Source organism: Enoplosus armatus, chromosome 18 (assembly GCF_043641665.1).
Source record: "Enoplosus armatus isolate fEnoArm2 chromosome 18, fEnoArm2.hap1, whole genome shotgun sequence".
In the NCBI taxonomy this organism is placed as follows: Eukaryota; Metazoa; Chordata; class Actinopteri; order Centrarchiformes; family Enoplosidae; genus Enoplosus; species Enoplosus armatus.
Window position 1 is genome coordinate 17,886,777 of NC_092197.1, and position 60,948 is coordinate 17,947,724.

Sequence of the window (60,948 nt, forward strand, 5' to 3'; positions counted from 1 at the left end):
CAAATAAAATTAAAGGCTGAATTCTATTTAGCTGCTTCAGGGTCCTGGAATTGCACATGCTGGTTGACACTTTGTTAGTAACACCTGTGCTTTTCCTACTTCGTCAAGTCAAAATGTCTGCTTTGACAAAGGCCTTTAGTGTTACAACATTACACATAATGCCCTATTACAGAGAGCTTTACCACTGGATACTGAATTTGAAACCAATAACAATTGGAGCTTGAATTAAAAAAAATAAATAAAAAAAATTAAGTACAAGACCTACATGTGTACCGAGTGGAACATTTTTGCAGCTGAAAGAAACTGCTCTGGTGGACATACTATGCCCACTGCATCTCTGCTAGATATATTGCGCAGCCAGCAGCCCAGAGGGAGCCAAACATAAGGCAGACCCATAATGTTTTAAGAGTCTCTGCTCATGAGGACACATGGGGCAGAGAACTGAAGCGCCAAGGCAGGCTACTTTAAACCTAGTCTTAGAGCAGCCCCTAGTGGTGAGAAGAAATATGACAAAGCAGCAAGTGTCTGGTCGAAACCATTTAATAGATGCTTTAAGAACAAGACAATGTAAAATCATTTTAAAAAAGTATTGCTGTACATTTTACACATTACTGCCACACAGAAAACGATCCCATTTAAAAATAAAAGAGGGCCACACCTGTCCACAAGACCCTTTCAAAGCATGCCACGAATAGAACTCGACAGGGACACAAGTTTGGCGACTTGGTCAAGTCACGTGTCAACATTTGAGTGCAGAATAGGTGCTCAGTCAAGATTTAGTCGGCTAATGCAAGTAGTGAGTTAACAATCCATGTGGTAAGCAGAGTGAAAATCGTGAATTAGGTTAGCATTATAGTAGTCAGTGGTGGCCGACTGAATCTCACGCAGAGTAAATACTTCTGATAGGTGACAGGATTCACGTCACTGAAGGGCAAGTCAGTTATTCCCCCAAGGCTGAACTGACGTTTTGTGGGCTATGGGGGTCTGAATAGGAAATTAAAAGTTAAATTAAAACCCTGGGGCATGCTTTGGAGAAGAGTCAGTAAAGGTATGCGGTTTCAGTTGGTTAAACATGCAAACCACCGACATGGTCCTCGGCGTGCTGATCCTTCAGCCACGTTAAAAAGTTTAAGTTACATCTGTACAAGTCAGCACATTGTGCCAAAAACGTCTAGTCATCTCACTGGGTGAGCTGCTTTGCAAAATCCTTCACCACTGAAGACTTGAGCTGTGAGATTGTGGCGATCCTCATCTGCTTTGAAGTAGAGTACTTTCCTTTAACGGCCTGCAAGGGGGGGGGAGAAAAAAAAAATAAAATAAAGTTATTGGACAAATGTGCCTTGTGGTTGAGAGTCTATAGATCACATCTCAACCAATCACGCACCAGGTGATGTTTCAGTCTCATTGAAGAGTTTAATCACTTACCATGTGCTTCGTCTGCCCGTCATTCACTTTCACGACATTCTTGGCAATGTGTGCCATCACAGGAATCAAACTCTCTGCTGTGTAGTCCATGTAGTGCTGCAGCGTCACATCCTGAAGAGACATTTCAGAACATTTGTCCTTGAAGTTCAAAAACCACAGCTCAGCATTTCTCCTACTTGGCACACAGACTTCCCATAGCGAGAGTAGATATCCCATCTTTGCAACTAGAAGCAACTTTAGGCCTAGAGACCAACCAGTCGGGCTCATATTAGCATATTAATACATTATGCTTAAGAGTGACAAAGAATGTAATTTTGAGCACCAGCCACACTAATACTCCACTTCTGTAACAAATCTAAAAAAGGTACATTGACATCTAGTGTTTGGAGATGCATATCTCCAGTTATTTGAATTTCTATGGTGCCTTAAATCCTGTATCACTTAATGAAGCCACCGGTGACCAGAAGTTAACTCACCCATTCACCAGCATCCAAGATCTTGAGCGTAAGAGCCAAAGCAGCACTTGCCACCATGGAAGGTGGGAAGTGAACCATCTCATAGTCAACCATGGTGAGCTCCAGGAGGTATTTCGCCAGGGTGTGTTGCTCAGCAGTTACCTGAGGGGAAGGCCAGTTGAAAGAGAGGTTAGTGGCTGGTAAAACAAAAGATGCCAAAGCTAGTTTCTGCTGGATCAAGATGCTGCCACAAACCTCATAAATCTTTGAGGCCCTTCGGAGGAACTGCAGGGGAAGAGGGCGGCCTAGTTTGAACTTGAGCACCCGGAGGATAGTCATCTCCATGTCTCTGATCTGGCCGGTGGTGTAGGCCTTGTCGGTGACGTAGGCAAAGTCTGAGATCTCTGGGGGATACATCTCCTCGTATTTGGAAGCAAGGAACATGGCAGACACACCGACGAGCTGCAGCTGCTTCTTGGGGACTGGGTGGTCCTGTTTTGAAGTCACATGCAGATTTTAGAAACTGGGGTGGCATGTAGCATGTCAGTAGAAGACCAGGACTTTAGCAACTGATCAATACAAAAGTTCAATGCAGTCGCTCACCTGAAGAAAGCGGTCAATGACTCCCACGGTCATGTACATAGTCTCCTGCAGAAGGCGGAACTTTAGGTTCACTTGCACCAGCCAGTCTATGAGAATGGCCCGCATGTTACCAGTCACCTCCTGACCCTGCAGATAGCTGGTTCTGACGTTCTGGTCAACCTGAGAAGACAAGGAATTAGGTTAAAACCAAAATGTGGGGGGGGTAGACAGATTTAAGGGAAAGCGAATTTTACTCACCTCAAGCTGTCGGAGGTACTTGTAGATTTCCTTCACATATTCACTGCAGAGCATGGGGTTGTCATAGTCATCTGCATCCACGTCCCTGACGGCAGTGTGAAGTATGACGTCGGAAAACGCTTGACAGAGGTCAGCAGGCTCACAGCCAGAAGTCTCCATTGGAGTGGGGGATGCCGGTTCAGGCAGAACCTGGAACGGAGGAAATCCCAATGAGAGTTTAAAAAACAAACAGAAGCGCCACACCCGGCAGTCATTTGTGTCAAAATGGCCAGATAGCCATTGGGCACACAACTCACCTGCACCTCGGGCTCAGGTTTAACAGGAACAACATTTTTTGGCTTTGGTTGTTCAACAACTGCTTTTTCAACTCTGGTGGAGACTTTGGTCTTCTTTGTGGCCTCCGCCTTGACATTCTGAAATGAGAGATGGATTAGTCAAGCCAGAGTTGAAGTGTTAAATATAAATGGCTACCCAGTTTAAGTTTTAAAGATCTGACTCTACTTTAAAAATATTTGCTCACTCTAATCATCTAAAAGATGTTCTAGGTTTCTGAATATTAGACGTTACCTGGGCTCCAAGCATTTTGGCACTTCCTATCCTTTGAGGCCAGCAACCCTACTTACTAAAATTTAAGTGCGTGTAATTGGGCATTTTGTTTTTTTTTTTGCATATGGTTTAACTTATGACCCATGAAAACACAGTGAGACCTTTTTCAAGTCAGCATCAGCCCACAAAGCCTAGAACGGATTTTTAATGCACGTCTATAACGTTAGAGACTTTGTATTGAACCTCAAGGAATGAGGTGAATGATTTACTTCATCTTCCACCGGAAGATAAATGCGGTGACCTCCCGAGGTATTACAATGCCACACTTTTACCTTCTTCTGTGCTTCTTTGTTAACTGCGATGTTTCCGATCTCGCCCAGCGCCGCTCGAGGCTTCAGTGTGGGCCCGGTCACCGAGCAGGCCTTTCCACCGAGGTCAGTCCTGGTAGAAGCCAAGCGGTTCTGCGGAGAATGAAGTGCATTTAGCGTTAGGTTATATTGCATGGCATTAAGCTATAATGGGTTGCCGAGTCTTCAGTCGAATTCCTATTATGGAACGGTTGCGCGAGAGCAGACCCCACAAGCGACGCACGAGGACATTTAACATGGTAAGTATTCGAAAAAAAATTAAAATTAAAAAGATATTTCTTATAAACAACTTTCCAGTAATCAGTAACAAACGAATATATGACAACAACAAAAAAAAAGGCTTTCAGTTCTTACTCTGGTTACTCGAAGAGCCATTTCGAAACGTGCGTTGCTTCCACAAAAAGACGGTGAATCGTAATGGAGAATGATGCGGTGTAGTTTTTAGGTTTAGTGTCTTGGTTTAAATCCTCGCTCCCTACACGCTGATTCGCTGTGTCCTGATCTCTCCGAGCATCTGATTGGTCGAGCGCATCTGTTTCAAATGCGTTCCCCGGACAACCACTGGTCACGTGATTTAGGTTTTTCTTTCCCTTCCTTTTCCTGTTACGTCCTGCTGATTGTTTATCACACTTTCTAAAGCTTACTTACTTTTTAATTTGTTCCTCGCGTAAACGAACAAATGAATGGACACATTTACGTGCTCATTGGAGTGGGTTAATTAAAATAATTACTTAAATTTATAATAAAAGTTTACATGTGACCAATAAATCCCAGATTACATGCGTTTTGGCTTGACAAGTAGTCGGCAGTTATCAGTCGGAGCAAGGCTTTATTATGATTATTTGGCATACACACAGACATGTCCAATTCTGTCTTATTTTAAATATATTTGTGGAATATAGGGAAAGCCTATCTCTGAGACCAAGTTTATTCTTACCTTTTGTGTGCCTCGTGAATGATGGTGAGCTGTGTCAACAAAATTGTTATCAAAACTATTGATAAATATGTTTTGTGGTGTTTATTTATTTGGTGAGTCCTATGCATTTGTTTAAAAGCTCATCTTGGGATGGGCACTGCAAACCAGTCTTTGCTATACATTCTGTGGTATGTGGCATTGTTGATCCATGCTAGGCTACTCAATATCAAATGATAAGGACAACAAAAACAATGACAAGGACACCCTACCTCTACCTGAGCTCTGTGACTTTGTGACAAGAATAACAGTCACTTCAAACAGAGGCTCTTGGGCCCTTGGACCCGTTCCCTGTGCCTAGGCCTGTTTAGTAATCCATCCATTCACTGTCACTGTCCATAGGAAGATACGACTAGCCTAACAGGACAAAAGAACAAGGTTAGGTAGAGTGAATCAAAGCTGAATAGTGAACGCATAGAAATCCCCAGGGAAAGTGGAGCTTGCGAGGAACATTTGAAGGCAACATATGTTCTCAAAACGTGTTCTCTTGGATCTGCAGACAGCACGTCTACACTGATCCTTCCTGATTACATGAACAATAATGGGGTCGACTCCATTGTCTGTCTACTTCGCGGAAGAAGCAGGTTTAATGTTCTGTAATAGCCTGAAATCTTTTGTGGCTATACTCCAACACCCCTGCCTTCCAATCAGAGCATCACAATTTCCGTGACGTCCACCGGAAAAGAGGGGACGCAAACGCATCACGTAAAGCAAAACAGATGCCACCACAAATCAGCTACAGAGGACGTCAACGGAATTAGCAAGAGGTACTCCCAGGCAGAGTGGAGTCTGCGTTGGAAGACTGAAAAGAAAGGCACAAACAACGACTTATCTAGACGGCCCTAGTTAGTTAGCGTCAATATAAACCTAGTTATCCCGTCAATTCAAAAACTTTCAGGAAAAACCAACGTTTTTCAAACATAGAAGGTAAGTCAACCAACTAGTTAAACCATAGCCAGCTAGCATAAGTGGTTGTTTGGGAAGTTCCTGAAGTGAACAGTGAAACACTAACATAAAACAATCTTAAAGTCAATTTTTAGCGAAAGCAATTAGCATCGACGTTAATATAAAATTTGCTTACTTAGCTAGCGAGGATTAAAGAACTGTTCTGTTTGGTTTACACGTGTCGCTGAAAACTTTCCTTCTCCAACTGCGAGGTTGCTGTAAATTATGCTAACCTAAATACAATTTTCGCATGTAATAACAGCTAGCTACTAAACCTAACATGAACTTCAATGTGTTTGTTCCAACACCAACCTGTCCACTTTCTAAAAATGAAGACTATTTAACTTTTCTAACATTAATCTGGTAGCAGCACCACCAGCGTCTGTGTACAAGTTAACGGTTTTACGATTATTTGATGTGTCTGTTAACGTTAACCGCTTTGATTCATGCCCTTATTTCACATGGTAAAGGCACTTTGCTAATGTCAAGATATTCAGTTGGTCTGTGGTGGGAACAAAAACAAAGAACAGGCAAAGCAAAGGTAACAACAGTGCTAACTGTTTTAGCTAACATCTAACACGCTAACAGTAGCGAGATCACGAGAATCTGCTCACACGGTTGTTGTTGCTAACTATCATTAGCATACGAGCGACTGGACTAAACAATATATCGCTGGACTGCGCTTTGGTTGTGTTTTTTTTTAATTAGAAGCTTTTATAATACTAGTCAGATGTGATAGTGTTCGTGCTGCCCGGTCCCATGTAGCATGAATTGCGAAAGAAATGCGGTAGCAGCAGCCATTAGCTTGCTAGCATGACTCAGTGGATTTGTGGAAGTGACACTGCGGTGGCCCGGTGTTTGTCAGGAAGCAACCGAGGACTGCAGCCGAGATAAATGATATTGGCTAATTAAACCAGCCCCATTGAGCACATCTACCTAGAGATGGGGTTATTGAGCCTCGAGATGATATTAACCATGTTGCTAATTTGACGTTGGCACGAGTCAGGTACCACTACATCTTGGGGTCAGTGAGTGATTTTGGCTTTTGTCTCGGTGATGAACGTGCTCGACTCTTTCTGCGATCTACAGGTGTTGTGCTGAATTTTGTACCAATGTCAGAGTTTGGCAGCCTCTGTCTTCATAATGTGTTTCAACCCTTGGGCTTGTTTTTTTTTTTTTTAAATGTTCCCCATTACCTGACGCCAATGGCACCAGCTAGTTAGAAAGCTGATGGTATCTGTGAAGGGGAAACCTACTCTGACGAGGATACAAGTGTTGGCATGATACCGGCTCTGTTTGCAGGACTCTCGAGGTTGTCTATAAATAGATCTGTTCGCAGCCTTACTGTGTTGAGGTAACTCGTGAGTGGGTGTGCCTTTTGAGATCACAGTGTCACATTGCGCCCCTGTGACAGAGAAAAGCCACCGTACACATGTCCATGTGAGCCTGGCGCTGCATGGAGCACTGCAGTCTGCAGGCACACACACGTGAAGGTGCAGCTTGCAGTGGTGTTGTGACAGTTTTGGGGGAAAGGAGGAAGCCTCTGATGCAACTCACTGGAATCTGAACTTGGTGATGTGAATACTTCCCTTTTTAGTTCCCCCGTGTTTTACCAATGATTATAAACAGTCCTCTCCTCTTTTGATATCCTCACAACTACCTCCAATGTCATTATGAGGCTGATGCAAGTTCATGTTCACATAGTAACTTTGGCTAGAGAAGAGGGGACTCATAGACTTTGTGTTCTAACTTGGAGTAAGCAGTAATTATGTTAATATTAGCTAAACATTTCATACACTTTTTCCCCTACTTGCCTATTTGTGACAAATAGGTATACAGGATCTCTATAATCAAGGTTTCAACTGGAGAAGTCAAGGTCCACTTACTACTGTTTCCAGTGCTTTGAAGCACACAACACAAAAGACCATCTTTGAACTAAAATAGGTTGCTGTGAAAAGTCCAAACGGCAAATCTGATCAGGAACTCAACGCCAACTTTTTGTACAATGTTCGATGATCTGTATATTTAGATATATATACATATACATATCATGGCTTAAATCACATGATTATCTCATTCAGGTAGTGTGGTGAACCTTTAGTGATGCAGGCTAGATGGAAGAGACTACAACTAGTTTTTCCTTCTACTACTGAAAGAATTACTGTTTTGGTGGAGACAGTGGCTTCTGTCAGTGAGTGCCTGTTTTTTCCCCCCAATCTTGTTTTAAGACCCTGTGCAAACTAAAATATAATGTTGTGTTAAGTGCATTAAGTAGCTCAGCAGCTAAACAAGCACAAAGTCAGATGTGAGTATGTGTTAATAACGAGTAGTAATAATGAACTGTCACTAAACCTATTAATAATTGCTACCTGGTGATGCATAGTGTGGTATGAGCGTGTTAAGTGGAGTTGAACCAGAGGTTGAGTGTGATTTAGTAGGCCGACAGACTGCAGCCAGGGGTGAAATTACACCGTTGACCTGTGAATTACAGATGTTTGTTTGTTGGCTTGAATCTGCAGACAAATTTGAGAAACTGGATTTATGAATATTTTTCATTTTAGCTTGATAATTTACTATTTATTGGTTATAATTGTTGCCAAAGCGATTAATTAACTAATCTCTCCAACAGTAATGATATCTCTCTATAGGTCAGTGTCTCAGTGTAACAGGTTATTGATTATCTTCACACTGAGCCGTCTGAATAGTTTCTGAACAACTGAAACTCCCCTCACCTACGCTAATTAATTCTGGACCTCTATTTATCATTTATCTATTAATCATTTTTCAGGTTAGACTTTTTTTCACCCGTATGTTGTGTGTACCCACACAAACACTCATCTCTCCAGTGTGTGTCCTTTTTGTTTGTGTCTCCAGGTCAGCTCACCAGGTGGCAGACACAGCCATGGCCCAGGAAACCAATCAGAGTCCAGTTCCTATGCTCTGCCCCACTGGTTGTGGTTTCTATGGCAACCCTAGGACTAACGGCATGTGCTCTGTGTGCCACAAGGAGCACCTGTCAAGACAGAACAATGGAGGAGTCAGTTCTTTGAGTACTGTGGGTAAGGCCCGCTGTGTCTGTCACAGGTTTTCTTTTGTTCCCATGTGCACATAAGAGAGAACTCCCAACCTGTCTGCAGCTGCACTGCCTTTGTCCTCAGGGTCTGACTGTAACATGTTGTGAAATTGTCTCCCTCAGGCAGCAGCAGTGGGCCCACAGCCGAGGCTTCTGCCATCCAGAGGTTAGAGGCCACCTTGAATAATGCTGCAGCTGCTGCAGTTGCCGCTGCAGAGGTGGCAGCTGAGGCCGCCGCCTCTGCTGAGGCTGCTGCCACCGAGGCTCTCAGGTGAGGGGGCCCATCAGTGTTTATTATTCTGCCTTCAAACAAAGGTCACAATTTTGAAATAGGACGTTACACAATAAGTACTAAGTAGTTTGAGTACACTGTTAGTCCATAGCAACTTGCATCGACATTTTTAAAAACATTAACAAATGTCATAATTTGCAAACTCCGTGCTTCCACGTACAAAGTCATGAATACCACATCAGTGCGTCTTCTGGTAAACACAACTTCACTTAAAGGTGCCATTAAACCTGCAACAATATATAGCCTTAATACCGTCCCGTCATGAGTGTCTCTCATCAGATTCATACAGTTGTGAAATTTTAAGCTTTTTTGATTAATTTTGTCCTATTTATCCTTGGCAGTGGGGGTTCAACAACCATTTCTGTAACACAACAGATGACTGAGATGAGTCTCTCCTGTGAGGAGAAAGGCGCATCAAGGAGCAAAATAGAGCTCACAGAGCCAGGTGGGTACCAAATATGGACCTGTTGTTTTTCATAGAGGATGTATACTGAGGACCAACATAGTGACAAGCATGGCAGTGTAATGCAGGCCAATACAACGGTCCTGCTAGAAATAAGATTGTGAAGCTTACAGTACAATGTTCAGCTTTTGAAACATTGTCATTACAGTTGGGCGATCTGATTGTTTATACTGTGAGATGATCAACATTTGGTTTCTAATGAGGAATCTTTTAGTCTGGGAAATGCTTCTTTTTTTTCTTTTTCTTTTTTAAATAATGGCGTGTACTCCTTAGGTTAGTAAGAGAGATACTTTACTGAGTTAACATATGAACTGTATGTCTCCAGTGTTGAGTCAGCCCACCTTCTCAGCCTCCCATCCCTCCACTGCTGGCAGTGAGGACTACAAAGCCCCAGAGCCCCCCAAGCCCAAGAAGAATCGATGCTTTATGTGCCGCAAAAAGGTTGGCCTTACAGGTAAGAAATAACACAGATAACCAATTAAAGAAAACAAAAAACAAACCTGCACCTCCTTTTAGTTTAAATGAGATCATTTGTGTTATTATTTGTTCAAACTGTGGCTGGACAATGGGATTGCTCTGGGTGGCAGCTGTGTTTTTGGCTGAGGATGCCAATAGAATGTGTTCAAACTAGAGCCATCGCACAGCAACCTATGCTTTTCTGCCATTTTGCCAGCAGAATGCAAGTAGCGGATAAACGTACATTTTTGCAATGCCTGCAACAACAAAAAAAAAAAATCACAATCTTCTGCAGCAAATGTAAAAATGCAGCGCTTTGCTTGAGGCAGCAAAGAGCCAAAAAGGAGAATAACAGAAAGATGATTGGTTCAGAAGTCATTGATTTCCGACAGTAAACATTGTACAGCATAAAGACCCTGCAAAAGGCCTCTGTTAAGTCTAATGTCAGAGTGTACAGTGCACTAGCCCTTGTTACTGATTTGACTCGGCCTCTTCTCTCCTGTGGCATTTCAGGTTTTGACTGCCGCTGTGGGAATCTGTTCTGCGGACTTCACCGCTACTCTGACAAGCACAACTGTCCGTACGACTACAAAGCTGAAGCTGCTGACAAGATTCGCAAAGAGAACCCCGTGGTTGTAGCCGACAAGATCCAGAGAATATGAAGAGGACTCTCAGTTTGACTTTGAATACTGGGAGCGATCGGCTTTAAAAAAGAATAATGACTGAGCCCAACCTTCTTCCTGAAGAACCTGCCCCCCCCCCCTCCTTCTTGTTTGTTACACATTCAGGACTTTTTTTCCCCCCAGTGCATGAAAGTTCACATATGTTTTCAGCTTTCATTCTTGTTTGTGTGTCAGTTTAACACTTTTGGATGGTTGTATTGAACAAACAAAGCGCGTGTGTGAGGATGGGCTAGTCCATATCACGGGAAGTGACTGAGAGAGATTGCTGAAGATAAAGTCATTACCCTTTTTAGATAAATGCTGTTGATGGCTGTCCAGCCCGTTTTTGTGATCCTCCTTGAGAACTCTGCCTGGGAAGAGCTCAGACACCTGGGCCTGCTTGGACTCTCAGACTGTTACTTACTGCTGTTTGGCTGACGGCGTCCATCTCAGCCGTGCTTGCTCTCTGCTGGCTTGAGTAGCAAAATGGATATTGTCTTGTTTTTGTTCTTTTTCTTTTTGAGTTTAACCCCCCCTTACTTGTCAGACTTTGCATCCTGGTAAGTTTTTATCCACCTGAAATGCTTCTCTGTGCCGCTGGAATCCCGTCCACTCTGCCCCCCCCCCCCCCCCCCCCCCCCCCCCCGCCCCCGCCCCCTCTGACACACAGCTCAGATCTATTGCTAAAGAGACTTTGAAAAAAGAGACTTTGTCGCAAGCCCTTTCTCGCTGGCTCATACTCCTTCCCTCCTGCTGTGTGTGCGGCACCAGAAACACAGCGTCGTCGTTTCTCTCCTGTTGATCTCGGGCTGAATGCTTTGACCCGCTCTGTGCCCGGGACCTGGATGGCAGGCACGTCGGCTCCCTGCTCTTTAGGTCTTTAAAACCATCCACTGAAGTCACATGACGACACACGTCACCTGACTGTTGAATTTGTTTTGTTTTGTTTTTCAGAAACGTGGTGTGTATGCGGTGTGTTGTTGTTGTTTGACAAGTAGCCTAAACTTGTATTAATTCTTGCCTTTGGAAGGGTTTAGCTCCACTAATATTTTCATCTTTTACTTCACTGTTGAATGTTTTCCTCTGTTTTTTGTTTTTTTAATGTGAGCTGACAAATTCACAACATTGGGAGTGTTGGGACTGTCGCACACTGTGTATCAAACACAGGTGTGGTGTGTGTGTGTGTGTGTGTTTATGGGAGTAGATGTGGGCTGCTGGTGTGTGAGTATTGTGTGAGGCGGTGTGGTTGTGTGCCGGCAGTGACCGTTCGTGACACCTGTGATCGTAGGTTATTAATAATTCTCAGTTTATGTTGATTTTCGATCTGGCTGCTTAATCCATTTGTTTTTGTTTTTTTACCCTTTAGTTATGCAAGTTTGTACAAACATCTTTATTTATATACTGCAGTGCGCGTAATCCTCCAATAATACAGAATAAATTGTATGATGTAAATAAATTATGTTCACAAATATAACATCAAGAACTCATGGCTGTTCATTTTAATGTACCGCTGTCGTCCAGTCCGGTCTAAATGTAACTTAATTTCGGACCTTTTTAACCTCCGTCTATATGAATCTACTTCATAAGTGTCTCTTCAGAGTGGAAACTTTGGGACAACCAACCTTCGGGAAATGTCACCAGTTCAGCTATAACTACTACAGTTTTGAAGTTGTGGAATTGTTGAACGTATTTAAAGAAGAGAAAACCTGCACACTAAAACCGCACATTTATAGATTTGTATCGACGAGATGCCATCAATAATCCATCCCAAACCTGTGGGGTTGTAGGAACTTTACACATAGTCTTGAGTATAATGCACAGCAGACATAGAGGACGACAAGTGATTAGTTCTAACCAACATTTGTCTTTAAAAAAAAGATGCGTTTAAACATATTTAATTATTTGACTTGGTTTCCTTCTTTCCGAATCTTTTTCTTGATTTGTTTCTCTCAGAAGATTCAACAGAGGAAGAAAACAGCAACGACACACATATTCAGTTTCTCAGATAACAGGAGAGTGTCCACACTAACATGCTATACAGCAAATACACATCATACACCAACACAACATATCCAGTGACATTACGATTTGAATAACGCCAAGAGTGTTGGAATACATTTTGTAAACATGTGATTGCAGCTACAGCTTTTAATGATACACAGAGCACATTTTCCTGGAACCGGTTGAGATGTCCAGTGACGTCCGGCGGACAGTTGCAGGCTGCCGTCTGTCAGTGTGTCTGCCACAGCTCCGTGTCTCCACGGGACTCGTGTCACCGCAGGGGTAACGGGATCTGCTGCAGTGAGTGTGGCCTCGGGGCACGTTATGACACCCGCTTCCCCCGCCTCACCATGAGGACTGTATGTTTTGACACACACACACACACACACACGTGCAGAGTGTACTTAGTCATCAGCACGAGCAGCACATGGTGTCGTGAACACTTCAGCCACGAGGATGAGGGCAGAAATGGTTCCCCAAATAATCTTGTGTCTGTGCAGAAGTAAACACTGAGCACCCAGAGCGTTTTATCTTTTCGGTTGGTACACACACAAACACTTGTTCTGGTTCTGCTTTAGGTTTTAAATCTTTTATTGTATCATGACCTCATGGGCTCACGTTACCGTTACAGAAGTATTCTCTCGGTGTTGCTGCTCTTGTGTTGATAGGTTGTTGTGCGCCTACAATCATTTTATGATCCGCAGTCATAAAGCCCACACTGTCGACGCAGTAGGTCACTACATATTTTAAATGGAACATCAAGCCAGATGTACATCTATTAGGATTTTAAAAAAAAATAACAAAGACAACAAATCAAAAAAAAGTGTTGAAAGTACTCCCTCTAGAGAATAGGTAAGTGACAAATAACTATTTTAATATTTTACAACCTTATGTGTTGCATATGAACCCTGAAACTAATGAATTTAGAAGTGTAGTGAAAAGTTAGTCTCCCCAAATGAAAATTCTTCTTCTTTCTGAACGTCATTTCACAAACTCAAAATGTTATTGACCCTTATTTGACACCATTTTTAATTTTCAGATCCTTCAGTTTCGGAGGCTTTTCACATCTTCTGTACTCATCTGGTGCATTTGTTTCTGTGATTGTGAGAAACCGCAAAGAAATATAAAAGATGTATTAAATATATTCTCACAAAAAATGAATATGACCTCTCAATATTTTTAGTAATACACAGTTGTGCAACAGCAGTTGTGGGTTAGTGAACGTTCGATTTACATGTTTTTTTTGTGTGGATAGCCACTAGGTGGCGTAACAGACATATATAATCCCATTTAACATACAGTGTGTGGCACTAGAACAAAAACCCAAACATGAATATATTCAACAGTTCAACAATAAAAATAGCAGTTGCACCATGACATTGTACATTTAAAAGGGGTAACTTGAAATAGATTAAACTTTGAACATCATACGGTCAGCACTGTTTGAACAATGTGATTAATACAGTCATACATGGACAACAGATTAAACAGACATTCAGAGTAACAGGCCACAGAAAAACAAATTACACTTATAATACGTTTAAATGGATTATTTATTTATTTCCGTCCTATTTGCCCTGTCACAGATGTGCAGTAATATTACAGCATTAGACTTGCACTCAGGGCATTTGGGATTTTATAGACTAAATAGTAGATTAATAAAAAAAAAAACAGAAACAAATGCACAGATCAACAGTGAACATACAGTAATTGTGGGAGCTCTTCTCTCAATTATCAATCCATGATCATTCGTCCAAAAGCACTTTGATTTTTAATTTCCTGGGTCATAAGTTTCCGGTTTCTGCATTTCTGTTCTTATACATTTGAAGTGTGATCTACAGTTTGATGTATGATTCATGACTCTGCCGTAAATGGTACTTTTTATGATCAGCTTTTCCCCTGGTATACGTGTAGAAAGCAGAGCAGACAACACAGCTGGAGCAAAAAGAAAACAACCCAACAACAATCAACAGTCAACACATTCACAGTCATGAAACAAAACACAGACATACACGTAAAGATGCTATAATGAATAGTTGCTTGTAGTCATGAACCCACAAATGATTATCACCAACTCTGCAGATCCCCTCAGCTCTATGGAACGTTTCAACTTATCTTAACGCCCACAATGTTATTGTTTTGGTTCACTCTCACAGCTCTCACCAGTGTCGTTTGAGCTAGCCGTTTTCAGTGAAAAAGCTCTAAAAACTAAAAGGATATCAACTTAAAAGGTGATGATATATATCAGTTTTATATTTACAGTGTGTTCTATTTAATAAGTGCTTCGCCCTCTCACGGGCTTCGCTATTGGTTTACCCCACTGAGGCTCCGCCTACGGACATATTCATAGAGCTGGAGTTACGCCTAGATAACTTCTATTTTTGCAGCCCAATGTGGCCAAAGAAATCAGTTAGTGCATGTTTAAAGGAAAAAGGAAAAGCAGAAAAGAAGGAACTCCATACCCTCCACCCACCAACCACCTCTTGTGAACCGCTGGACCATATTACAAAGACCAGATTTGTGACATCCATGAACTGGCATGCACACACAAGCTCGATTCATGTCTTGTTCTCACCTCCGCACAGCTGGCTGCTGTGAATGCCGGTTTGATTGTCGGTTTCAGAAAGTTACAGAAATGGTCGGACACTAATTATATGTTAAACTAATTGTACCACCAAGACATAATCAGCTCTCCAGTACCATCTAAGAGAGTAATATTATGATGCTAGCCAGCTGTGTGGAGGTGAACAGCTGTGTGTGTGTGTGTGTGTGTGTGTGTGTGTGTGTGTGTGTGTGTGTGGCCAGGATTGCAGCAGATGTGTCACCTCCAGCACACTCACCTGTGCACCCGCGCAAGTCTAGCGCGGTGCGGCCCGCGCCTCACCTGTGGGAACTGACAACCGTGTAATGGAATCATTTTGGATGTGAAAAATGAGCTCCACTCTATTATTTAATGAGGCTATGAGGTGTTTCTCCGCACACTTTCCAGCTCTGCACACACAGGTGGCCGGGGTCAGTCCGCGCTGCAGGTCGGCTGACTCTATACCTGCTGCAGTTCTACTTAAAACCCCCCCAAAAAACCCTGCAGCTTCAAGGTCACCTCAGGGTATTTACTGTTTGCCTCGCACAGAGAAACCTAAACCTTCATTAAATCTTTAGGGCGTCTGGTCTTCTGTGTGTGTGTGTGTGTGTGTGTGTGTGTGTGGTCTCCAATAACAAGACAAGTGAGAGTGTCTCTAGGCACTTTAGATGGTGTGGTCCTTTGGCCATTTAGGAGAAACAAAGCAGGACACAATAGTCAAGCTAAATAGAGCCACACTGAGTGCTGCTTCTCTTCTGAGACTCTATGGGCCTGATGTGATCCACAGCTGTATATCACCACCTCTATGTAGTGGGAATGAAATATATGAATGTCCCGGCTGCCAGGGAATAACGCAACCTTTCTTCTTGATAAGCCACGGTGGATCACCTCTGGGTCTCCAGAATTTACTGAACCTGTCCGAGGACACCTGTTGAGAGCGGGTCACATGCAGCCGTCGTCATAGTGACGGCACTGTCCGATACCTGAGTTGGCTGGCTGGGAGCCGAGGCAGAGGAGAGCCAACCTGCCGGGGGGCTAGACTGGGTGAACGCTGCAGAGGACACAGAGGACGGACGCTCTTTATTTCTCATCATGCCGAGAAAAAGTGATGCGGCTAAAGTAGATGATGGTGAGTTGACGGTTAGAGGACTGGAGGATTCATTTGCTTTCTAGGTTATAATGATGGGTGATGCAGCTTGGCTCATTTCAGAAAGCAAATTTGTAAGAATAATTTGTGTTGTAAAGTGTACTTTACTGCGTATATGAACATCAATTACTTGTCTATTTATGATCACTTACTATTTCCAGACTTTATTCAACATTATTATGCTTTAATGCCTGAGGTGTGGTGTCAAGTCATGTGACTTTTGGCCCTTTTCCACAAGCAGGAACTTAACACAGCATAACATAGTGTGTAGCCATCATTACCGGTTCTGCTTTTGTTTCCACTGATCTCCACCCGCTGTTGGGCCGAGGTCCTGGAACTAAATTTGGACGCCGCTGAAGAGATGATGGTGTCTGTATCAACCAGGACAGCCAATACTTCAACACGGCTGACTGTTAAGCCATGTTAGCGGCTCTGTGAGGCTCTGCTTCCGACACAGTGGTGCTTTAAAGGTGCCCTGTGGGGGTTTTTTTTCTTGTAAACAAAGTAATATTTGCAGTCAATGTTACTCACCAAAACAAATTTTGTGTGTCCTGGAGGTCTAACAAATGCGTTGAATGCATTTTCCTCCCCGTAAAACATTTGTAAAGCCAATTTCAAAGCATTATAAATCCAGCGTTGTTTGCATACATGTTTACATACCGGCAGTCTTCTTCCCCGCCTTTGCTGCATATCTTTGCATATTACTGCCACCTGTAGATTAGTGGGATAGTGTGAAACCATGCAGGCGCATGTGTACTCATGCTAAACAAAATGGGGAACCACTAGAACCAATAGAAAAACAGCTCCATAGTGCTACTAGATGTCAAAAGCTCCACATGGAACCTTTAAGCTAAATACTAAAGTCAGCGTGCTAACATGCTCACAGTGACACGGCTAACATGCCGATGTTCAGCATGTTTACCATCTTAATTTAGCATGTTAACATTTGTTCATTAGCACTAGCACCAGCTGAGGCTGATGGGAACGTTATTCGTTTTTTCAGGTATTTGGTCACAAGCTTGGACTTGGATGATAACGTGAGATAAAATATTAGGAGACCAGCAAAGTTTCTTCATTTCATAGTTTATCCTGTCGGTAACATGAATCTCTGAATAATATTTTTTGGACTCAATAATAACTTTTTAAGGTGGAAATGTCTTGTCTGTTGAGCTGGTATAGTATTTTATTGTGTTGTGTTTGTGTGTGTTCTTCCTCAGTTGGGATGGAGATAGACGCAGATTTGAGTGACAGTGATGGTGAGTGGATAAAACAGAATTTTAAAAGAGTTTAAAAGAATGAAAGTCTAGAGTGGAATCTAATAACCAGAATACCAAATGCTGTATTTTGTGCCTTTTATTTGGTCTTAATGTAGACGGCGCCACCCAGAAGAGAAGGAACAGGAAGCAGGCAGCCGGAAGAGGAGGTGCAAAGGGAAGAGGCCGGGGGAAAAAACCAGCTAGTGAGGACGAAGATGAGGATGAGGAGGAGGAGGAGGATGAAGCTCCCAGGAGAAGCAGGGGAGCAAACAAGAAGAAGCCCACCAGGAAACGTGGCGGTGGCAATGATGATGAGGATGAGAGCGAGGACGAGGCTCCCAAGAGGAAGCGAGGAGGAGCAGCCAACAAGAAGAAGGGAGGCAAGGTCCAGGGCAGTGATGAGGAGGACAGCGACGTGCCGAAAGGAAAGAAGGGAAAGAAAGGAGGGAAGGAAGAGGAGGACAGTAAGGGTAAGAAGGGGGATGCCAAAGGGAAGGACAAAGGGAAGGACAAAGGGAAGGACAAAGGGAAAGACAAGGACAATGACAAGGACAAGAAGAAGAAGAAGAAGAAGGACGACAGGTAGGCCAGAGGAAGTACAACTACCTATAAGGAGTTGTTTTACTACTGCAGCTGGACAGTGTCGTGCTTATTACACCCTGCAACATGACAATGAACAACTGAAATTTTAAAGCCTTACTATTAGCAAAAGTGAGTTTGTTCATCCTCTGGACAGCATGAATGTGCTCAGCAGATTTCATGGCAATCTGCGCCTCAGACCATGAGATATCTTGTTCTGATATTTTGTGGAGGTTTTGTCTTAATTAAAAGGTCTGGGAGGTCATTAGGAGAGGAAGTTCATGGAAATCTGGCCAGTAGTTTTAGTAGAAAGCTCATGGATAGGCCAAAATGAAAAAAAGGCTATCATTTGGGAAGCATTCATATGCACAGCAAACGTCTTGGAAACTGGGTCTGTAGTTACAAGAAATGTTACTCCAAAGGACCAAAGTGTTTTACAGACGAACAGATAAACCAACATCACCACCCCCACTGCTCCATAAAATTCCTCCTCCTAAACTTGTGTTTGCTCCCACACACTCAGTTCATCTGATTCCAACTCGGACTCTGATGAGGAGGAGGAGTCCATGTCGGAGGGAGAGATGGCCCGGCTGATGGAGGAGGTGGAGGAGAAGAAGAAACTGATCGCCAACATAAGGAACAAGCCGTGGAGGATGAAGCGGAGGCTCACGCACCTGAAGTAACCACTTACGCCTTGTCCTGGTTTCCAGCTTTACATAAAAGTTCTTCACCTCAACCCAGAATCAGAACCATATTTTACGCCTCGGCATTAAAAAAAAAAAAAAATCAATCATTTTGTTTCATATGTGAAAACATAATCTCACTTGGTAAATAGGAAATTTTACATGCTCACATTATAAAAGTCAGCATGTGTTCACTGATGACATCTGCTTTGAATTTTACGTGTGACACAACTTTTCGTTTTCACACTAACCCTAGCCCCAACCCAACTTGCAGTTGCTAAATATTTGAGTTTGAAATCATTACCCTTCTGAAAACTAAACAAACATGGAGGTAATATTTGTCTTTGTCAGCTGTCTGTTTTGTTGTCTCCTTATTGTGGCTCCAGAAGTAAATCCATGTGGAAAAAACAGAAATGTAGCTCATTTTAATGGCCATTTGTCTCACATGTGACCACGTTTTCTTCACAGGGAGGCTCAAGAATTTGTGGACAAGTTTGAAGGAGCTCTGGGCAAAGGAAAAGGCAGGAAGTGGTACGCCTACAAAGTGATGATGACAAAGGTTAGGCACGAAATTCAAGCTCCCTATCTTCTCTGCTTTGTGAATGTGCGTTTTCCTCCCGTAATTTTGTTTTAATTTCGTCCCAGAAATGGATCAAGTTCCAGAGGGATTTTGAGAATTTCCGGACAGCCTGTATCCCCTGGGAGAGGAAGATCAAAGAGGTGGAAAGTAGGTTTTGCTTGCAGCACTGTTGTAGCGTTTCCAAGCAGAACAGCGACTCCTAGTGGACAGATGCTGAGCATAAAAATCTTCTCAATGTCCTCAGGTCACTTTGGGTCATCTGTGGCGTCTTACTTTATCTTCCTGCGCTGGATGTACGGCATGAACCTGGTCCTCTTTGGTTTCACTTTTGGACTGGTGGTCATCCCTGAGGTGAAGCGATGTAGTCCTGTTTCTGAATTAAAAAGCTGTTACAAAATCTGTTCATGTGGCACTTTCCTAAAGCAAAGAAACAAAAGAATCAAGCAGTAGTACTCAGCCAGCTTGATTTTATTCCCCCAGGTTCTGATGGGCCTTCCCTACGGGTCTATTGCCAGGAAGACTGTACCCAGAGCAGAGCAGGCCACCGCTCAGGACTACTCTGTCCTCATGGACTTCAATGTGAGTTGTGAAATATGATGAAGATTTTGATTCAGTTCAAGTCTGTCTTATTGTATGTGGCACATAAATATGCCCAACCCCCAGTGGGTTCGGTGCATATGTTTTCAAATGATACCATAAAGAGTTCAAAGATAAAGTAATCATTTCACCATTTCAACTTACAGAACGGACAAGTGAGGAAAGGACGTAAAATAACGATAGTACCTCTTCTTTTCTTAGGGCTACTGCAAATATTCAGTCCTGTTCTACGGGTATTACAACAACCAGAGGACCATCGGCTTGCTGAAGTTCCGGCTGCCTCTGTCCTACCTCATGGTCGGGATCGGCACCTTCGGCTACAGCCTGATGGTCGTGATCCGCACGTGAGTCTGCCGCAGCATCTGGCTCAGATGGGGTCTCCATATGTTGTGACGATGTGTCAAACAAGTTACCCTAAATGTAATTTGTAAAGAAGGCTGCTTTGTTTTTTTTTTTCAGAATGGCCAAGAACGCTGATGTTGGTGGTGGAGACGGAGAGGAGGGAGAGTTCACATTTGCCTGGAAGATGTTCACCAGCTGGGATTACCTCATAGGCAACTCAGAGACCGCTGACAACAAGTACGCCTCCATTACCACCAGCTTTAAGGTAACCACAGCAACCGTTTTCACAAGAAACACACAGACATGTGTTCCCTTTCTTCCATTTCCATGTGAGTTCACTGCTACACCGCTAATGCGGTTACGGTTCTCTACTGTCTGTAAATGACAAGAACAGGAGTCCATCGTGGATGAGCAGGAGAACCAGAAGGATGAGAACATCCACCTGCGGAGGTTCCTAAGAGTCCTGGCCAACGTCCTGATCACCTGCAGCCTGGGCGGCAGTGGGTACCTCATCTACTTCGTGGTGAAGAGGTCTCAGGAGTTCGCCAACAGGGACGACCTCAGCTGGTACGAGAAGAACGAGGTAATGAATGAATGAATTAAACAAGACTAATGCGGTGCTGTAATATATATTGGACAACACAAACACAGTAAGGGAAAGAGTTTCCATCGCTGTGTTTTTACATTACAGGCCCATCAGCAGAAAAATCTGTAATAACAACAGTGAGAGAACATGTAAAAAAACTGAAGAATATAGACAGATGTAATGGTGTGTGTGATGAAATAGTTACGTGACGTGAAGATGTTGTTGGTGATGTTCTGGACAGTTGGAGATCATCATGTCTCTGCTGGGTCTGGTGTGCCCCCCTCTGTTTGAGACCATCGCTGAGCTGGAGGACTACCATCCTCGAATCGCCCTCAAGTGGCAGCTCGGACGCATCTTCGCCCTCTTCCTGGGAAACCTCTACACCTTTCTGTTCGCCCTGTTTGACGAGGTCAACACCAAGGTATGATAGCAGTGTGTGTGTGTGTGTGTGTGTGTGTCCTCTCTTTCCAAACAGCTGACCAGCTGGATAGTTTTCTACCACATATGTCCACATTTCCCACAGATGCCCTTGATGACGGTAACTTTTTGGCAAAACCCTTCTGACAATTTTGGTAATAGATTTTGATATTCTGCATATGAAAGTGCAGTAAACAGTTCTAATTTCTATGACCCCAAGATCTTTCCTGTTGTGTCAACTTGTCTAGCCTCACTCATGTATTGTGGGTTATAATGAACATTCTAGCCCCTAGCAGTCTCAAGCAAAACTTTACAGACTTTCTTGTTTGTTTGTTTATTAGAATTTTCCAACATCCAATGAAATTCTGCTTTTGAGGGTAATTTTATTGGTATTACCAAGCTTACAGTCTCTCATGTGTCATTTTTTAATTTGAACACTTCTCTGCTTCCAGTACGCTGAATAGAAACTTGTGTCACTGGTGACTGATTGGCTTCTTTGTGCCTCGTAGCTGGAAGAAGAGAAGGCCATTAAGAACGCCTCCATCTGGGCCATGAAGGAGTACTACGCCAACTACACACGTCTGGTCAACGACACCGAGGCCATCCCACCCCCCATGAACCCTGCTGATGTCATCAGAGGACCCTGCTGGGAGACCGCCGTCGGCGTAGTAATGAATGTTTTTATATGACACAGAAGCGACACATTTTGGCCACAAGTATTTCTAAATGATTGACCAAAAAAAAGCTGAAATGGGAACATGAAAGATGTCGCGTAAACGCACAAACCCTCATGTCCCCACTTCCCCACCTTGAATCTGTGCTGTTCCAGGAGTTTGTGAAGCTGACGGTGTCGGACATCCAGGTGTCCTACCTGACCATCCTGATTGGTGACTTTGCCAGAGCCGTCATCGTCCGCTTCCTCAACTACTGCTGGTGCTGGGACCTGGAGGCTGGATTTGTGAGTCTGCCAGCTGAAGCATTTTGTGGTTCAAATTTTATTTAAATGTGTCGAAAGAATAGTTAGTTCAGTAAGTAGTGAACCTTTTATCCCAGCTGAGAGCAGCTCCTTTATTTCAGTTTGTCTGTGTGCATTGCGAGGCAACACAATCAGTGTCCACACTCAGCAACAGGCCTTTTTCATGGCAGACATTTCGACATGTCACAGTAGGAATAGCACAGGTATCACTAGTAACATTAACGGTGGCTCCGATCGATTCAAGTGTCCCACTAACCCATGACAGTGTGGAGTTCAGCCGTCTTTAATTGTGTTATCTACGGCTGTCCTTTTCCTACCGTGACATGTCAAAATGTCTTCAATGATGGTACAATGCTGAAATTAATTTATCATCTCACTAACTTGTCAGTGCTTAATCATTAGCCCATTTAATTCAAAGTAACCCTTTATGGGTTTTATTAGCTGTAGCTTTAAGATGTCTCTATAAATCATGGACCGATCAGCACCTGAAGAAGCAGAGTAGCACAGGTGTAACAAATAACTTTTTAACGATGGTCCAGTCCCATTATGGATCCCAGTTCATTCCAGTGGGCGAGCATCCACGGTACCTTCATTTAGGTTACTCCTGGCACTGGCTCCCCTGTTCCACTTGTGTTTTTCCTGATAACATGTCAATATATCTGCTGTGAAAAGGGTCTCTTTTGTCAAATGACAGACCTTACTTTGTTTACAACTCCAAGTACTGCTACGCCTGTGTGTGTGTTAAACAGTTTGTACAGGTTTTTGTTTTCTTTAAGCCACGCTCGCGGCTGTTTGTGGTTTTGAGTGAAATATCTCAACAACTGGATTGTCATGAAATTTGGTAAACTTTCACATTCATGTCCCCCTTAAGATGAATTGTATTAACTTTGATGATCCGCTGACTTTTCGTCTAGCTCCATCATCAGGTCAAAGGGTTAGGGTTAGCAGAGGGGTGCTGCCACGGGTCACACGGGTTACTACATAAGTAATCATTGTCTTTGTGCGCTTTCAGCCGTCATATGGAGAGTTTGACATCAGTGGCAATGTACTTGGACTGGTCTTCAATCAAGGGATGATCTGGTACGAACTTTATTTCTAGACATACACGGCACACGCTCAGTTGTGCTTCTGTGTGTGTGTGTGTGTGGGGGGGGGGGTTTACATGCATGGGTGCGTGTTGCTGCATGTATCCAGTATCACTGGAGTGGATGGATGATATCAATATCGATGATACTGCCAGTGTTTGGGCTTCAGGTTGCAGTGGAGCCTCTCTGCATGCGTCATCAACAGCACTTTGAATAGAATCACCAGTTATATGTTACATGTTGTAGTACGTTACATCTAATTATGTTGCGTCGCATTATGCTGTATCATGTGCATAACCTTACTGTGTTTCACTGTTTCTATTACATATATTTTTTTCATTTTTTTTTTAAACAATTTTACATTATATTGTATAATATTTATCATCCAATCAAATCAAACTTCATTTCTATAGCGCCTTTCGTGCAAAATGGCAATACAAGGTGCGTAACAATACAATGAAAATACAGCAGTACCATGAAAATAAATATATATGGAAATAATAATATAGGAAACATGGTAGAACAGAGAGACCAGTGTATCACACTAGAAGAGGGTAGAATAAAATAAAATGGATTAAGGGAATGCTTGATTTAAAAGGTATGCCTTAAGATTTATTTCAAAGGTGTTTACGGTTGAGAAATTCTGCATTCATCATTGCGTATTATATTTGATCCTCTTCCTCCTCTGTGTTCCTCTTTTCCCACAATTCTTCCTGTGATAGCTCACAACGTGGTTCATAATTTGACTCCTGTCATGGTTTCGTACCAGTAAATACAGGGCTAAATCGCCTTTTAAAGGGAAATCCTTCATATTCAGCGATTTAATGGTTACACAGCATCTGATGACTGTACATGGCGTCATGTTCTGGTGTGCTTCAGGATGGGCGCCTTTTACGCTCCCGGGCTGGTCGGCATCAACGTGCTCCGCCTCCTCAGCTCCATGTACTACCAGTGTTGGGCTGTAATGGCCACCAACGTCCCCCACGAGAGGGTCTTCAAGGCCTCCAAGTCCAACAACTTCTACATGGGTCTGCTGCTCCTCATCCTCTTCCTCAGCCTCTTACCTGTCGTCTACACCATCATGACCCTGCCGCCATCATTTGACTGCGGGCCCTTCAGGTAACACCACAACTTCAGATATAACAAATCACTGAGCTGTAGGAGCATAGTAAGAAGTGAGCATGTGCAAAACCAAGGCACACGTTGACCACACTGCTGTTTGCAGTGGGAAGGTGAAGATGTTTGACGTGATCATGGAGACCATCGACCTGGACCTGCCGGCCTTCCTGGGGACGCTCTTCAGCTATGCAGCCAACCCAGGCCTCATCATACCTGCTGTACTGCTCATGGTGTGAGTGTAGAGGAGACACAGTGGATCACATTGCACACACACGCACACACACACACACACACAATCTAAATGAACTCTTTGATCGAATCTAAATAAATCCTTTTTAGATTTTTAACCCTACATGTGATTTTACCCATTGGGTCGATTTAGATTTTTTAGCTTCTGGTCAGTTTTAGTCAAGTCAACTAGTCTTGTATTTTTTTAGCGGAGGCACTTTGCACATGCACATGTGCACATGTCTGGACAGCAGAAACACACACACACACACATATGCAAGTATGTGATTACGCGACAAATCCTTCCGTCATTTCTCCGTTACAGACTGGCCATCTACTATCTGAACTCCGTGTCTGAGGCCTACCAAAACTCCAACACGGAGCTGAAGAAGAAGATGCAGATGGTAAGCAGAGAACGGAGATAAAAGTAAAGTATACTGTTCAAAACGTCACATATACAGCTTCCACAGAACTGCGGACTGCTGCATTTAGCCAGAATACTTGTGCTCGTTCTGAATTTCTACACCTTTTTTTTTTTCTGTCCACCACCTCTTTCTCTGCCTGTCCAGGCTCGGGATGAAGAGAAGAACCGAAGGAACAACACAGACAGCACCAACCAGGTCATGAAAGACCTGGAGGACCTGCTGCCGAACCGATCCCTCATCCCTCCGCCTGAGCCTGGTCAGTAAACTTCTCAACAGCTGATCGTCCTATGCAGATGTATGAAGTGAAATGTTACTAAATGTCTTCAGTTTTTAATATTGTAAAGTATTCCTTCTAGATACTGAAGACTAATGTGTTATTCATGGGTTGTTGAATGTTTTGCATGCATTGAGGTATTAAGGGTGTGAATTCAAAACCAACATGTGACTTGAAGTCTTCTCTGTCTCTGTCTAAACAGAAAAGACTGAGCAAGAAGCAAAGCCAACGAAGATGAAGCCCGGGTCCGCCGGTAAAGGCGTTAACCTGCAGAAAGACGTGGCTCTGGCATCGGCCAACCCCAACGCTCGAGGGCCTGTGAGCCGGCCGCCCGGGCCGAGAAGACCTGGACCAATGCCGGGTCCGGGTCCAGGTCCGGGTGCTGCACCGGGCCGAGGCCGCGGGAGAGGGCCCCCTCCGAGATAACAGCGTGAGAAAATCACATTCCTGCAGACTGTGTTCTTCCCTCAGACAATCCCTGTTCGTGTCACAGCTGGAGACATAAATAGGCACAAAAACAAGGTGTTGAGATTGTTTCATTTCAGTTACAAGGCCCTCATGTTTCCTTCCCGACATCAACAAATGTTCAAAGTTTACCGGAGGTCACTTTGGAAAATTACAGCTGTAAAAACTGTAACCTCGAGTACCGTTTTACAACACTGGGCTGAAAAAAACGTCAATTTTGTCTTGAGTAACGTATCATTCGTGAAGGAAGATTGTGTTGTTGATCCATGTTTCTGCCCATGTGGCTCTAAAGTGGGGCGGACACTGTGCGTTATGTTGACTCAAACTACACATTGTGATCGGTCTTAGTTTCTGCCAAGGCCAGAGCCTGCGACTACCGTACCCCCACTGCATAGATCAGTTGACCGGCCACAACGTGGGTGCTCACACTGACCGTGAGCGCGGATTGTCCGGTGACAATTCCAACAAAGTTTATTCAAACCAGACGACAGCGTCCTCAACAATGTTGACAAAAAGAGAGGAAGGCGTTATTTTGTGTGTAAAAAAGTCCGTTTACACTTTTCCAAAAGTTTTCCTCATTGAACTTTGAACTCAGGAAACATGATGACACTTCTGACGTGTCCAGACACACTGTTAAAGTAACCAGAAGAGGGAGGGCATATTGATTTAGCCTTTTATTTAATATCCGTATGCTTGCGATATGTCAACTAATTAATAATGTCGAGCATATTTTCATGCTGTTACAATGTGATGACACTGAAGATATTGGCTTCACCATTTCATCCATCTAACCACTGAGTGTGTTCACGTACTGTAGGTAAATACAGTGTGTGGTCATGTCCGATGTCTCAGCTACTGATTGTGCTTTCTTTTTGTGTTCTCTCTCATTTACGCTGACGTTGTAATTCACTTTATATTCTGACTTTGCAATAAACTCCAATCTTTTAATAACATCTTTGTAGCAGCTCAGTTTATGGCCTGTGTTGTTTATTGCTGTTGTACTTTATCCTACTTTGTTTTAGTCATTTCCATTTTAGCTCAGTTATTTGCTTAAAACCACAGAGAGGAGCCCAGTGAATTCGTCCCCTACAGTTCCTAACATTTCTGCTGTTTGTCGGATTTCTCGTGTGTTTTTTCTGCCACTTTGAAATAGTACTCCACCGATTTAGCATTGCTGTCTTGTAACATTGCCAGGGTCACGATGGACAGTTGACACCTAAGTTGATATCGTCTTTTTTTTTTCTTGAACTACAGCTACCATCATCTTAGTTGTCACTAATTCCTTGCATGTCTGCGTGAATGACAAGTTGTTTGATTAAAGGATGAAGCCCTTACAAATTTAAAATGCAAGTCTGTACAGAAAAGTCGCCCAACCGGTCAGAAGTGCCCGAGCCTCTGACTGTCACCTCGCAGGAATGTTGTCTTTGAGAGGTGGCAGACGATTGGCTGATCCCCTCCAGCTGAAAGGAAACCTGCCTGAAAACCATCAGCACAGAGATGGGTGGAGACGCTGAAACAGTGAGTTAAATACTGCGACAAACACCTGAGAGCTACAAACTGCCGTTGTGTGAGGACCGTCTCCAGCAGCACAGGAAGAAGAAGAAACATTTAAACCACTTCAAATTCTTCATTTCCTTTTTCCTTTCTCCCTCTACGTCTTTTTGTTTCTGGCTTTAACTTTCCAGCCAAGTAAGCATGTCCATCTTCCAGAAATTCTTCAAAAATGTCATCCATAACAGAGACCCCGAAGACGACACTGTCAAGGTGAGTGCCGGATCACCCAGGAAGAACTAGCTGCAGTTCTGTTAACCATGTAATGTTCCACGGAGCACTAACAGATATATACGGACAGATGTTTTGTTTTATGAGGTGCTTAAACTTGAGTATTTGGATTTCATATGAACTGTATGGTTTTTCAGTAAAATGACTTACTGACAGCTGTCTGCAGCTCTGTCAACCCTGGCAGCTCTGCTTTATCGTCCTCTCCTCCACCTTTCCTGTCACTCTGCCCCCCTGTGATGCAACTGGAATGGATCCACAAAAAAAAAAAAATTCTCTCCAAAACTGAAAAAGATCTGCAGCTTGGAATTCCTGGTGGTTTGTGGCCGCCAGAGTTAGCAAAACATCTGTATTTCTGTCTGTTGCTCCAGGTGAAGGGTAAGCCGAAACCTAAGTATTATGGAACAGTCGCCCCGTATCCGAACTTCAGTGCCTCCAAAGATGCTTCCGTTCTTCAGAGCGCCATTGAAAGTAAAGGTGAGTGTACTCGCTCGCGTTGTCGTAAGAATGACCTCACGCTTGTAAGGTTGGGCTGTTCTTAACCATTTTGAACGGGATGCAAAGTCAAGCTGCTCCTCTGGTTTTCACTGTTTTCAACCTTTGTGACCTGCTGCTTTAAAGAAAGTAAGGTGAAGCACTCCTTGTCCCTCACAGGGGTGGACGAGGACGTGATCATCGCGGTCCTGGTGAAGAGAAACAACGAGCAGAGACAGAAGATCAAAGCCGTCTATGCGGCGTCCACTGGGAAGGTGAGCCGAGTAAGACGGAGCCGAGACAAAGTTGAAGCCTGGATAAATATTTAGGCGTGACGTGTGAAGCCGACCTCCCTCTGACCTCACTATGTGAAGTGTTTTTCGAGCTTTTTCAGATTTGCAACGCAAATGAGGTCAAATGTTGTGACAGCAGCAAGCCGTTCAATCCAGATCCACTGCATTCGAATTAAAGCTGCTATAGCGATTCTTATTTTCTCATATCAACCAACTGGATTTGCATTTCACAAGTTGTTTACCTTTGTTTTATTATGCTTATGGCGACTTTAAGCAAGACTGTAATTTTTGAAAGAAGAGATAACAAATCTGCCTCCACCTTGCTTGGTCTAGTATGACCAGTGTTATGGTCTGCAGCAGTCTTATGCCGTGATTATAATGTGTCTCGCAGGATCTGGATAAAGCCCTGAAGTCGGCTCTCAGGTCAGATTTAGAGGACATCTCTCTGGCTCTGCTCATGCCACCCACTCACTTTGATGCCTACCTGCTCAGGAAGGCCACAAAGGTAAATATCAGCGATTCACGTACTAAATCTCATAGGACTGTTTTAGGCTCCATCACTCATAGCATCTGCTCTACTCCAACAGCGCCTGGGCACCGATGAAGACGTCCTGGTTGAGGTTCTGGCATCAAGGTCAAACCAAGAGATTCGAGAGATCAAGAGGGTCTTCAAAGAAGGTTTGGCCTGATTCAGTGCTGTCACTCTGTCCCTTGTTGAGTTCCTGAAAGGTTTTCACATTATTACGTAACATCTTAGGACAGTCTTTATTGTCCTCTAGTGCACGCAGCAGTAGAATAACACTGAATTCCATTATGTTATTTCAAAGTCTGTTGACTGTTTGTCCCTCAGAGTACAAAATAGAGCTGGAGGACGTTATTAAGGATGAGACCAGCGGTGACTTCACCATGGCCCTCCTGGCCATGTTGAAGGCTAACAGAGATGAGAACGCTGAAGTCGACATGGATGTGGCCCGAAGGGACGCCGAGGTAAGATCAGGAGAATCAACTTTTACAGAATAAGGCTGGCGTTGTTCTACTATTTTTCTTACTGTCAACAAAACAAACTAAGCTAAAACTACTTTTTGACTTCCCTACCAAGGGAGCCCCCCAAGCCCCACTGATTCCTTATGAAGATAAAACTTTGGTCACAAGTACATAGTTTCATTTGCACAAAAGAAGGAAAGCGATTCTTAAACAGCTGGCTGCTGTAGTTTTCAACAAAGGTCACTCAAACAGGAGTAAACAACGCATTCAATGTACTACTTTCAGTGGTGGATTGATACACGTTTGGAGCTCCAGTGAGTATGTGGGGCAGCAGGACAGTGAATGTGGGATTGAGTTTATCTTGAGTCAAGATAAACTGCAGAGTGTGTGTGTGTCACCCAGTGCGACAGTATGGCTCACTGATGTGTTTTTGATCTCTATCTGAGCTCTATGGCACAGAGGAACAAGATATATCAGGCTTTGGATACACAGGCGATAGGATCAACTGTTGACAATAAGAAACATGCAGAATATCACCAGAGTTGTCCTTTCTGTACCTGTAGACTCTGTTCGAGGAAGGTGAGAACTCCAAAGGAATCAATGTTTCTGCCTTCATCGACATCCTGACCAAGCGGAGCGGCCTGCAGCTCTCTAAGAGTGAGTGCTTGAAGTGTGTGAATGCTCCGGCTGTCAGGTTTGACTCATCAGAGGCTGGAGCAGCCAAAACCTTCATTTCAAAGTGAACACACACACACACACACACACCTGGACAAACAGGTGGAACCACACTCTTGTGGGTAACAGGTGGAAAACGCCCAGCAGTGTAGGAACAATGCAGAACAAAGTCTCAAACTATATTTTCATCATCCATGGAGTTCCTGGCTTGCTCTTTTTAAGGAAAATGAACGAGAGTTGTACCCTGGATGAGGTTTGTCTAACATTTCATTAGAGTTGTGCATCGAGTGACGGTTTATTTAAGCACACATACTCTTTCAACATGGCGACGCTCCATTTACATGAACATTTCTTTGTGCTACATACTTTACATGACAAGTGGAACGTCTGAAAACAAGCTCCAGTTTAAGCTCATATCTGGTGCCCATGTTTTGCATTTATCCCTGTTGTTGTGTACAGTTACAGCCCTCCAACTGCAAATTTGTTATCTGTCTTTTGTAGTTGTGGCTCATTTGGTCACTGAGGGTATGAACTCTGAAAGTTCATGTCTAGAGATCCTTTTAAACCAGCTAAAGACTGTTTTTTAAAATCCAGAAGTGTTTGGGGTATGCGCTGTGATCTCATTCTTTGAATAGCTTTTTGAAGAGTCATCTTCTGTCTGACAAGTAGCCCATTTACCCATAAACACCTGTTGTTCGCCTGTTTACCTGCCAGCATTCCAGCACTACGCCGCCGTCAGTGACATCACATTACCCAAAGCCCTGGACATGGAGCTGAGCGGAGACATTGAAGACTGTCTCATTGACATCGGTGAGGAGGGTTTCATCATTCCTTTCCTGGTTTGATCAGATTCGGTTTCACTTTTCACAAATAAGGAGTTTCTCTTGAGTTTTGAAGTATACGCAGAACACATTTTAAAAGGCCCAGAAAACCATTTTCTCGGTTGGTTTCTTACTGTGAACAGTTTTGGTTTATTTTGTGAGGGATTTCTGTATTCGTGTTTTTCATGCTTCTCTCACTGGTTTTGAAGGGGCGGGGCTTGAGCTGGAAAAAGGGTCATCTCTGTGCACCAATCAGGATTTAGCAATAAATGATCACATCTGATCAAACCACACCCACACAGTCTTGATTTCCGTAGTAAATCTGGAAATCTGACATTTTCAGATGGATGGGCCGATCAACTAACAGTTGTTGTCATGCTCAAGAACCACTGCCAGCCGGACAAAAGGGTTTAACAAAAGGCTCTCCGGAAGATAAATGAACATAATTTTACTATTAAGTCATGCAACATATTGCATCCAGACAGAAAACACTGGTAGGAGGGCATCCATCCATAAAGAATAAACAAAGGGACTTCAAAAACAAAAAAAAGTGCATGAACCAACAGATTCAAACACCGGATAGATAGACCCCATCCCAATGGCACTATACGCACATTCTAGCCTCCAGCGTGTGGCACGAGGGCATCGTGACCTCACACACACCATGAGATCAGGGAACGCCTAAAACAGCAGCCTGAACATAAAACTTCACAAGATGAGCGACGAGACAGAAGCAAATAACGAAAACCCTGCAGCTTCTGCATATTTCCAGTGATATTTGATGTTTGATGTTTGTGTGTCTGTTAGTGAAATGTGCCTGGAACACGCCGGCTTTCTTCGCTGAGAAGCTCCATCTGGCTATGAAGGTGTGTATGAATAAATCTGTGTGTGTGTGTGTGTGTGTGTGTGTGTGTGTGTGTGTGTGTGTGTGCATATGACTTTTCCCACGTACATTCTCTGCTGAGTGAAGTCCACATTATCAGTTTTGCTTATGTAACTTGACCAAAACATAATCTTTACCCACAACAACTGTTTCGATTTGCTTGTAACCTTGATGAACAGTTTGATTCGCCTGAATGTACAGTCAGAAATACTTTATTGATCCCCGGGGGGAAATTGTACTTAAAGGCATAGTTCAAGTTTTTGGGTAAATGCTCAGAGAGACATGAGGTCGTGGATGTCTTAATTGTTGTATTTATGTCTTTCTGTCAAATGCCTGCTTGGGAAATTTGAAATAGTTCAAACCAAGTGAAGATTCTGCCCTAATGCGCTGCATTCGCGAGCAAATGCATGTGAAAGCTGACTTTACTAATCAGACGTTGGCTTGTAAACGCACCCCTGTTTTGCAGCTGACTCTCAAATATCATACTTTGGAGCACCATAAATACTGTCAACCTGTGACTGGTTATGCAACCAACCAAACACAGATGTAGTATGTAGCAATGGTGCATAACTTCACCCACTATCGTACAAATAGTGAATGAGAACACTGAACTAAACACAGTGTGCAGTAAACCTGCAAAGCGAGGTGGTTTGCATGCCCTCATGCTTCCTGGCTGCTCCGCTCCGCTCTCACAGGGCCACGGCACATGTGATGACACACTGATCAGGGTGCTGGTGAGCCGCTCGGAGGTCGACCTGAAGAAGATCGTGGAGGAATACAGGGCCATGTATGACGTTGGCCTACAGGAGGACATACTGGTAAAATGACAATTTTCCTGAATGACTGCCTTTATGTTCTGTTTTTCACTCAGAACTCAGACCACAAATTACAACACGGTGTCAGTATTTCAGCTGACCGCGTCTTTGTCTCTGTTTCACAGAGCGACACCAAAGGACATTATCAGGGCGTCCTGCTTGGACTGTGTGGACCTCACTGAAGTTCTGTTGTAGCCACTTCACTGGAAATCAAGGCCAGCTTGTCCACCGGATGCCACTGAAAACTTTCCAAACTGTTATGAATAATGTGGCCAATCTGTCCTATTGAGTTGATGTTATCCCACCAACAATAACAACCATATCATACCCTTTCTTTCTGTTGTTTGGTGTCTCTCTTGTACATTGAGTTGTAATTCACAACATGGTTTAGTTTGGAAAAAGGTGTGAAAGAGGAGAACGAGAATAGAGGAACTCGAAGGTTTGGATAGAAAGTCTCTCATTTGAAACCGACAAAGCCTTGTGGGAGCTGTAGTTGTTTAACCAAATAAAAAATATAATAAAATTGTATTTATTCGATTTTACTTTTATTTTTGTTTGACATGAGGCGTTCTAACCATGCTGTCCAATACAGTAGGAGACACTTTGGAAGCCCATTTCCATCAGGAAATGAAAGACAGTGTACTTTACGTCAATATGAAACGTTTGGAACGATAAAGACTTTAAAGACTGTCTGAGTCTGAATTATAAGACGGTGAGCCAAAATCTGGACTTCATAACCAAGTCATAACAACGTATGAAGTGACATCATTTCATACATTGTAAATCAAAATGAGGAAATACCAAGTCAGATTTGATTATTTAAGAAAAGACAATGAGCCATTTTGACTTAAGGCAAAATTATGAGATAGCGAGTTGATATTTTGATATTTTGATGTCAAAATCATGACCAAGTGTCTCATCATTTGGATTTAGTGTCTAGTGTGAGCAAGTGGAAGCTAGTGTAACGGAAGTCAGCCTGAAGTTTCTAAAAGCTGTCATAATTTGATTTAGTGCATCATCATCATCATCGTCGGCGCAGAACGCTGAACTGCGCAGGAGCAACGCTCATGAATACGCGCACGTGACGTGGAACCTTTTACCGTGTCCGGAAGTGCTGTGGCTTTTTGGCCAGCTCGTATGCTTTATCCTTCCATTACGGACTCTGTTAGCTGTTATTGTGGTCAGCTCAACCTAAAAGCTGTCAATTACTTGACTTACTGCTCTGACTAACCGACCGCATGTATTTGTTCGGCGTACACCGTACACAGAGGACGTGTCGCAGCTAGAAACGGGATAGAGTCTAACTTAACTGGCATGCCGGATGGCTAGCTAGCCAACAAGCTAGCTAACTGGCTGGGAAAGCTGTCAGCTGACTGCAGGTTTATGCCTGTTTACAGTTTACTTTACTGCGTTTGTTAGGTTTAAACGGAAGAATGAATACGAGCCAGAGGACGCCTGGTCATATTCTTCACCGGTGAATGGGCTGCGGTTTCCTTTCACTCTAAAGCTAAGAGTGATGTCAAGGGGACTGGGGACATAAATACTACAACTGGACTTCGGCTGGTCGAGTTTTGGGCGCTTGAAAATGGAAGAGAAGTACAGCAGCAACGTACTCTCAGGGGGGAAACTGGGCATGGTCGAAGTGCCCAATTCTAGGTGCGTGTCTGTAATGAACCTCACGTTAATCTCATCCAACTGGTGTGAGCCACTGGCTGTCTTTTTCTTGCCATTAAGTCAGTCAAGGCAGATCACTGCAGCTCCGTATGTTACAGTTTGTTGATTTACGTCCTCGACACCAGCTGAAACAAATGACACATCTAATGATTCTTCTTGGTATACTTTTCATTGGTTAGTTGTTTAGTCTGGAAATGTCCAGGTTAGTGAAAAGGTGCACGTTGTGTCCAAACTCCTCATATTTTCAATTTACAGTAGTATAAATCAGAGAAAACCCTCACGTTTCTTTTTATTAACAATTGGTATTCTGTTGACTAATAGATGAATTAGCTGATTGTTTCAGCACATATTTAGTGTGTTATTCGTTTTTTTTTTTCCTGTATCACCCACCTCCAGTACTAATATATTTTCCTTTGTCCTCTTCAGGTTAACCAGATACATAGTTTTACTGGTTGTCACGAAGGTCCTCAAGGCTCTTGGGGTCTTTGAATCTTACGATATTCTCAAAGCTGTTCACATTGTCCAGTTCATCTTCATACTAAAATTAGGGTAAGTGCTCCTACGCTTATTGCTTGCTTGGGTTTCATTTCATCCATTTCTATTGAACCTGCACTCGGTGTTGTGTATTATTATTACTGTGTAATCATGGATGGGGACAACATGCTGACAGTGATCCCGCTGTCCTTTCTCAGGAGTGCTGTTATTCTGCTTTTCTTTCAAAAGCCTTTCTCCTCGGGCAAAGTCATCTCAAAAAGACAGGTCTGTTGGATTTCTTCCTTTTCAATTTATGCGTGATTCCCATGATTCTCTGTGTCGCTCACAACTTTGTCTGCCAATTCTCCTTCATTCGACATAGCAGTACACACACAATATATTACCCAGCGGTGAATGCTGTTCTGTTTTGTTGTTTTTGTGAAATTTTGCGGTTGAGCTTAAAATATCATTTTTTTTCATGAAAGACATTGTATTAATGCCCCTGAATCTGTTCTCTTTTTTCAATCTGTTTTCTTCGCAGTGGATAAAGTTACTAAAGCATGCTGTTTTCAGCTGTGTCATATCACTCCTGGGCTTCTTCGGTCTAACTCTCTGTGGACCTCTAAGGTAAAATGTCATCTTAAATGTGTGGCGGAGTGTGTTTTTCAGTTAGCAGTTAAAACAACACTACTGTATATAAGTATGCATGTGAGTATATTTGTGTGTTTATATCACTGTTGTGTTCAGGGTGTGATTTAAAACGGTCGGCTCGTGTCTTTTACAGGACTTTGTTGCTTTTTGAGCACAGTGATGTGGTGGTCATTGCTCTCCTCGGGGTCCTGTTCACAAGCTCAGGAGGGGGGCCATCTAAGGTAAAATTCACACAGCTACTTTGAAATCAGAAACGTCCAAAAACACTATGAAACAGATATTTGATGTCATTTTCTGATGTTTGGACCTGTTGGTTGCTGCTCATTCCAGTAAAATGCACTCAGTAACATTTGATCTGTGATGCTCAAAGTCCCCAAAGATAACATTTGTAAACCCACCATCAGTAACTGTTTTCATTTATTATTAGGACATGATCACAATTATCTCCAGACTTTATCGTGACAAATGTACCAATAGCATTCTGATCAAACCAACTGTTTTCATTCAGACGACCTGTTTCATAGAACAAGTCTTATTTGTATTGTTTGTTATTGTTGCCATCTTTCCTATCAGTAATGATAACATTATTGTCCTATCAAGTTGATTGAAGAGATCTGGGAACGCAGTGACATTGCGTAAAATAACTTAAAAGTTATTTGGAGGAGAAAACAAAAGAGATCTGTAAAAATACGACCCAAACTGTCCGTTATTGACATTTAAGGTGCACTCACTTTCAACTTTTAGCTCCAAATAAAGTGGTTTAGATAATCTGGACAAACCACTGGCTTGTTGGCGTTTCTTCATCAAGTAGAACAGAATTCGTATTGTCGGAGAGCATTTTGTTGCTGTTATCTCGTTGTCAGAAAGAGTGTACAGTGACCAGCAGGGACAAACTTTGAGAGGAAGCCAAGACTACTAATGTTGTAAAGAATGTAACTGAAGTTATAACAAGAACTAATTAATCTGTAGTGTTTTGTGCCACAATCATTTTGACCCTGCTTGAAATGAATCAACTGTGCTGGAATGTCTATACACTGTGTATACAACGCCTCTGATAGAATAATGATAGAGCATGTGGTGGAAGTATGTAATATGCATTTCTGTTGGTTTGTCTGTGACTCTGCGCAGACCAGAGGCGCTGCTTTCTTCATCATTGCGGTGATCTGCCTCCTCCTCTTTGACAACGACGACCTTATGGCAAAGATGGCGGAGCACCGTATCCTTCACCCCTGATGAAGGGCAGCAGTTGCCGCTGTTTTCACTGTTATGGACGTGATTGGTTTGTGTTGTTTTCATTATCATGTTTCTCTGGTTGTATTGTGTCTTCCTTGACTTGTCCTCCAACCAGCTGAGGGACATCATGACAGCGCGCTCACTCATTTCCTCTACACCGCCATTGCATTTTTAGGGGTTGCAGATCACAAAGTAAGCAATGCCCGTTTCACACGTGAAATTTTAGGCCTACAGAAGCATAGTAAATTATCGATTTTGCTTTCACCAATTAACTTCCTCCCTCCGTGATCCTGTTCTTCCCGTCAGGGTGGTGTTGTGCTGCTGGTGGTCTCCCTGTGCCTGAAGGTGGGCTTCCACACGGCCTCCAGGAAACTATCAGTCGAAATCGGTGGTGCAAAACGCCTCTATGCCCTTGACAACCTGGTTTCTGCGATGGTGCTGCTGCCCTGGGTCATAGTGCTCTCAGCCACAACAGAAGTAAGTGACTAAAATGAGAAATCTTCAAATGCATGTAGCCCGTTTTTGTCTTTTTGGAGAACCGGGTGGCATCGCGAAGCTCACAAAGGTCTGAAGAAATGCACTTAGAAAACCACCGAGACACAGTGAGCTGTTTTTATTCTTTAGAGAGTAAAAGTTAGCCAGGGAAAGCTTATTTTATATCCAGCCACACATCACTGTGTTGGTCTGTCCAACACTTTGATCCACAACAAGATGTCTACTGGCCAGATTGCCATGAAGTATGACCCCCAGAGGATGATTCCAAATTATGACCTCTCGATCTTTCTTGTAATGCCACCTTTTGGTTTCTTACAATACTTGGACTGTACTGTATATTTGAGCATATAAAGCAGATGCACACAAAGGAATCTTCTTTAGTTCCATGTCTCCATGCTGTGAACTCATTGAAATGATTTCTGTTTATGCTCAGATGAGCTCAGGAAAAAAAAATCTTCTCTTTGACCTTTTCACTCTGTCTCAACACCAGAGTAAAGTAGAATCGTGGTCGTCCCTCATCCTGCCGTTCGGAATGATAATCTTCTCCGTGATGATCCTGGAGTTTTACGTCGAGGCCATCTGCAACACGAAGATGGAGACGCCGAGGTGCGCCCGCTACGGCACCATCGCCCTCTTCCTCAGCGCCCTGCTGCTGGCCAACTTCTGGACCCACCCGCTGACCGACCAGCTGCGCTCCATGAGCAAACCGCCGCAGCAGGTCAGCACGGAGCATGTGCTCTCTGGAGGAGTGGTGGTCAGCGCCGTCTTCTTCATCATGTGTAAGTAACAGCTGCTGGCACTGACCTGGAATTATAATCATCAGGCATGTTTCTTTTTCGGTGCACATACTGTAAGCGTTGCCCAGCATCCAAACCATTTATGGATGTTTGTGTATATTGTACATTTCACCATCCTCACTACACATCCTCACAAGCTTAAACAATTTCCTGGTGTTTTCTGTCCATATTTTAAAATGAATCTGTATCTACTTTTTTTTCAACTTTTATTTTTATTGTCTTTTAGATTTAGCAGTAAAAATTAGATCCATTTCGTACATCATCCTTGATGTCTCCTCACGTTCTCTCCTCCGCTCATCTCTCTCTGCAGCGTCCAGTATTCTCTCTTCTCCGTCAAAGAAAGGTCAGAAGGGCACCTTGGTGGGTTACTCGCCCGAAGGCACTCCTCTGTACAACTTCATGGGTGACGCCCTGCAGCACACGTCGCAGTCCCTCCCACGGTTCATCAAAGATTCCCTGAAACAGATCCTGGAGGAATACGACTCAAGGCAGATCTTCTACTTCCTGTGTCTCAACCTGGTACGTACTGTGTCAGGAAGAGAAAACTCACAACTGACCGTCAGGTGAAAGATCAAAGATATAATTGGGGGGGGGGGGATTAACTGAAACACTTGCAACAAACCAAAAAACAGTTTTGTCAGGGAAATCAATGGATTGAAATTTCTGATTTCAAAATAAGAGCTTTGTAAATAAAAAGCAAAAATAACAAAGTATTATTAGAGGCATTCCCCACAAACTGCCCCTGCTCTCCTACAGCATCTTAGTGACAGTTGCACTGGAAAAGGATATTTCCAACTCAAAGAAACTTTGCCACCCGGGTACCACTGAGGAGATGTCCTTTATATCATTTCTAGGACTGTAGGGGTTTAATGACCAGAAGAGGACTTTACATTTTACCATTTCACAGAAGTTGCGCATGATGGACTTTTAAAAGATGATATTTCTGATATTTTTTGATTCTCCATATTTAAATTTGACTGTTATGAAAATATGATAAGACTTCAGCAAAATAGAGCCTTTTGGGACCACATAGGTGGATTTGAGACATAAGGACGTCAATTGTAGAGTCGGGTTTTGACCACACGCACTTTGTTGTTATTTTATGTAATGTTTACTGCTCTGCGTTTTTCAGGCTTTCACCTTTGTGGAGCTGTTTTACGGTGTTTGGACCAACAGTCTGGGACTGATCTCCGACGGCTTCCATATGCTGTTTGACTGCTCGGCTTTGGTCCTCGGCTTGTTTGCCGCCCTCATGACCCGCTGGAAAGCTACCAGGATCTTCTCCTACGGGTAAATCCATAAAGAACATGAGAAAAAGGGGTTGACAGGAGAAATGGGAATAATTGATATCATTTCAAATTCAGCTGGATGTTGAAAACGGACTCCTTTTTTTTTTTTTTGCAGGTATGGTCGTGTTGAAATACTCTCCGGATTCATCAACGGTCTGTTCCTGATGGTCATCGCTTTCTTTGTCTTTGTTGAGTCAGTCACCCGTGTGCTGGATCCTCCTAATATCAACACAGACATGCTGACTGTGAGTAAACTGCATATAACACTCAGTGTAAAGCCTTGTGAATGACTGTGCGTCAAACTGTTGATGTACTTTAGTACCATTTATTTGGTATGTCCTAGTCATGTTTTTGCCTTTGTCATTTAATATGAAGTGTCTGCAAACACACATTTATATTTTCCGGCATAAAACAACTGCACAAGGCACACTTCAAGTATTATTTCATTTTAGTATCAAGTATTATTTTCAGTGTACAAGTACTAGTTGTAGTCAGCCTGTCAAAACAGTTGTATAATGTTTTATGTGGCTCTGGAGGTGATTTTATTTTATGCTACAAACTGGGGGTGTGGAGTTTGAAAGACATGGGCAGGTTTCAATGAAAAGACATTATCTAATTGCATTATGGGAACTGTATGCTCGACGTGAGGAACTAAAAGTCAGGACATCTCAGCCTCTGTTACATCAATTTTGACCATTGTTTTTAATAGCCTTTAATGGCTGCCTCAATAAAAACATTCACACACGTATTTATATATTTGGGATGATATTGGGGAATGTTATTGATGGTCATCCATCAAGTCACTAGACACCAGCCAGTCTGAGCTCTGCGTGCCGTTTTTTTGCGTCCTGCAGCCGGTGTCTGTTGGAGGCTTATTGGTCAACCTGGTGGGCATCTGCGCTTTCAGCCACGCTCACTCCCACGGCGGCAAAAGCTGCTCGTCAAACGACCACGGCCACTCGCACCACGGCCACTCCCACGGCGAGCACAGCCACGGAGGTCACGGCCACTCCCACGGAGGACACAGCGGACACGGGCACGGCGGACACGGACACTCCCACGGCTCGGGGGGCGGAGGCATGAACGCTAACATGAGAGGTGTGTACCAAAAACAAAGAGCTTTGTGGAAATGAGGTGGCAGCCAGACAAAATCCTCATGTTCTGTTTTTTTCCTCCAGGCGTTTTCCTCCATGTCCTGGCTGACACGTTGGGCAGCGTCGGCGTCATCATCTCCACCATCCTCATCCGCCAGTTCGGCTGGTTGATTGCTGACCCACTTTGCTCGCTCTTCATCGCCACACTCATTTTTCTCAGCGTCATCCCTCTGCTGAAGGACGCCTGCGAGGTTCTTCTTCTACGAATCCCCCCAGAAAACGAGAAGGACCTGATCAGTGCACTGGAAAAGGTGAGGAGTCGCCATGATGAGGATAAATTTACTGCAGTTTTAACAGGCGGTGGTTTTACAAACTAACTGTGGTTATGATTAAGGGAGCATGCAGATGCCGTCTTCTTTTTCACCTATTTTTGTGAGATGAATGGTGGATTGAAGATTACACACTAAAAAACATTCCACTGAGACAAATGATGTGGATCTTTTCTTTGAACATGTGAAATCTGTAGTATTCAATGCTTTTTTTTTGGTCCACCGAGGAGGTTATGTGTTTTGAGTTCTGTTTGTTTGTTTGCATCTCAAAAACAAACACTTGCTGGTGGAAAGTTAGGCCTTGGGCCAAGGAACAAGTGTTCTCTTCTGTTCAGTATATAGAAATATTCTTGACTACTGCACTTACTTGAACAAATCTGGCTCGTGTCCCACGGTTGCCTGTCACTTTTAGTATTTAGATGGTCTGGATCCTGATTAAAGGAAAAAGTGCATTCAACCACGTGGATACGACCCACATTAATATAACAAAAGAAGAGGATAATGCAGCTTCAGCGGATCATTATCATTTGCCTTGGCAACAGTAATTTGTTTTATCACCCGATGTTTTTCTGATGTTTATTTTTCAGATCGAGAAGATTGAAGGAGTTTTGTCATACAGAGACCCTCATTTCTGGAGGCATTCAGCCAATATGATCGCAGGGACCATCCACCTCCAGATCATGTCAGATGTGGTGGAGCAGAGGATCATACAGCAGGTAGAAAGTCATACTGATGTTTCACTGCAGACTCCATATCTGATGGCTTAACTTCAGCGTACCAGCTGACAACAGTTTGAGCCATGACCTGTGTTTGTTTGATTTTTTTCTTTTATTATTCATGGTCCGCAGAAGGGTGAATCCTTTGGCAGATTGCCATGGCATTTAGAGTTGGTGTTATTGACAGCTCTGATTGCCTCCCCTGATTCGTAGGTGACGGCCATTCTGAAAGACGCCGGGGTGAATAATCTGTCAGTCCAGGTGGAGAAGGAGGCGTACTTCCAGCACATGTCTGGACTCAGCACCGGGTTTCAGGAAGTTCTGGCAATGACGCAGCAGATGGAGACCATGAAATACCTGAAAGACGGGACGTGCATCATGTAACGACCAAATGGGACCAAATGAAACTTTACAGAATCAACCCTTGGCCTCTTTTTATTGAAATGTACAGTGTATGTATGTATGTGGTTCAAATAAATCTGAATATATTGGTTTTATCTTCGTGCCAACTGCATTTTGTTTGAGTGCAGAATTAGTGCTGTGGATCTTTCCTGCTCTAAACATTCAGCATTTAACTGACTTTCCTTTCTATTCATTGGCTGATCATGCTCAGCTATATGCCCACTAGGTGACAAGTAAAAGTGTTCAGCAGTTACCAATGAGAAGGGGGGAAAAACACACAATAAAGTTGAATAACCGCCTCGCTTTATTTGAGCAATGAGCATTAATCTAATGCATATAAATGTGAAGGAAAACACAGTTTAACACACTCTCTGTTGCTACAGGGCAGAGAGAAATGCTGACTATGACTCAACTGATAAGTGTTGCTCCATGAAAAACAGAACTACGTGAGAAGTTTCCTTTCACCACATCCCTGCATGTTGAGATTGACATGTAGGAGTCTGTAATGTGCAAAAAAAAAAAAAGGGGGGTTTATGCATCCTACACAGCTGTTCTCTTCTACTCAATCTCATTGGAAGTTCCCACGGTTGCCTTGATCTCCATTTCTGCAGGGGAATCAAAAAGAAGAAATCAGGAAGCTGCTGCGGGCCTTGAGATCATCGCAAGCAGGATGTCCAGCAAGTATCTTAAAAAGATTGTTTACCTGGACAAGGGCCGCCTTCCAAGATTATGTCATCAATAGCGATGTCGCTCCTCACTGATGAACCTCTGGTCGCCTCGAACACGATCTGGAACAGTGACAAGAGAGGAACAGCCGCTCAAAGACCCTGAAGAAGTGCTCAGACCCGTTACCAGTACAGCAATGTACATAAAGGTCCTGCATTTAAACTCCTACACAAATGAAAGTACAGAAGTACTATCAGCAAGATGTACTAAAAGTACTTTTAGTTCTGCAGAAGAAATGGCCCCTCTGACTGATATATTATTATATATGACACTATTAATATTTTGAATTGTTAATAACGATGCATCATTGCGTAAGTAGCATTTTACTGTTGTAGCTGCTCGAGGTTAGATAGTTCAGTCCAGTGGTTCCCAACCTAGGGGTCAGGCCCCCTTCAAAGGGTCACAAGGTAAAACTGAGGGGTCCTGAGGTGATTAATATATGATTATATTTTGGACTTTTCTCTAGTCTTCGGGCCTCAAATGTGACGAGTGGCCCCAAACTAGAAACTAATTTTCCGAAATGTGTCACAAGCCAAAGTGGGATGGGAGCCACTGGTTTAATCTTTAATAATGCATTGTTGTTGTTTTTTTAATCTTATTGTAATGTAAAATCTTGATCTGAAAAGTTACTCGTAACTATACCTGTCCGATAAATGTACTGGATTGTGGAAGTACAATATTTCCCTCGGAAATTTAATGGAGTAGAAGTGTATAGTAGCACAAGATGGAAATACTCCAGTAAAGTACAGGTACCTCAGAATTGTACTTAAGTACAGTGCATTAGTAAATGAAATGTACTTGTTACTTTCCACCACTTGCTTGAGATTGTAGACCGTTGATAGGGCTAAACAAACTATTTGACATTTGGTGCTGGGAGGTCATGATGGAAATTTGTCATTTTATAGACCAAACAAAATCGAATAAATAGCCATATATTAATCTACAGTGAAAATAATCAGTAGTTGCAGCCCTGCACGAGTAAGTGTACGAGCCAGTTGCCATGATTGTCTCAAGGTCACCCACGTCCGGCCCACAGGCTTTAGATCTGAAACAGTTAGCAGAGATTTAGCTGCACTAGTTGCCTGATGCTGGCTGTCACACTGGTACTCCACTGTGGCCCTCAGCCAGGCGATGCTCTGCTCGCCGCTCCGTTGCCACAGCAACACGTCCTCCCCGTCCTTGTCGAGGTGGACGCCGAGCTGGCCCGTGCCTGAGCCGTACATGTGGTAGTAGAAGCGCAGACACTTAGGCCCCCTGGAGCCCCTCAGAGGGCGGGACAGCAGCCGCACGCTCTGACCGGGCAGCATGGGCGACGCCTCCATGTGCAGGTAGTATCCTGTCAATCGGAAATAAAACCCCTTTTTTTCTTTTTGAGCACTGTGTGCATTAAAACGTGGAAGCAGAGCATTGTGAACGTTTCAGTGTCTGGCAGCGGAAGGGGAGATGGAGCAGGGGACCCTCACCGAGTCCCGTGGTGTGGTCTCCTCTTGGCCCGGTGTATGAGGTCGGGGTGGGTCCTCTCCTCCACTCCCAGTCAGCGCCATCGCTCTGCTTGTCCTGAGTGTAACCGCACAAGCCTGCTTCAAAGTCACAGTGTCCTGGGAGAGACGACAACAGCGAACCTGCAGCAGGGAAATGAATGAATGTTAGGTTAACCCTTTTATTATTATTATATTACTATTGTGACAGTCAACAGGGAAACACAACTATCAGCTAAACTCTTTTTGGCTGCTTCTCTCTGGCCTGCCTCTAAATTTGACCTTCATCTGACTCCATTTTTCACTTATTAAATATCTATTTTCATACTATTGTGGGAATCACCTGAACGCCTTTCATTCACTTGGCCGATTATCAACGTCTGGATTATAATAAACTGTAACTGTGCATAAAGAGGTCTGGGCAGGCCCTTGATTCCTTTGTCGTAGATTTTCTTGTGGGCCCCTACTGACCCCCCCCCCCCCCACACACACACACACACACTCACACTGTACGTATTCTGATGCAGATTAAACATCTGAAACAGTTTCTATGATAAAAGATTAACACATTTAGATGATGGTTTAGTTTTAGAATAAAAACAGTTCCTGCCCTGGTTGTTGGCTACATGTGGGTACATACTGTAAGTATTTTTAAAAATGCAGATTACTTTGCAGTTTTTACCTGCCGTCAGCTCACAGTCTCCGAGGCTCACGCTGATGTCATCCAAAGCCACAGAGCCGCAGTCCCAGAAGCTCCGGCAGGTGCTGACAAAAACCACCTGAAACGGCGAAGGTAAACAGTGAGCAGAGGCGTCCTCGCCGGCCTCCTGATCTCGGAGGAACTCGCACATTTTTACAACCATTAATCATTTACAGATGAGCCCTTCGTCGAGGTTGTTGTGCACTCCCTGCTCTGTTTGTGCGATACTCTGAAATCCCCCGTGAGGAAGAAGAGAAATCATCAATCAAATGAGTGTTTTAGAGCGGCACAAAATGAAAAATGAGGAACAAAAGGCCAGTGTGGGGACAGCCTTTGAGCTCTTTGGCATCCAGATGAAAAGCAGCTGTTTAGTGAATAAAAGAAATCACAGATCAGAACTTCAAGGTCTCCAACAGCAGAGCAGAAAGGGAGGCTTTTTATTCAACTGCTGGTAATTTGTTTTTTTATTTGTTATTTCATCTGTTTAGCCTGTTTGTCCTCTCTGTCCTGCATTCTTTTCATTTCCTGCTTCCTTCCATCTGTTTTTTTACCATTGATCCATCCCTTTTTTTATTTGAGTTTTCATTTGCTTGTTTGTTCCTTAGATACTTCCTAAATTAGCTTATGTTTCTTTTGAAATAGTTCCTTTCCTTTTTTTCCTTAAGGTCGATATTTTTTATATTTTTTAGTCTTGGCAATTATTGAAAGGATTGTCAGGAAATTTGGGACACACACTTGTGTCCTCATCAGGATGAATCAGAATCAGAATGACTTTATTGATCCCCGGTGGGCAAATTAGACCATGAATTGTAATAACTTAATGATTCCTTGAATTTTATCTTGAGATCAAAATTCTGATATGTCCAATACATTGGTTTATGACCAAATACCTGCAAAACTAATGCTAAACTAAAATGGTAAGCATGGTTTTTATTTATTATATATATATTATTTACATATATTTATTTATTATACCTGCCAAACATCAGCGTTTTAGCGTTGTGAGCCTGTTAGCAGGCTGACATTAGCATTTAGCTCAACACAAGTACAGTCTCATAGAGCAGTCTCATCTTTCCTTCATTTGTTTTTCTTTCTTCTTTTCCTCATTTCATTTCATCTCTGCCGCCTTTCTTACTTCCAGTCTTTCTTCCTTCATTTATTCCTTGATTTGCTTGTTACTTCCTCACTTCCCTCCCTCTTCCTTCCTTGAACATTCATTCATTTCCTCCTTCCTTCCTTCCTTCCTTCATATACTTGTCATATACATATACTATTCACTCTCCTTCCTCCTCCTTTCCTTCTCGCCCCCTCTGTTTTCCCTCCTCCCTTCTGTCTTTCTTCCCTCTCTGTTTGTTTATCCCCTTCTTTATTTTTCCACGTCTTTCTCCATTATCATCCTGACTGAAGTGATATTTCCACTTCCTCTCTGCTGACCTTGGCAGGCCGTGACGTCTGGAAGGTGACGTCCGTCGCAATCCAGATTCCCCTGGACTTCTCCCCCTGTGTCCAGATCTTCTCCTGGCTGCTGCTCTGCTGCTGCTGCAGATACACAGCGAGAGCCCGGTCCGTCTGGTTGAAACCTGCAGTTGCCAAAGTTATTTCTGGTTGGTGAGTCAGTCAAAATAAATCACAGCACAGGATTCACACATAGACATGGCCACATAGACACCACCACCACACAATGAGCCTTCGTAAATATCCTTCAATCCAGAGAGATTTTGGAAGCCACTCACCCCTCAGAGAGAAGTAAAACCTCAGGCAGTACTTCATGTTCCCAGGCAGAGTTGGACCAATCAGGTGGCTAACGTAACCAGAGCGCGGGCTCAGCCGGGAGTGAGCCAACAGGAAAGACCCTGGAAGGAGAGGACAGCCTTTATTTTCGGCTTCCTCTGAATCTGCTTGCCATGAATGTTCCCATCACCACTCGCACCTGGTACTGATAATGAGCGGGCTACAGACGTCTAGTAAGCTCGCTTCTTTCTAACTCATCCCCCAGATTCTTTTCATTTTCAGACTCGTAGCCTTCAGCCCCAACTGACGCTGACTCAGTTGAGGACATTTATCAGACTTCACGCACATCAGACTCTGGAGCCACAAAAGCCTTTATACAGCTTTTCACATATGCAGCAACATCCCCCTAACACCTGTAAACAGACTTTGACGTCTAAAATTGGTGGACTTCCCCTTTAATACAGGTTTAAATATTAGAAATGTTCTCAAATCGATTATCAGTTGTTCCATCCCACCTGCCCCTGTGGTGTGGTCTCCGTTCCTAAATATGTTGGGCTTCACAGACACTCTCCTCCATGATGATCCCGTCCCCTGGTCCTGGATGTAGAGGCAGAGTCCTGACTCAAAGTCACAGTTGGCGATGGAGGGGTCAAAGGTCGGCTCTGTGGAGCAAATGTATGGAATCAGCTTGTTGATGTTGTTGGATGAACACTTTTGTGGCTTAAGATTTATCAGCAAGATTCAAATGACATTTGTTACGGATATTTATAGTCCCCAGAGGATGAATCCTACATTTTTAGTGACCCTCCTGACTTTTCCTCAAAATTGTCCCTTTCAGCTGTACAGAGGAAATCTAAAAGCCACATGAAATGTAAGGAGCACATTCATGCCACCCTGTGGTCCATACGCTAGTACTTTGGACAAATATGACATTTTTATCCCCACTACATGTAAACCTCCATGGTTTGATCCATCAGAGATCTCATGGGCTGCCGATAGAGCTTTATTAGTCCTTTTAAAATCCTAAAGCGTTAATATTTTGGATGTTTAGGGTGCCTGTTTTAACAATTAACGGTGAGCGACTGTGCCTGCAGCTCACCAGTGTCGCTGCTGCAGAACTCTGGAGAAAAGGAAATGTCATCAAGTGCAACGCGTCCGCCTCTCGGACTGTTAAAGGCCACTTCAAAGACCACCTGGAGAGGCAGACAGACACTCATAAACAAAGCTGCATGCCGCCATGTGCACGCAGGTGCATGCACTCACACAGAAGTAAAATGTATGCACAATATATGCACAATTTTGAGGCACTAGCACTAACAATTCTTTATTCATTTGCACAAGCTAAAGTGGGCATTTTCAAAGGCAGAAAAAAATGAACCTTTCTATTTTTCAAACAGAATGAGGAGCAAAGAACATCTTTCAGAGAAATGAGAGTATGATGTGTATTATTTGATACTAATCATAAAAGTAGTCTTTTCAGACAATGATATGCAGTACAAAGTTGCCACATATGCAATGTTCCAGGAAAACAACTAGCAGACGTTGGGGCCCATAAAGATAAGATCTATTGTTGTTTAGGAGAGTTCTTGGTATGTGAAAGGTCATTCTGAGAGGTCTCTTTTCCTGACCCCGCTATGGGGAACGGAAGTTTACAGACTTGTGTGTTGTAGTAGGACCCCATGTATGTCTAAAGGTATAACAGACGAGCTTGAACAGTGTTCAGGGCAGCAGTACTGATTTGGCTACGGGTGCTGTCCAGGTTAAGATGCGCATGCCTGTTGATCCTGATCTTTGACGCAAATAAAGAATATTATGTGAAAAGTCAGTATCAGCGGAGTTTCCTTCCATCATCGGATCATCGCCTACATCTGGGCAATGAAGAAGAAATTAACGGCAAGTACAAAAATACAAAAAACTCTCACAACTCTAATGAACCTGCCCACAACAACCCTGTGTTACTGCCCACAAGGCCAAAAACAGAACGAAAAAGGCAAAAGAAATACTTATGTGAGACTTTACTTTTACTCCATTAATATTTTTTACTATATTTATGGGATGTCTGTAGTTGGTGGTTACTTTGCAGAGGCTTGAGATGTGAAACATGTGATACACTCATGAAATGTGGAATGTGGAATAGTCAAACCACATACAATATTAATCAATCAATCAATAATAATCTTAAAATAATCAACCAATCAAATAATAAACTTTGAACTTTAGTTTCACTGCTACCACAAACAATCCAGCATGTATTTCTATTATTTGTGTACCTTTAAACATGCTCTTATATCACCTATATATATTTAACTTTAGTGTTGAAGTCTGATGCTTTGTCTCCTTTTCCCTGAATTATGTAAAACATTTAAGTAGCAAAGAAAATGTGTCCTTTAAAGCTCTCTGAGATAACTAATAGCAAGACCCCAGACAGAAGGTCAAAACTCAGAATTGCACCTTTGATGATGTCAGACAATAAATAGATCATGATAATGGTGGGACTGAGAAACACATGCAGAATTAAAATATTGTATTTTATAATTTCTGTTCATTTATAAGCAAAAGCTTGGATTCTGTGCAGCACTACGAGTTTGTACCAGTGAACTACGCAGCACACCACAGATCATAGCAGTAAGTTCTGAAGGGTCTGAAAGGTGATGGCACAATGCATTTCCCAACATTCTCTTGAGTCAATTGCTTTAAAGATAAATGGTAAATGACCTCATTTATATAGCGCTTTTCAACCTTCACGGTTCCCAAATTCGCTTTACAGCTCAGTGTCATTCACCCATTCACTCACCAACGGTGACCAAGCTGCCATGCAAGGTGCTGGTCTCCATCAGGAGCAACTTTGGGTTCAGTGTGTTGCTCAAGGACACTTCGACATGACGCACCCCCAACCCGCTCTAACCAGCTTTACCTCCCGTGCGACAGTGCTAACCACTGCGCCACCATGCTGTCCAAATGCATTACTTGTTGAGGAATATAAACCCAGTAGGGTTCTTAGATCTTTAGGACGAACCTTGAGTCAGAACCAAACAGGGAGAAGCAGATTTTAGCTGCTATGCTATGCTGCATACAGATGTCATCACATAGAGCTTTAAAATGCTACGTACATAAAGCTGACACGACATACTGACCTGTACAGAGTACGGTGCCTTCAGGTCCACCTGCACAGGTATCCATTCGAGCGTCCTGCTCCAATCGCTCTGGTTCTCTGGGCTCGCCCTCCACAGCTCCTGGTACTGACCCAGCCGGTCCCTGGTGAAAACGGAGAACAGGTTCCCTCTCTCCTCGCTTCTCTGGTACTGAAAACTCAGGCAGCCGGACATCGGCACCGTCGTCATGGGAGACACCAGCTTGGCCACTTCTTTGAAAGTCTTGGCGTAGACGGAGTCCACGTACATCAAGTGACCTGAGAGGGAGTTTAAATATGACTCAGGTCGTCCCCTCAGTGACCTAGACCTCAGACTGGAGAGTTTCAGGATTTACTAATACCCAGTAAGGATTGATTTGGTGATTTGCAGGTCAACAGATGTCTAGACATCTACATCAAAATTGAGCAAAATTTGTTTTTAAGATGTCCAGGCAATATAACCACTGTCAACAACATATTCCAGTCTGAAGCAGGTCCTAATTCCACATTTAAATATATTCAATTAAATGCTGTTTAAACATCAGTTAGTGTGATCACTCTTTTCTACAGCTGAACGTGTCTAAGACAAAAGACATGTTCACTGTGGCAGGAAGTTTACTTGTCTGTTATCAAAGGTCAATCCAAATGTGTATGAATCCGCGGCTGAAAATAGTCCCCAACAAACCCACTATTTGCTCCTGATGGGGTAACGTTCGCTAAAACCCACAGTGCCCAGCTGTTACAGGAAATGACTGAGCCTACCTGACTCACTTAGTGAAAAGGAATGGGCTTGGGGCTGAGTGCCACATCACAGAGTAGAGAAGTCAGAACGTATCGAGAGATGCAATGAACAAATGAATTGCTAGTTTCGGTCTTTTCATGGAATGTGTTTACAACATGAAATATGTAGAGTAACGCCAGGCTTATCATTTACGGTGGGGAGTAAATGTTATTATAATTATGGCCAAAATTATGCAAAATAAGACCACTCTTTTTCCAGCTTATTTCATACGAAATGAAAACCCACAGGGCTCTAAGTCACTGGATAAAAACAACTTTGTATGAATGATTTGTGAGGAATCCCCACTCACCTGTCCTGTTGTTGTATGTGTGGTCATTTGACATGTTGTTGTGAACGAGTTGGACCCCGCCTCCTCCCACATACCAGTTTACGTTGGCGTTCCACTGGTTACTGTATCCACACAGGTGAGACTCTTCAAAATCACACTCTAGGCGCAGAAACACGAGAAATCAGCGACAGGCCTGCCATTGTGGGCGTGGGTGCAAAAGGCTTTTGACTTGATAATGTATCACATACGTCCATGTGAGCACAGATGGTGTTTATCCAGACATGCATATGTGGATTTTTCTTTTCTTTTCCTTTTGTTTTAAGATGTGTGGGTGATATGAATGCGTAAAGTCACAGACCCAGGCAGTATCCGGGACTGATGTGGATCTCAAAGATGGCCACGCTGCTCCCAGCGCTCCGTCCAGGTTTACCTTCGATGACAACCTAATCAACGACACATGTTCAGTAACACCCTTGCGAACCAGTGATATGGAGTGACACAGGAATGACATCATAGAGGGTGAGCGAACGCATGGAAGGTCGGAGGGAGTGCACGCACGAAACTCACAGAGGTGTGTAATCTAATCTTACTTTCAAAGCTCTGGTGAGCAGCAGGTTTGCTGTGAAATGACTTGCAGAGGAACAAAACGACACACAGGAAGATGGAGAAGAAACATTTGTTAAAACACGAGGTCACGGCTCGTACATGTGAGTGTGTGTGGGATAAAGCAAATTGTACTTCGATGAATCATTCTTTTTTAGCTCTGGTTTGGTCTCCATCAAATCCTGGGAGAGATATCTCGCACTTCAGCTGCTAAATGATCCACTTCCTTCTCCAGCTAACGTTAGTCTCTAACTTTGTCTGTTGTTTAGTGCTGGGCAGGTAGCGTACAGTGGATTTATCAGAGCTTATTTGCTGAAAAAAGCTGCCTGCTTGCTGCTGGAAAATGCGAAAATGAGACTGAAGTGTACAGTAAATGTGTCGAAATCCGAAACTATAAGCTAAAAGAGGCGAAAAAGCTCAGTTGCGCTTCAGTGATAATTCTCAGTGGGTTTGTCAAAACGGATGGCTGTCTCATTACACAGAGACATTAATAGCAGAGCATTTTATCAGTCAGTGTGAAGTTCAAACCTCTGACATATTCGTTTTCTTCACCTTGGTCCGGGCTGAAATATGTTTATGCGCTGAGGGGCCCACACATAGCAGAGACCCGTCTTCCCATCATGTAGGTCCTGACCCTGCCAGAGTCAGCTCTGCCTCTGCATATAATATAAACATGTGCTGTACTCTTCCCACCAAGTGTTTAGATGATGTGTGTGTTTCTCCACACACTTCATAATGGCCTCAATTTGGGCCTGCATGTGTAATGTCAACCCGTATATGTCTTCCTTTCAACAACAGCGTGACATATTGTTTTCTGCACCTCTGCTGTTATTTTTTTTTTTTAACTAAAGAGGGTTGGAAAGTTCCAGGGACCATTGGAGGAACTTTGAACTATACTTTGTCTCCTTTTTAAACAAAGTTTAGACACTATTTTACCCTGTAAGGCTCAGTGTTGTTCTGCAGGTCCATGTTTGAGATGACCCAGCTGTCTGAGGGCGCCTGGCTGCTCCACAGTGGCCTGTCAAAGCTCCTCCCCTCCGTGCGCCGCAGGACCTCCACGCTTCCTGACCCGACAATCTGGTAGACGAGTCTCAGGCAGCTCCACTCGCCCTGCTCCAGAGCCGGACTCAGCAGGACCCCTGTGATCTCTCTCTGTGGCCCAGCATCTGCACCTATCGCATCATCCTGGTCGTCGCCCATGGCTGTGTCCACGGCAACGAAACGGCCTGAAATAAGAATGTGGGTGGGATTTTTAGACGGCTGTCAAGAAAAATATGACGATTTGAGAATTCAACATTTTGACAACATTGACCAGTAACACAAAAGAAGGGGAGAGAAGTTGAACAGTGGAACATTTCAACTTCGTGCAAATTACGGTGAGATTCGACCTTAAGCTCCGTCATGATTCCTCTTTTATGTGTCGACCTTGCCATTCTTAGAGCAAACATTGAATTCTCTTTGTTGGGTGCAACAGTAGGGAAGAAGCATGTTAAAGGAAACTGTTTCTAATGGAAACCTTTATCTGAAATTCAGGGAATCAGGCATTATACATCAGGAATCATGTCCGAAGGCATGACCCTTTGACTCGGTGCTACATAATATCCACCTTAGCTCCCACCGTAACAGCAACTCCTAGCTTCTTCTCTGCTCCAGGGTGTAAGAGCTCTCCTCACCGGTCTGTCATTTATTATTTGTCCCTGTGGAATGCCCTGCTGCCCCAGGGCTCCTATATCCTGACAAACACACACACTCACATCAGGGCTGCGCTCATTTCACCTTCAGTTCGGTCAAATTCAAGATGTTTTTCTTCCCCTTTTTTGCCAATAAACTGCAAATGTTTGTATTTACATGTTGACTTGACTGAAGTGAAACTTAACACACTCAAACCGGCGTGCCGTCTTGATTTAATCAGCGTCAAAGCCTTCTCTGGAAGTATATAAAAATGCTTTATATGTTTGACATGACTTCATTGCTTCTTACGGCCTCAGCTGTGCGGCACAGAGCACATTAAGGGAAAGACTGAGAGAGGAGAATAAGTGAGCAACCACTGAGCTCACCATTAACGCACCAACCACACTGACCTTTTTAACCAGCCGGCGGCAATAGCAACAAGGATGGAAACAGGAAAAGAGAAAGTAGTATCCCAGAGGGAAGACTTGAGAGTGAGACGGGCTGCGAGGGCAGAGCAAATTTCAGACGAGTACGAGCATGGTGGGGGAAAAAAAGTCTTAATAAGGAGTTTTTCCAACAGGGTCTGGCGGCAGATACAGTAGCTACTGGATCAACAGGATGCGAGGAAGTCTGCCTCACCAATCTAAAGGGCGTAGATGAGAGATGGTTAGGCTAGTCAGGTTTAACAAGAATCATAGTGCAGGGTATGCACTCTAAGTGAGCTCTGATTACACCTCGTATAGTGCAGAGGCAATCAGTTAGTCATGTGGTTGGTCCACAAACAGTGTCTGTGGGTAACGGTAGTAAGTACGTTCATGGATAAGTCGGCACACTTGGATATGTTCCGGCACTGAAAGACCCAATGTATTTTGGCTCTTGCCCAAGTATGGCTGCGTGATTTGGCTAGGGTTGGTGAGTGGGGATGTGGGATGATTAATGCTGAGAATATTTTGTGCATGGACTTTTATCTCCACAGAGGAGTCTTCTTTTGTATTAAATCTCAGTACAGATCCAGCAAATGAGACAGCTGAGTTATTTCTACAACAGCAATTAAATTGTGTATGATCTCATCTGCATTTATCTGTTGGCTTGGATCGCTTTACATAAATAGACACTGACATAACTTAGATACGAGTGTGCACAGAGCTCATCTGTATCAGCTGCAGTACCAAGTACCCAACGAGAATGCCTAAATCTGTTATTTCACTCGCTCCAGATGTTCAGAGATGCTGGAATCAATGCAGACCAGATGGGATTCTTTTCACCAGTGTGCTTCGGTGGTATGGCCAAAACCAGCACCAAAACAACGGTACACACGTCACAGCTGAAACCTGTAACTTCTACTAAAAGAGCCACAATCAAGTCTACACTAAAATACAGGCCTCTAAACTAAAACTGTTTTTAAAAAAAACACTGAGGACTGAAGATGCTCCATTTAAGTCTCCCAGTACCATCTTTGTGCAGGGTCCAGCTCGTAAAGTCTGCATCTGACGTGTATCCGCAGGTGTTGGACTCAAAGTTGCAGGAGCCTGGCAGCAGCTGGTTGTGGGCTTGGATGGTGGCTTTGAGCACATAGAGAGAAAAAGAGAGAAGAGACAAAGTGGAGAGAGGGAATGGCAAGTATGAATCATAGCAACTGGCATTAACAGAAACATGCCCTCATGCTGGTACGAGCGTTAAAAGTGTACTCACCAGCAAAAGTCAAGAAGTAGAGTGGAAGCATTGCAGCTTTCGGTGGAAATAAATCAAACCCTCAGAGGAAATAGGAAAAAGCCAAAGTAGGTCTCACGGTTGTATCCACAGTCGGAAAAAATACGAGAAGTTGCAACCAGAAGTTTGTTTTTGAAGACTTGTGTGTGTCGTCTGAGTGTCTCTCCAGCTCACAGACTGGCAGCACACTCAGACTGCAAAGTGTGTGTGTGTGTGTGTGTCTGGACAACAGAGCAGGAGGAGGAGGGGAAAGGAGGAGTAGGAGGAGGAGGAGGAGGAGGAGAAAGAAGGTGAGTGATGAGGCTGGTGGGAGGCCAGGAAGGGAGGCAGCAAGAAGGAGAGGAGGGAAGGCTGCTGAGAAAAAGAAGTGGACGATGTGAGGAAGAGGGACCGGAGTGAGATTAGAGAGTTGTTATGGAAGAAAAGGAGGGAAGATATAGAGTAATGAAGGAGAGAAGAGAAGGAGAAGGGTTTTTTTGCCAACAGCAGGAGGTGTCTTTATGAGAAAAACTGAACTTGAACTGCTTGCAGGCGTTCTGCATTTGTTAATTCTGCCTTAATCCTACATGTGCGCCGAGCAAAAAGTCGGCAGACATTCCCATGCAGGTCCCACCAGTTTCCTTTAAATGCAAATGAACCATGTGGGAATTTGAGTGCGGCCACGACAAAGTCCGAACTTGTCCATCCCAAGTACAAAAAAAAAAAATGACTTCATATCAGAAATGAATGGATTTGAGAAGTAGAGGAGAAAAGAATGTGACATGCTGCATATGCAGGACTAGACTTTGTTGCAAGAGCACTCTGATCCACATTTGTGATCCATCTGTCAGACCTCCTTTCTCTGCCTCTGACCCCCCCCCCCCCCCCCCCCTTCTAGTGCATGGTCAAGCCTCTGCCTTTGGTTATCAGCATTTTAAGGAGGTGACATGAGCACTCTCAGGCCAGATGGAGAGATCAATTCTCCCCTGATTATCTCCAGAAAGCCTGACAGCCATAAGTGTTCTTTCTGCAGGAAACACTGAGAATCATATGAATAAGAAGTCATAAAAGTGCAAATGCAAACAGTATAAGTCTTTGTCAAGAACAGTGGACTGGAAATAGTAAATAAAATGAAAATAGTATTTTTCTGTTTTCAAAGGATTGACTCCAGGGATTTCTGTATTTGTTCAGTTCCAAACACAATTTTAGTTTTCAACTGGTTTACATTTTCATCACTCCATCTGTTTGATTTCCTGGTTGTCTGAGTAAACAACAAGACGGAGCTTCAATAAATAACTGAAGGGTGCCAGAATATGTCATGTGCAATGCATGCAAAGGTTATTGTCTGCACGATGATGCAGTTATGACATGTTTTCCTCAGTATGTGATTCGCTGCCAGAGGGCTCGGCGGGTTACGTCCCCTCTCGCTCTCCGCCCTTCCTCTGGGAACAGACCACCACCTCGCCCCAAAAACTCAACAAGTAACTTTGAATAGCTATCATCATTAGAGTTTTTGATATGGCAATATACATTACTTTACATAAAGCTTGATTTATGTCATCAAACTGGACCTGCTGTTTTCAGTGATCTATAAACAGTTTAATTGCCACATTTGCAACTAATTCATCTGTGAAGTGAAACATGGATAGAAATCTGTTTTTAGAGAACAAACCTGTCTCAGATACTGTGCTTTTACTCCACCTGCTGGGAGCATTTGTAACAGATTATAATGACGATCACTTGCAAGTCATTTACTATGGCAACCCGACGTGTTCCATATCATATATCTTAGTGTATTCATTTCACACCGTTCATACTATCAATACTGTTCGTACTGTGTATATTTAGTGTATCTCTATATTAACCCCTCACTGTTATTTATATTACTCTGCACTTTAATGCTTTTTGCACCTCTGGTTAGATGCTAAATTGCATTTCGTTGTCTCAGTATTTGTTCTCTGTGCAATGACAATAAAGTTGAATCTAATCTAATCTAAAAAATCTGGGTGGGTAAAGTGCAAGAGCAGCACTCACTCCTGCAACTGATCCAGCGGACCCTTTCAGTGGCCAGAAGATACGAATATGGTTGTATTGGGCAGCTTCCAGGTGTGAATGAACTGTGTGAGTGTGTTCCTGATAAAAATAAAGCATCGCTCTCAGTGAAACATGGAGTCTGACTGTCTCATGGACATGGTGGAACCTGCAGTGTGCATTTTGAATTGAGGCCATGGGTTTTTTTGCGTGATACAAGATAACTCTGTAATGGGCCGCAATGAAACATTAATGTGCGTTAATTCCAGTAATGGGTTCAGTCTGTCCTCACCGCCTGCTGCTATATAGCTACCAGAACATGTACAGTATACCTTCATACATGTATGCAGAGAGAGAGGGGGCTACAAATTATTGATGTCTTCTCTGGAAATAGAACAGCAGTGAATTGGACATGAAATATAGGCTGTGTGACATGAGTTAACACCAGCAGCAGTGGTAACGTTACCTCAGTTACACTGATGACCTCATTCTGAATGTTGCAAATCTATATTCTGGAGCTTTCTCATTGGCTCAGGACTTCAAATGTGCCATACACACACCTCCACATTCACCCAAAAGTTCACAGCCTGTATTTTACAGAAGCGGCTGTGTGGGATCCGTGTGGCCATGGTTACTACTCCACACAATCACCATCCTCCGTCACATATTGTTGTCACGGTAACGGCTGCTCCTGCGGAAGGGCGCGCGCGACTTAAGGGAAATTGCATTACAGGGGCTCAACAATGTATAGACACAGCCTCTGTTGATCTGCCCTACCAGGCCTTGAGTGACACCGGATTATCGTGCCAGGAAGCCCCCCCCCCCAGGAAGGCCACCCCCCCCCCCATTTCACACTTCACTTTGTACATTGTGTATCAGCCATAATTAGTTACTGTATGTGCTATCATACATGTCAGCCTAACAACTAGAACAACAGAGCTGTGATGAAAAGGTTTTGTGGGATTTTTACACAAAAAAGGGTCATATCGTTTAAACTGCTACAACTCCCGTGCTTTAAATGACAAATTAAGATTAAACCGCCTATGTTGTACATAAAGATAGACATGTTTGGCCAGAACATAACAAAGATGGTCACATACTGTGAGTCCATAAGTGGGTATGATACACGTGCTGTATTGCATACAAAATATGAACTTCCCTGTTTCCCATGTGAACCTTTTACCGTGACCTTTTTTTAGCTGTGAATTGTTGTTGTGTCCTAATGTGAAACGTAATTATTAGCAGGAGCGAATATGATGCCATGAGGGGAACGAAAATAAACTGTTCATTCACCAAATGAAATAAAAATATGTGTGAATGAGGTAAAAGATTATTACTGCACGCAACTGTATTTGGCATGTTAGGGCTCTAAAGAAAATGTCTCAGTTTCTGTCTTTTAAAACATTTGAACTTAAAGTGAAGTGTATGGAAGGCTCTGATACTTCTATCAATGACTCCTCTATCCAGCTTGAAGGGAAAATATTCCACTACTACGACATAATGCACAATAATGATTTTTGTTTCCCGAGTTGCAACGCTTTTGTTCAGCCAAACAAAAAGTGCAGCCTGAAGTTGCTCCTTACTCATCCTGCGAGTTATCAGGTTCATTTATCTGTATTCAGCTTAATTTCAATTATTGTATAATTGTATAAGTGTGGATAACAGTGTGTACACAGGCTGTTCTCCCCCCAAACTTTATTGGAACATGTGTATCACATATGGAACCAAGACATAGGCCCTTTTCACAGCAGACATTTTGACATCATACAAAGAAAAGCAGGTGTCACTAATAACATTAATGATGAACTATTCAAGTGTTCCAGTGAGCTAAACTCCTATTTTATTATTATAACAATATATAAAATTACTTGGTTTTCTTATTATTGATCAGTTCAAGAGACTCAAGATCAATATAAGTTCGAAGGTGAATTATTAAACATTCAATAGGCTGCTTGTCCTCGCGTAGGAAGAACGAGGATGTGTCACTTCCGGCTGCCATTTTAGATTAGCATGTCTGATGAAGCAGTTGGCGTTACCACTGGCCGTTTAGCATTTTTAATTGCACAGTTAATTTAAGTTGGAGAGTCTTTAAGGAAGCTGGCAATGTTCTCAAAATGGTGGCAAGTGTTATCAAACAACACGCGGGGTACATGTAAAGCCTCGTTGACATTTGTCTTTGGGGAAAAAAAGATTCTTGGCTAACGTTAGCTAACGGTAGTTTATCAGGGCTAAACGTTAGCTAACTGTTAACAGACTTAACTAGCTAAATGTGAGCTGACTGACATGTAAGAATTCATTTTCATGTGTGAACGAAAATTCTGCACAGACTAGGGCTCATGGGGTACCCCCTTTTTCCACCTGTCCGGCTCTTACAGGTGTTTTAGTCATCCAGGAGCATCTTGATAAACGTTAGACCTGAAAGATTCACAGGTAGAGTAGAGCGACACCACCGACAGACCGTGGGAACGTAACGGCTAACGGTGGTGTTGCTGCAGCAGGCGGGCAGAGCGACGGCAGCACTTTGCAGGCTCCTGGTGATGGAGTAGGCGGGACGAGGCTACACTCATGGCCGTAAAGACCTGTTTGTGTCTGCTGCAGCAGCACCACCAGCATCAGCAGCGTTTGTAAAGGCGCTTTGTGCATCGCTAATCCGCTCTGATGTCACGGTGCAGGAGGAGGGGCCGAGCTCTCCGCTTTTAATCCGAGCAAGTTGTCTGGAGGGACAAGCCCAGCCGAGCCGAGCCAAGCGAGCAGGCACGGGAGACAGGGGCGATGTGTACTGCAGCAGCCGGACCCGGGCCTCTCATCCTCTGACATGCAGGTAAATGTGACGGGAGTCCGGGTTTAGTGTGGGCCAGGAAGGCGGAATGAGAATGTGTTCAGGTCGTTTTCGCTGATGGCGGATTCGACACCTGCGGAGATTTAAACTGGACCGTCAGGATGGACCGAGGGGGGGCATTTAGACAGGTGCTGCACTTTTATTTTATTTATTTATTTTACAAATAGATGTCAGGCGTTTTAGGCTTTGGGACACAGTGAAAGACGTGTAGGTGATTCCCAGGATATACGTGCTTCATATCCAGAATAAAACCTTGATCATTTATGAATTGTACCCTATGAGCGCATTTCAAAGAGGCGGAGTGCAGAGTCCTGCATTGATTATGAGCACCGATCTCTAAAGGAAGGCTTTTACCCTTTTTAACATATTAAAATCGTTCAAGGCCATGGGAGGGGATTTAAGAAGCCAGTAAGCCTTCAAAATAAAAGCACTTGCCAGTTTGGCACTTGGTCATGGATTAATCTTCTCCCTCTGGAGCAATGGCGTAGGCATGTAAACAAAATGTAAGTAATACGACTATTGATGCATCTCAACATGGACCATATGCTTGCTGAGTAACTGTCTATGTGTGTGTGTGTGTGTGTGTGTGTGTGTGTGTGTGTGTGTTTGTGAGAGAGAGAGGATGAATCACGCTCTCAAGAACAGAAAGATGATGATATCCTCCAATGTGAGGACAGTTGCATCTAATGCTTATTTTTATTATCAGCCAATCTGCTACTAATTTTCTTAATAATCATTTATCGTACATGCCAGAAAATAGAAAAATGCCCCTCACAGTTTAACAGAGCCCATAGGAAGGCTTCAAATTGCTTGTTTTGTTTGAGCAACAGTCCAGTTTACTGTTACATAAATCAAGAAAAGCAGCAAATCGTCACTATGGAAGCACTAGGAGGAGGTAATGTTAGCCATTTTGCCATTACTTAAATCGATCATCAAAATTGTTAAATTTCTGCTGATTGACTAATCGATTAATCAACCAATCAACTAATTGTTTCAGCACTTGTTACAATTTTAGGACACAGTGAAGGCTAAATTAAATAGTGCCTGGGTTAAGGGCAATATATAAACTCTGGATTAAATGCGTCACTATAGTAGTGTGATATGAGGCTAGATACCACCTACATATTGCACTTGGTCGTTAATTTTAGTCGTTAATTCCTGCAGTGTCGCAGTGTTATGCTCATTGTTGCAAAGTTTTGAGTATGAAATTATGGTTTAAGATAACACAGTCATGTCCTGATTGTTTTACAACCCGTGTTTTTTTTTTTACTGCTCCTGGATATAATGCAAATTATTAGCTTAAAGTTAACTCAGGTGCAGTTGTTTTTACATAGTCCACGATAAACACGCAATAAGCACCAATCTCAAAAGGAAGTAATCTGACAGTTTTCTGGGTTTATTTTATTTGTTGTGGGTGAGTGAAATGATCTACCTGTTCGATTGTCTTATTCACAGAATTATACATTTGTGTAAATACCTTGTAAAAGCACCTATAGTCTTGTCAGCCCCAAAATATCACATTATTGACATTGACGTTTTATAGACTAAATGATTAATCTGTTC

At 43.2% G+C, this 60,948-nt stretch overlaps 6 protein-coding genes across 6 annotated transcripts; 4 read left to right on the forward strand and 2 right to left on the reverse strand.

Annotated features, from left to right (window-relative positions):
• Positions 1-524: 524 nt before the first annotated feature.
• ccnb1 (cyclin B1) lies at positions 525-4,022 on the reverse strand. The gene is made up of 9 exons (XM_070924343.1): positions 3,989-4,022; positions 3,599-3,727; positions 3,017-3,133; positions 2,721-2,909; positions 2,484-2,642; positions 2,136-2,372; positions 1,902-2,042; positions 1,426-1,536; positions 525-1,285 (listed from the first exon to the last, which is right to left on the reverse strand). The coding sequence occupies exons 1-9, from the start codon at positions 4,007-4,009 to the stop codon at positions 1,181-1,183; spliced, it is 1,209 nt and encodes a 402-aa protein (XP_070780444.1). The 5' UTR covers positions 4,010-4,022; the 3' UTR covers positions 525-1,180.
• Positions 4,023-5,359: 1,337 nt separating this feature from the next.
• LOC139301138 (AN1-type zinc finger protein 5-like) lies at positions 5,360-11,126 on the forward strand. Its single transcript, XM_070924449.1, has 6 exons — positions 5,360-5,534; positions 8,427-8,611; positions 8,749-8,896; positions 9,259-9,362; positions 9,706-9,834; positions 10,350-11,126. Exons 2-6 carry the CDS (start codon positions 8,455-8,457, stop codon positions 10,496-10,498), a joined length of 687 nt encoding a protein of 228 aa, XP_070780550.1. The 5' UTR covers positions 5,360-5,534; positions 8,427-8,454; the 3' UTR covers positions 10,499-11,126.
• A 5,046-nt stretch (positions 11,127-16,172) lies between these two features.
• tmc2a (transmembrane channel-like 2a) lies at positions 16,173-25,800 on the forward strand. Its single transcript, XM_070924838.1, has 20 exons — positions 16,173-16,209; positions 17,445-17,483; positions 17,600-18,065; positions 18,586-18,741; positions 19,214-19,304; positions 19,391-19,472; positions 19,570-19,676; positions 19,806-19,904; positions 20,124-20,266; positions 20,382-20,529; positions 20,659-20,847; positions 21,092-21,271; positions 21,777-21,935; positions 22,097-22,225; positions 23,256-23,323; positions 24,208-24,447; positions 24,554-24,679; positions 25,001-25,079; positions 25,245-25,356; positions 25,577-25,800. The coding sequence occupies exons 1-20, from the start codon at positions 16,173-16,175 to the stop codon at positions 25,798-25,800; spliced, it is 2,874 nt and encodes a 957-aa protein (XP_070780939.1).
• Positions 25,801-27,364: 1,564 nt separating this feature from the next.
• Positions 27,365-33,091, forward strand: LOC139301097 (annexin A1-like). The gene is made up of 11 exons (XM_070924386.1): positions 27,365-27,603; positions 27,990-28,095; positions 28,273-28,367; positions 28,777-28,890; positions 28,973-29,063; positions 29,236-29,372; positions 29,933-30,026; positions 30,759-30,854; positions 31,673-31,731; positions 32,444-32,566; positions 32,689-33,091. The coding sequence occupies exons 1-11, from the start codon at positions 27,535-27,537 to the stop codon at positions 32,743-32,745; spliced, it is 1,041 nt and encodes a 346-aa protein (XP_070780487.1). The 5' UTR covers positions 27,365-27,534; the 3' UTR covers positions 32,746-33,091.
• A 758-nt stretch (positions 33,092-33,849) lies between these two features.
• Positions 33,850-41,812, forward strand: slc30a5 (solute carrier family 30 member 5). The gene is made up of 16 exons (XM_070924168.1): positions 33,850-34,219; positions 34,664-34,786; positions 34,930-34,996; positions 35,253-35,338; positions 35,496-35,583; positions 36,491-36,578; positions 36,711-36,787; positions 36,902-37,072; positions 37,581-37,869; positions 38,198-38,406; positions 39,020-39,177; positions 39,292-39,421; positions 40,031-40,274; positions 40,355-40,581; positions 41,187-41,315; positions 41,529-41,812. Exons 1-16 carry the CDS (start codon positions 34,149-34,151, stop codon positions 41,697-41,699), a joined length of 2,328 nt encoding a protein of 775 aa, XP_070780269.1. The 5' UTR covers positions 33,850-34,148; the 3' UTR covers positions 41,700-41,812.
• Positions 41,813-42,020: 208 nt separating this feature from the next.
• LOC139300951 (MAM domain-containing protein 2-like) lies at positions 42,021-54,567 on the reverse strand. The gene is made up of 15 exons (XM_070924169.1): positions 54,519-54,567; positions 54,278-54,388; positions 52,092-52,381; positions 50,911-50,995; positions 50,574-50,711; positions 49,487-49,761; positions 47,452-47,545; positions 46,868-47,014; positions 46,355-46,474; positions 46,056-46,201; positions 44,604-44,700; positions 43,907-44,065; positions 43,526-43,779; positions 42,421-42,505; positions 42,021-42,322 (listed from the first exon to the last, which is right to left on the reverse strand). The coding sequence occupies exons 1-15, from the start codon at positions 54,547-54,549 to the stop codon at positions 42,276-42,278; spliced, it is 2,079 nt and encodes a 692-aa protein (XP_070780270.1). The 5' UTR covers positions 54,550-54,567; the 3' UTR covers positions 42,021-42,275.
• Between the last annotated feature and the right edge of the window lie 6,381 nt (positions 54,568-60,948).

Excerpts from the sequence above, each read along its gene's own strand:
- LOC139301138 (XM_070924449.1), top strand. The coding sequence starts at position 8,455 with ATGGCCCAGGAAACCAATCAGAGTCCAGTTCCTATGCTCTGCCCCACT. Across the intron at positions 9,363-9,705 it reads AATAGAGCTCACAGAGCCAG|TGTTGAGTCAGCCCACCTTC; the intron begins GTGGGTACCAAA and ends GTATGTCTCCAG. Across the intron at positions 9,835-10,349 it reads CAAAAAGGTTGGCCTTACAG|GTTTTGACTGCCGCTGTGGG; the intron begins GTAAGAAATAAC and ends GTGGCATTTCAG.
- LOC139301097 (XM_070924386.1), top strand. The coding sequence starts at position 27,535 with ATGTCCATCTTCCAGAAATTCTTCAAAAATGTCATCCATAACAGAGAC. Across the intron at positions 29,373-29,932 it reads TGGCCCGAAGGGACGCCGAG|ACTCTGTTCGAGGAAGGTGA; the intron begins GTAAGATCAGGA and ends CTGTACCTGTAG. Across the intron at positions 30,855-31,672 it reads AGACTGTCTCATTGACATCG|TGAAATGTGCCTGGAACACG; the intron begins GTGAGGAGGGTT and ends TGTGTCTGTTAG.
- slc30a5 (XM_070924168.1), top strand. The coding sequence starts at position 34,149 with ATGGAAGAGAAGTACAGCAGCAACGTACTCTCAGGGGGGAAACTGGGC. Across the intron at positions 34,787-34,929 it reads ATCTTCATACTAAAATTAGG|GAGTGCTGTTATTCTGCTTT; the intron begins GTAAGTGCTCCT and ends GTCCTTTCTCAG. Across the intron at positions 37,073-37,580 it reads TGCTCTCAGCCACAACAGAA|AGTAAAGTAGAATCGTGGTC; the intron begins GTAAGTGACTAA and ends TCTCAACACCAG.
- LOC139300951 (XM_070924169.1), bottom strand. The coding sequence starts at position 54,549 with ATGCTTCCACTCTACTTCTTGACTTTTGCTG. Across the intron at positions 54,389-54,518 it reads CTACTTCTTGACTTTTGCTG|CCACCATCCAAGCCCACAAC; the intron begins GTGAGTACACTT and ends ATGTGCTCAAAG. Across the intron at positions 43,780-43,906 it reads AGACCACACCACGGGACTCG|GATACTACCTGCACATGGAG; the intron begins GTGAGGGTCCCC and ends TCCGATTGACAG.
- ccnb1 (XM_070924343.1), bottom strand. The coding sequence starts at position 4,009 with ATGGCTCTTCGAGTAACCAGA. Across the intron at positions 2,643-2,720 it reads AGTACCTCCGACAGCTTGAG|GTTGACCAGAACGTCAGAAC; the intron begins GTGAGTAAAATT and ends TTGTCTTCTCAG. Across the intron at positions 1,286-1,425 it reads ACGGGCAGACGAAGCACATG|GCCGTTAAAGGAAAGTACTC; the intron begins GTAAGTGATTAA and ends CCCCCCTTGCAG.
- tmc2a (XM_070924838.1), top strand. The coding sequence starts at position 16,173 with ATGCCGAGAAAAAGTGATGCGGCTAAAGTAGATGATG. Across the intron at positions 19,305-19,390 it reads ACAAAGTGATGATGACAAAG|AAATGGATCAAGTTCCAGAG; the intron begins GTTAGGCACGAA and ends ATTTCGTCCCAG. Across the intron at positions 21,272-21,776 it reads TTGACGAGGTCAACACCAAG|CTGGAAGAAGAGAAGGCCAT; the intron begins GTATGATAGCAG and ends TGTGCCTCGTAG.